Source organism: Artemia franciscana, chromosome 11, assembly GCF_032884065.1.
Source record: "Artemia franciscana chromosome 11, ASM3288406v1, whole genome shotgun sequence".
NCBI classification, from domain to species: Eukaryota; Metazoa; Arthropoda; class Branchiopoda; order Anostraca; family Artemiidae; genus Artemia; species Artemia franciscana.
In genome coordinates, this window is record NC_088873.1 from 27,490,580 (window position 1) to 27,562,668 (window position 72,089).

Here is a 72,089-nt window from a genome sequence, read left to right on the forward strand (position 1 = left end):
TCCGATCAAAATTTTGAGACAACTATTTTATTCATCTTAGTTTAAAAGCCTAATAACTATGCCTTTGGATACATGAACCCCCCCCCCTCCACAGGTACAGGGAAAGGTCTTTAAGTTAAAAGAATTACCTATTGTTTACGCATACTATTTGTTATTGGGAAATATGTATACATTTTCGGGTTGGATGGGGACGAATTTTCTGCTGGGAGTGTTTCAACAGGAAAACTTTTCCTTGGGAAGAGAAGTCTCCTTCCCTTCCCTTTCCGTCTCAATTCCTTTCTCTTTTCCGTCTCAATTTTACGTGCAGAGTTGTTAAGAATAATTGTCCGGGGTAAATTTTCACCGATTTGAATTGTCCAGAGAATATTTCCATAGGGAAGGGGATTTCCCCGTGGAGGTTGGACCAGATTTCCTGGCATTATAAAAAAAAAACCATCAGAAATGAAAAAAAAACAAAGAAGTTTTTTTACCTGAAAGCTAGAAGCAACATTAAAACTTAAAACGAATAGAAATTATAACATATATGAAGTGGATTAACCCCGCCTCCACACTCGCTCTTTACGCTAAAGTTGAAATTTTGTACCAGCTTTTTGATAACGACTTCTAAAAGGCAAGGTTCGTTTAATTAGAACAACAAGAAGCTTTACTAAAAGTAAAAGAAAACTTCAGCGTAAAGAGCGACGTGTGGAGGAGAGGGAAATACCCTTCATATACATAATAAATTCTGTTTGTTTTAAGTTTTAATGTTGCTTCTTAATTTCAGTTGAAAAAAAAACTTGTTTTTTTATTTAATTTATTTCAGGAAAGACCTTAAGACTTGTTTGTTTTCCATTGTTAGTTCCGTTCCAAAAGTAAAATTACAGATTTTGACTCAACTCAAAGCTAGATTTAAAGATCCCAAATTTGTATCTTTAAATTTCCTGCATGTACATATACCCAACAAGTTGGGACAGTCAATTCATTCATGCCTCTGGGTGATATCCCTTAGCTTATTTTCTAAGGCAGTATTTCCATACGAAATTTCAATTGGCGATGTTTTAGTTGCTCTTATCATAAGTTCTGGTTAAGGTCAACTCCAACAAGGGTCCTTTTGCGGTATAGACAGCGGCCTAGGTGCCCCCACATACCGCAGACTTATTTGGGCAATATTTGTATATGAAAAACAAGTGCTCTATCACCATATAGGCTGCAGCCTAGAAATGCCTACGAACAAGGGATCAACTCCAAAGCGCTTTTTGTGAAGGAAAACACTTTTCACATTCAGAGTGGGAGAAATGGAAGAAAGAATCACTTTTTCCCTCGGGGCAGTGTCTAGATACATTTTTTCATTTGAGATGCATAAAAACTCCCAGAGTGTGTTAGTTCAAATGCTCCTCAAAAATACCAGTATTCGGACCAGAACTGAGACGGTTAAACAAGTCCAAGGGTAATAGAATACATGAAACGGCCTGTTCCTTACCTCAGCATACCAAGACCCACATCATATAATACAGACAATTAACCATTAGAACTTAAAAGCAATGATTCATTGTATTAATGAGGTATGATTTCACATTTTCTGTGCACTAGACCAGCGTCTTATTTGAACGCACCAGGGCGACAAGTTTAAGGAACATGACCATATTTTCCATTGACAGATCGACCCCTGTGTATCACAATGCTAATAAAATAGATGCAGAATATTTTTTGCAGCTGCTTTTACAATAACTGTGTTGAATGATTTGAAATGAGTGAGTTGAATGAATTGCCGCTCAATGCAAAAGTTCTCGACAATTTTGAAGTTTTGAGCTCTAAAATAATTTATTAGATACGATTAAAAGAAAAAAAGGACAAAAAGACTATGAGAGTAAAAGGCCATGAAGCTGAGCGGGAGCAATAGGGTTGACCAGGGCTAATATCCTACCAATACATACTTCAAACCACAGGTTTGTTAAATTACAACTCTACTGATTTCAACGGATTTCCAACTCCGCTACCTTAAACTACCCGGAACAGATTTTAATTCCCAGGATCAACTTTAGCAACAAAACAAAACGGTTACTACCTTTTATGACGACTAGGTCTACCATAAAAAATCGCTAAGTTTACGTTTTTTTTTTATTATTAAACTTACCAATCAACAGACACAAAAACCGTTCTAATTTGCGATGGGTAAACAACAGCCTTGTCATCGATAATCTCTCGCATTAAAGAATCCTTCTCGAGTCGCGTTCTCCACGTTGCGTCGAAGACAACACTTACTTCATGCCCGCGACATTTGAAATGTTGATACACCACTTGAACACCCTTGCTGTCAAAGATGTCAAAGATGTTTCTACGCCACCTAGAAGACAAGTTTGTGGGTCTTAAATAAGAAAAGAAAAACTTTAAAAGAATACTCCTATTTTTTGGGCCAAAAAGTATTCATAATTGGATGCACTGTTTTTTTGGCAAAATTATATTTCAAAATTATTGTTTTAGCAATATGAGAGAAAAGAAGACGACAGTATAAAATGCAAAATTAAACATTCAACTGAAGTACTAACTTTTAAGATGTGTCGGTGATTTTCAGCAGGACGGACCTCTTTATTGACATTTCAAAGATAAATAAGTCCTATAGTTCACACTCTACAGGATTTCTGATTGACGTGGAGAAAAAGCTGTTTTGAACTAACCAATCCAACACCAGCAGATATATAAAACCACAGCGAAGATATAGTATACCGTCAAGCAATTTTGTTTTGAAGATGAGTCACAGCAGTATTAGGGCTATAGAGGAAAGTGACCAGAGCCGGAAATATTGGATTGAGTATTGATTGGCAGAGGTTCGATTGAATTTTAATGGAAATATTTGTATTGGCACACAGGTACCTTTCAAAGCAAAGATAGGAGATTTCAATACTGTATATATGTAAACAATGCATGAGGCGTATTAGCTGATAAAAAGATTAGCCAAGAGATCAGCCACTTGGCAAGATGCGCTTGCGAAACACACAATTAATTCTTACAAAAAAGTCAAATTTTAATTTGATAATTTACAATGTTTTTGTATCACAATCAGAGTGTTTGAAATACTGACTTTTCAGACCGTTTGTGAATGTTTTCATCGACACACACTAAAAACTTGAAATTGTTGAAAAGTTTGTATGGATGTGCGATCTGGCCTATCCCATGAGTAGGCCAGAATGACGCTACTCAACGACGCAAGTTTTATGTCTATGTTGATATAAAGTTAGCCCTGTGTTGGTACAGTGGATTTATGCTTTGCTTGGCAATAGAATACCTGGGATTCGATTCCAGCTGCCGCAAGGCTGGTCAACAGGCTAGCTCTCTGTCCCTGTAAAAAATACCTAGCAACAACTGAAATGAAGATTCGACACCCTACGTGCCATCAATGGATCTGAAAGATATTTATCCCTATCCTATCATAAGAAGATGTAAAACGAATAGCAACACAACAAAGCTTAAAACAGGATTAATATCTGGCCTATCTTTTCAGGAGTGAAAAATTTAAACCCACATTCCCAAGCATATATAAAGAGCAGACAAATTGAGCAGTAGGGTACTTAAAATACCCCCCCCCCCTTTAATGAATCAAAAGGAACGTGAACTCATGAGTCCAAGATATATGTAGCTTTTGAAGACAAAAACAAAATCAGCAGATTTTAATTTTTATGAAATGGGTGAGGGGGTCACTACTGTAACGTCCACTATTTACTAACACTCTCTACCTCTACCCATGTTACTGGATCATAATATTTAATTCTGGCAGCATAAACTTCATTTATTTTTTTTTTTCATCATTTTGTAACTTTCCTGCATAGTCGTTGTGGAAATTGCTGAAAATAGTTGAAAGCTAAATATTTTCACAATGAAAGCCAAACATTTAGTTGAGCAAAATATAGCTGGATGTCAGCTACAAAAGGCGCTTAAAGCGATCTGTTAGCAATATCTTTTACTAAATCTGTAGGAAGAATCACTTGGCACAATTTGTAAACTGATATAAGAAAAGACTGAATAAATTTCTTACCTGATTAAAAATAACGGTAAGATTGGCCATATATTTAGTTAGAGTAATGTGACATTTTAATGAATTAAAAAGTTTAAAGGTGGCCATATTCGTATTTCCTAGTGAAAATGCAGCAAAGAAAACGAAACAATTAAGGTTTATCATTCCTCTTTCGATTTGCCTTGTAAAATTTCTGGAAGCTTGTATTTCTTTGTACTATAGAGATACCATTCGATAGCGAAGACTGTGTTCTTGAATATGTCATCTGATTTTCTTTTTTTTCATCATTTTTTATAACTATGCAAAAACGCTGTAAGTGCTTTGAAAAAGTAGGGTCTCTTTGAAAATCTTGCATTTCTTTATCTTCGATCAAAATAAAAAAAAAAATATATACACCGTTGCATTCAGTCCTTTCTGATCTATGTACTTACGAGGTCAAAATTACAATATTGCTTAAATTTGTCTTTAAAAAAGCAGTTTCAAATTCTAAAAAAAACAGAAAGACAAGAATATTCAAATTATCTCAGAGAGGTGCTGAATTCCTGTCAGAAATAATTCTGACAGGTGCTGAATTCCGGTTTATCGTCAGGAGATTCAATGCAGTGGGTGATTTTGGGAAGAGAACAAATACGACTGGGTGTACGCAGAATAGCTTTTGTGTTTCTTTTCCGGCCGTGTCCACTATTGTTAAGAGCTTTTAAAACATAATGGGAACAAGAAAGCAGCAGCACTGAATAAAAGCAGAAAGCTGGGACAGTTCCGAAGGTAAGTTGATTTCCTTCTATATTTTTTTACAGTTATGAACGTAGTAATCGTATTATTTAGTCTATCAAACAGTTCGTGGTAACGAACTGTAGTAAGGAGCGACCCGGCTCAATAGTAACCAAAACTCTAAAAAATTGAACTTTGATATCAATAGCTACATCAAAAGAATCGCATTTTAATGCTGATTTTAAATATATAAGTTTCATCAAGTTTAGTCTTACCCATCAAAAGTTACGAGCCTGAGAAAATTTGCCTTATTTAGGAAAATAGGGGGAAACACCCCTAAAAGTGGTAGGATCTTAACGAAAATGACACCATGAGATTCAGCGTATCAGAGAACCGTACTGTAGAAGTTTCAAGCTCCTACCTACAAAAATGTGGAATTCTGTATTTTTTGCCAGAAGACAAATCACGGGTGCGTGTTTATTTGTTTGTTTGTTTTTTTTTTTTTTTTTTTTTTTTTTTTTTTTTTTTTTTTTTTTTTTTTTTTTTTTTTTTTTTCCAGGGGTCATCGTATCGACCAAGTGGTCCTAGAATGTCGCAAGAGGGCTCATTCTAACGGAAATGAAAAGTTCTAGTGCCCTTTTTAAGTGACCAAAAAAATTGGAGGGCATCTAGGCCCCCTCCCACGCTCATTTTTTTCCCAAAGTCAACGAATCAAAATTTTGAGATAGCCATTTTGTTCAGCATAGTCGAAAACCATAATAACTATGTCTTTGGGGATGACTTACTCCCCCACAGTCCCTGGGGGAGGGGCTGCAAGTTACAAACTTTGACCAGTGTTTACATATAGTAATGGTTATTGGGAAGTGTACAGACGTTTTCAGGGGGATTTTATTTTGTTTGGGGGTGGGGCTGGGGGGGGGGGCTATGTTGGAGGATCTTTCCTTGGAGGAATCTGTCATGGGGGAAGAAAAATTTAATGACAAGGGCGCAGGATTCTCTAGCATTACTATAAGAAAACAATGAAAAATAAACATGAAAACGTTTTTTCAAATGAAAGGAAGAAGTAGCATTGGAACTTAAAACGAACAGAGATTATTACGCTTATGAGGGGTTCTAAAAATACTTTAGCATAAAGAGCGAGGTATTTAGGAGGAGATAAATACCTTGCCCTTTATGCTAAAATTTTTTTAGTAATTTCAACTATTTATTCTACGGCCTTTCTGATTCAGGGGTCATTCTTAAAGAATTGGGACAAAACTTAAGATTTAGTGTAAAGAGCGAGGTATTAACGAGGGTACAAACCCCCTCGTATACATAATAAAAATATAAGGTTATGAAAGTTTGTTACGTAAGTTAATTCTTAAGTTACGTATATTTTTTACTAATAAAAACGTTCATTAAAAATTAAAAGTTCTAGTTGCCTTTTTAAGTAACCGAAAAATTGGAGGGCAACTAGGCCTCCTTCTCCACCCCTTATTTCTCAAAATCGTCTGATCAAAACTAAGAGAAAGCCATTTAGCCAAAAAAAGAATTAATATACAAATTTCATTTTAATACTTTATGTGCGGAGAGCCAAAACCAAACATGCATTAATTCAAAAACGTTCAGAAATTAAATAAAAAAAAAATAATTTTTTTAGCTGAAAGTAAGGAGCGACACTAAAACTTAAAACGAACAGAAATTACTCCGTATATGAAATGAGTTGTCCCCTCCACAATCCCTCGCTCTTTACGCTAAAGTTTGACTCTTTGCCACAATTCTACTTTTTAAAACAATTAAAAGCTTTAGCGTAAAGAGCGAGGGATTGTGGAGGGGACAACTCATTTCATATACGGAGTAATTTCTGTTCGTTTTAAGTTTTAATGTCGCTCCTTACTTTCAGCTAAAAAAATTAGTTTTTTTTTATTTAATCTTGTTGAAGGTCAATCCAATTAGGAATTAAATAAAAAGGGGAATCCCCACTGAAAGTATTTTTACTGAAAGGGAAGGACATAAAACGATAAAAATAATTCCTTGCTGTTCATGCTAATGATTTTTAGTTAAAAAAAGCGTCTTGTTAGTATAAACATCCCCTATGTTTTAGGATACGTTTTCAAGAATTGGGACAAAAATTTAAACTGCTTGAGGAGCAAGCCTAATATAAGGATTACATTAAGGACTAATTTTTGTTCATCTTAAATTTTAATATTGCTCAATATTTCAGTTTAAAAAACTAATTTAAAACAAGAGCTAAGAGCTCATATGGCACTTGTGACGAGGCAAGAAGAGCTAATAGCCAAGAGCTCATATGCTATGAGCTCTAAAAAAAATTCTAAGAATCAATAGATTGATTTAAAAGGAAAATCAGAGGCTTAATGCCGATCAGGATTTAAAATAAGAGCTCTGAGTCACGGTATCCTTCTAAATATCAAAATTCATTAAGATCCGATCACCCACTTGTAAAATACCTCATTTTTTTCTAATTTTTCCTCTCCCTTTAGCCCCCCAGATGGTCGAATCTGGGAAAAAGACTATCAAGTCAATTTGTGCAGCTCCCTGACACGCCTACCTATTTTCATCGTCCTAGCACGTCCAGAAGCACCAAACTCGCCAGTTCCAACAAACTCGAGTTCCATGCAAAATCTGTTTGCTACAATTGTTATGCATATTGTATTCTTATCATGCTTCCTTCTCAAACATGTTTCCTTCTTAACTCGTAAGTTAAAAATACCTCATTTTTCTAATCTTTCAGAATCAACCCTCGCCCCCACTCCCCCAAAGAGAGCGGATCCGTCCCGGTTATGTCAATCACGTATCTAGGACTTGTACTTATTTTTCCTACAAAGTTTCATCCCGATCACTCCACTCTAAGCGTTTTCAAAATTTTAGGTCAATCCCTCAATTCCTCCCAATGTCACCGGATCCAGTCAAGATTAAAAATGAGAGCTCTGAGACACGATATACTTCCAAACTTCAAATTTCATTAAGATCCGATCACTCCTTCGTAAGTTAAATATACCTCATTTTTCTAATTTGTGCAGAATTAACCCTGCCCAACTCCCCCAAAGAGAACAGATCCGTTGCGTTTATATCAATCACGTATCTAGGACTTGTGCCTATTTTCCCAACAAGTTTCATCCCGATCCCTCCACTCTAAGCGTTTTCCAAGATTTTAACCCCCTCCCCTCAATTCCCCCCAATGTCACGAGATCCAGTCGGGATTTAAAATAAGAGCTCTGAGACACGATATCCTTCCAAATTTCATTGAGATCCGATCACTCCTTCGTAAGTTACAAATACCTCATTCTTTTTATATTTTCAAAATTAACCATAGCCCCCCCCCCCCCAACTCCCCAAAACAGAGAGGATCCATTCCAGTTATGTCAATTATGTATCTAGGACTTGTGCTTATTTTTCCCACCAAGTTTCATCCCGATCCCTCCACTCTAAGTGTTTTCCAAGTTTTAGGTTTCCCCCTCCCAACTCCCCACCCCCGTCACCAGATCCGGTCGGGATTTAAAATAACAGCTCTAAGACACGATATCCTTCTATACATCAAATTTCATTGAGATCCGATCACCCGTTCGTAAATTGAAAATACCTCATTTTTTCTAATTTTTAAGAATTACTCCCCCCCCCCCCAACTATCCCAAAGAGAGCTAATCAGTTCCTATTATGTCAAACATATATCTGGGACTTGCGCTTATTTTCCCCATCAAGTTTCATCCCGATCCCTCCACTCCAAGTGTTTTCCAAGATTTTAGGTTTCCCCCTCCAACTCCCCCCAATGTCATTAGATCCGGTAGGGGTTTAAAATAAGAGTCCTGAGACACAATATCATTCCAAACCTCAAATTTCATTAAGATCCAATCACCCGCTCATAAGTTAAAAATACTTCATTTTTTCTATTATGTCCGAATTAACCGGCCCCCCACTCCCCCCCAGATTGTCAAATAGGGAAAACGACTATTTCTAATTTAATCTGGTCCGGTCGCTGATACGCTTGCCAAATTTCATCGTCCTAGCTTACCTGGAAGTGCCTAAAGTAGCAAAACCAGAACTTTAGGTTTCCCCCCTCCAACTCCCCCAATGTAATCAGATCTGGTCGGGATTTAAAATAAGAGCTCTGAGACACAATATCATTCCAAAAATCAAATTTCATTAAGATCCAATTACCCGCTCATAAGTTAAAAATACTTCATTTTTTCTATTTTTTGCAAATTAAACGGCCCCCCACTCCCTCCCCAGATGGTCAAATCGGGAAAACGACTATTTCTAATTTAATCTGGTCCGGTCCCTGATACGCTTGCCAAATTTCATCGTCCTAGCTTACCTGGAAGTGCCTAAAGTAGCAAAACCAGAACTTTAGGTTTCCCCCCTCCAACTCCCCCAATGTAATCAGATCTGGTCGGGATTTAAAATAAGAGCTCCGAGACACAATATCATTCCAAAAATCAAATTTGATTAAGATCCAATTACCCGCTCATAAGTTAAAAATACTTCATTTTTTCTATTTTTTGCGAATTAACCGGCCCCCCACTCCCTCCCCAGATGGTCAAATCGGGAAAACGACTATTTCTAATTTAATCTGGCCCGGTCCCTGATACGCTTGCCAAATTTCATCGTCCTAGCTTACCTGGAAGCGCCTAAAGTAGCAAAACCGGGACCGACAGACAGATAGACCGACAGAATTGGCGATTGCTATATGTCACTTGGTTAGTACCAAGTGCCATAACAAATTAATTTCTTGTCATTTTTCCAAATAATGTTAGGATATGTGCAACCTCTTTTTGGAAACCTCTCTCTAAGAGGGGAGGGGTTTCCTTTGAGCCCCCCTCCCTATTAAAACCCCTATTAAAGTAAATTCCAAATAAATTTTCCCCTGAAAACTTCCTGCGTACAATCACACCTGGTATATTATCTGTAACATAACTTTCATATGAGAAAATTCGTTTGCAAATCATGCCAGAAATTCTGCTCCGTGGAGGATTATATGTATTCGATTTAAGATTTCACTAAGACGGCAGGGGATGGGTACAAGCCCCATAAGCCGACTTATTTGAGTCTCTTAGTTGGACAGTTAGATACTAAATTAGCAACAATACCAAATTATAATAACTTTTTTTTGTACATTCGGACATTTTGCACAAGATAATCTTTTTATGTCAGGGACTTGGTTCCAAATTAAGGTACCATACAATAAGGATACTTCTTCAACAGTTAGAAAAGTCGTACATAGAACGATGTTATTCACCCGAAAGCATTTTCTGATATACTTACTCTATTGGTCATGTGCGTGATCAGTTCGAAAAACTTCTGAGCGTACCAATGACAGGCCTACTAAATTATTTTTGAAATCAATTTAGATCAATTTGATAGTTCTTTCAGGCAATTTTTATTTTGTTTTACAGATATGCTAAAAGGGAAAATATTCCCAAACCTGACATTTCAGTAGAGGGAGGACTATATGGATATCTTGGAAAACGCTTAGAGTGGAGAAATCGGGATGAAATTTGGTGGGAAGAATAAGAACAAGTCATATATACGTGATTGAAATAACCAACCGGACCCACTCTCTTTGGAGGAGCTGGGGGGATTTCGGTGCTCTGGTGAGTTCGTTGCTTCTGAACATGCTAGGACGATGAAAATTGGTAGCCGTGTCAGAGACCTGCACAAATTGACTTGACAGCAGTCTTTACCTCGATTCAACCATCTGTAGGGGGGCTGGAGGGATGGAAAATCGTGAAAATTGAGGTATCTTGATCTTACGAATGGGTTATCGGATCTTAATGAAATTTGATATATAGAAAGATCTTATGTCATTTTCAATTCAAATCGGATCCAAGGACATAGGGGGGTGGAGGGGAGAAACGTGAATCTTGGAAACCAGAAATCTTGGGAAACGCTTAGAGTGAGAGATCGGGATGAAACTTGATGGAAAGAATAAGCACAAGTTTTAGATACGTGATTGACATACGTAGACCAGATCCACTCTCTTTGGAGGAGTTGGGGGAATTTCCAGTCCATTGGCGAGTTTGGCGCTTCTGGACGTGCTAGGACGATGAAAATTGGTAGGCGTGTCAGGGACCAGCATAAATTGACTTGATAACAGTCGTTTTCCCCGATTCGATCATTTGGGGGGCTGAAGGGAGAGGAAAAATTAGAAAAAATGAGTTGCTTTTAACATAAGAATGGTTGATCGGATCTTAAAGAATTTTGATGTTCAGAAGAATATCGGGTCTCAGACCTCTTATTTTAAATCCCGACCGACATTAAGCCTCTAACCAATTTATACCGCTTTTTTTTCCTTTCTTCACCAATTTTCTTTCCTTTTAAACCAATCTGTTGATTCTTAGAATCTCACTGGAGCTCATGCCATGTGAGCTCTTGGCTCTTCTGATCTGGACACAAGTACGATATGAGCTCTTAGCTCTTGTTAGTTGTAAATTTATTTATTGCATGGAGATTCAGTTAAATGAGCTTGACTTTAATGAGGTTGAGTTAAAGGGGGGTTGAGACCATTTGGAATGAACTGAATGAAGATTCAGTTGATTGGGGCTGAGTTTAGGGGGGTGAATTTAAAAAAAGTTGAGGTAAAAGAGTTGAGTTTAACGAGGGTTGAATAGCACGCTCTTCCAAAAAAAAAATACACAAGGTGGAGTTTTGTCTCCTTAGGAGGCTCGTATTTCAGAGGAAGTGGGGCCGATCTCATCAAGGAAAAGCATTTGGATTAGAAAAGGCAGTTATATTTTCATATTTGAAGGTGGAAGACATCAGCACCCCATCTGACATCAATTGTTATTTTCGTCAAACAATTGTGTTACAATAGTCAACCTAAAATAGGTTACCAAGATTCACTTAACTTAATTCAATAGGCTTATATTGCAGTTGTCTTATTTATTTAAAACACTATCTATACTCCTTTATGAGTCGGGTGGTCTATCTTTCAAGTTATTATGTGGATTTTTCGAAGTCTATTATTATTATGCTGTATCTATAAACAATCACAATATCGAGAGAAACCAAAATTATTTAAAAGTACAATTTTTCGCAAGAGACAAAGAAAAAAAGGTCCAAGTAAAAAAACTTACCGAGTACTACTTATAGGATATGCCGTAAGATACTAAGACTCTCATTTCCTTGATAATAAAACTGGAATAAGAAAATGTCATTGTAGCTCTCATAACAGGATGAGCTTAGTAATTTTGGAGAAAAAAAATATAACATCGATGTCACCATAATACAAATAAATCCCCTACGAATAACCCAGTGAAAGATAAAAATGGGATATTGTTAGCATATTCTTTGAATTGCATGCTTGGACCTTTTGCAGTAAAAAATGGCCATGTGCCCCAAAAAGTGGTATTAAATGTCAGTTTTTTTTATAATAATAAAAATTTACATTGAAAAATGAGGTTAAAAGTTCACGTTGACCACCTCATGTAGATGTGTTACCGTTAAACATATTTGACTGTAAAAACTGTCTTATTTTATCTTCTTTTTCACCAACACGATACATAAAGTAAATACAGTGGAGTAAGAATAAGTATAAAAAAAAACACAAAGAGAAAAACAATTACATTCACGAAGTCAACGAAAAAAACGGATAAGACGGTGGTGAGGGGACAAGCGCGCAGAAGCTGTACTGGAGAGTTTTCTGTGAAGAATCTCCAACTTTAAAGTTGTATCAGGAACTGAAAATTTTCTAACAAGAGTCCGGTTTTTTGTCCAAGCTGGAAGATACAGAAGGAATTTGCAAAATTTGAAATAATTATCCGATTTCTTTTTAAATTACCATTATTAAGAACTGGGAAGAGACCTGGAGCATAAAGGACAGAATGATCACAAAAAGTAGAATTGAGTTTGGCCAGCGCACGTCTATTATACTTCCCTTTGTTTGCAGTAATTTTTGCATAACCAATCTGAATCTTTTTGCTTATATCACAAACGGTACGCTGACGTAAGCTCGAAGGATTGTTAGTAATAGAGATACCAAGCCAACGAATACAATCAACAAGAGGGATAGTGAAGTTATTACAGTGAAGGGGAGTTGCAGTAGTACAGTTATAGCGAAGAAACTCACATTTATCTATATTAAGTGAAAGGCTAATATCAGAGATAGTATCAGAAACTATAGAGACCATTTGGGAAAGACCCTTTTTGGGACGGCTAATCAGAAGCAAGTCGTCAGCATACGCAAGATAAGAAATATCCGCAAGACCAGAAGGTATGTACCTGAACTCTTAGCCAGCACACTAGAAATACAAATCATAAAAAGCGCAGGGGACAGAACACCACCCTGCCTAACGCCTCTTCGTATTCTTATCATAGTGTCTGGTACAGATCTTAATTGAAAAAAAGAATTTGAATACCAGAACCTAAGAAGCATTATAACAGGGAGATTGACCCCAGGATTATGCAAGGAAAAAATGAGCTGACTATACACCACACTATCAAACGCTTTCGAAAGATCCAAAACACAAATATAAAGACCATTTCCCTTGGAAGAATTATCAGCCAATAGAGAAGACAGAATCTTATGCGCATGCTGACAACCCACCCCACTCCGAAAACCAAATTGGTTCTCATCCTCAATAATATTTTTAGTCAAAAATAGTAGAAGGATATACTAAAAAACCTTACTAATATTACAAGATACAGTAATAGGTCGATAGCAAGAAAAATCAATCGATGACTTTCCCCTTTTTAAAATTGACGAAACAGTGCGACACAGAAAACTCCCAGGTACGTATGAAGTACATAGACACATTTGAAAAAGAAGCTGAAAGTGAGATATAAGGGGGGTGCATTCAATCGGCATATGCATCTTAGAAATGCCATCCTTATCTATTGAATCAGATTTTAAACTTTTCACAGGATCAATTACGGAAGAAAAAGATATGGGCACTATATGGCGTTGCGAAAGCGTTGTACTAAAGAGGGGGGAAAGAAGGCGAGTATATACAGAATGCACTGAATAGCTAATCGCTGAAAAAATCGAAAAATAATTTTTATACCAAGCTGAAGGTGGAAGGCAATTATTTGTGATAATTTCATCATTTAACTTGTCAGAATTGATCACTTTTCGCCAGTCCTCGCTACTCAAAGAGAAGTCCATACCGTGGTAACGTGCCAACCTCAGATAACGTTTATATCTGGTTTCAGTTTTACGTTTGAGATCAGCGACACACCCAGAACTTGGCCGACCACAAAAGTCATTGCGCTTCTTTTTAATTAAATACATTATTCCTTAAGAGTTTGTCAGAACGGGAAGCCAGATAACCCTGATTTTTAATCATTGTTATAATTACCTGCTGTTTTCATTTGAGATTTTGAGCTACGCACGCCAAGCTTGATGCTTCGAAGCTAGTTTCTCTAGCTTGTAGAAAGTTTAGTACTAGTAAAAAAAAGGCGCAAAGTTTTGAAGTAAAGTATATTTTTCAACCAATCTCTTTGTTTCACTATAATAAAGGTAATAGTTAATCAAGTATTTAACCGAAAAAAAAAGACTTATATCAATATTTTATGTTCAAACAGTGCGTAGTCTGGTGTAATTTCCAGGACTTTTTAATGTGGAGGCTGGCTCTGAGAACGATCAAGTTTCTAATGCCAAACTAATTCCTTTTTTGTTTGCTTGACTATGCAAGCAGGATTAAGATGTATTTTCTCAAGGTTTTATTTTTAATAAAGTTAGATTATAGAGACTTTTGAGATTCCCATTTTTGAATTTGAAAAGAACAAGATTTTAGAACTGAAGCTTTGATTTGAAGGCTATAGAGCTTTTAGTCTATTCTAATTCGCTTCGAAGGGTACATTTCCGAGAAATTGAATTAATTGACCAAATGGGAGATAGAATGATGGTTTAATTTCAATAAGCGGCTATGGGACAACCTTGGAGACTTTTTAGTCTTGCAAATATAATACCTTCATTGACTAATAAGAAAACTTTTCTCCTCGATTGAAGGGGCTTCAGTGGCCAAGACTGAGAAAAGAGATGTCAATAAAACTTAACTTTGAGACCGAAGCCCAAGTGTATTTTTTTCTTCCTTCCTTTGTCCTCAGATATTCTAAAACCAAGTAATTGCCAATCTAATAAATAAATATGTTTTAAGGATAACATTTTAAGCACTGTGAGATTTTACTGTCGCGCCTATTAATTTAAGAATTGTCCCCTTCCTCCCGGGAAATTTAGGAAATTTTTCTCCTTAGAAAAAAATTAATAGCGGCAATTACTGATCCCAGTGCCATTAGAATTTTTAAATCTTGGGATGATAATATTCCGCCCAAAGAAATTGAATAGAGTTATGTGATAAACAAAAATCAACTCAGAAATAAACAAGCCAGATCAGGATTCTTTCATGAGCAATTTCAACCGTCAAAAACAAATGACATAGCAAATGTAGTAACAGGTTTATAAGAACTTTTTTGTTGGAAACACTTAAATCATTGCTAGACACGAAATGAGGATTCTGCATTGCTGGCAAGACAAGACAATGTCTTCATTACTTTTTGTCAGCAACATGTTCTTAAATGCGTACAAAAGCAGTCATTTTAAGAGTTGTTTAAAAGACCTTTAATCGTCTTGTAAATTCCCTATTTATGAGATGGATGCACTTGCACCATACCTACGGGTAAAACTAAACTCGGTGCTTCGGTATCCAGGTCGGGCCTCTATGGACGTAAAGTCAAAGACATATCTTACTCAATTTTTGGCCCAAGAAATATTATGCCCTCTAAAATCGAGTATTTTGAATGCTTATTTCAGTGTTAAGAAAAACCAATAGTGAAGATGAAAATGTTGCGTTGGGTAACGAAAAGATTGATGAGATGGACAGCTACACTTACCTTGGTAGCTTTATTTATAAGGACGGTGGAAGCAGTAAATATGTTAAAGGTAGAATAGCCAGAGGTAACAAAAAGATTGATCAAATGGACAGCTTCACTTACGCTGGTAGTGTTATTAGTAAGGACGATGGCAGCAATGAAGATGTTAAAAGTAGAATAGCCAAGGGTAACAAAAACATTTATCTGGTGGACAGCTTCACTTACGTTGGTGGTGTTATTAGTATGAACTGTAGGAGCAGTGAAGATGTTAAAAGTAGAATATCCAAGGCTCAGAGTTTTTTTTTACACAGTTGAACAAAATTTGGAAGAATAGGGAGACAAGTCTGCAAACCAAAATTAGAATATCGGAAGCTACAGTGATGACAGTGGTCAAATATGGCTCTGAAACATGAGCGCTCCGAAAAGCGAATGGAGATTTGCTAGATGTTTCCCAAGGAAATTGCCTATGGACTGTTCTTGGTACCCGGCTGACAGAACTTATTTTAAACAATAGGCTGTACAAAAAAATACTGTTCTATCCGACTTTCTAGGGCTATACTGAGAGAAAGGTTGAGATGGTTTGGCACGTTCTGCGGATGAAGGATGACAGATAGCCGAAGATTGCCATTTTTGCATACCGCTGAAAACCAAACAGAAAGCAGGTCGTCCAGTATTGGGGTGAGAGGATGTCACAAAGGAATATTTAAGAGGAATAGGAACTTCCTGGGAGGGTTTAAAGAGGGAGGCTTTAAATAGGTTGCGATGGAGAAGGAGCATGCGCAGCTGTGTTGGCCTCAGGCGGCTCTGTGCTGCGGTGAGATGTTAGTAGTAATAGTAATAATAAATTAATGTAGATATCATGGTAGTCCATGAGATCGATGCTGATGTGATCATTACTTGCAAAACTGTTTTGATAGGAAAACATAGTCAATAATGCATACAGAGGGAAACAGGAAATAAATATTCGTTAATGTACTACCTCTACCTTACCCCTGCACCCTAAGAGTAAAAACCTTCTAACGTAAAAAAACTGAAGTAAAACTTCTAAGAAAAAACCTAAAAATCATAACAATAACCTTTAATGTCTTCTAAAAAGTATCCCTGATTTCTCGACAGAGGAAAATTTCCCAGAACTCAATAACTAACACATATACTTAGTGAATAATCAGATAATAGCCTACTGTGTTCCTTCAAATAATACTGTGTGTCCTAGGCAATGTTTATTAATGTAAACCGTGGTGTTTATTAACTTCAACGTCATCGATGCATATAGTCACATCTGATAATTCTATTATTGAACTTATTAAACTATCTAATCATTTTACATCTCCTATTTTTCTCTGTATTTTGATACGTGTTTCTATCAATTCACATCCATTCTCATTTTCTTTAATATTACTTTTGTAACAGTTTTGTATACGACTTAAAAGTTTTCGAATACAGTCACTACAATCATTATTATTGATATTATTGTTATTATTCTTTTGGTTATTACCTTTACTGTTGTTATTAGAATTATTATCATTATTGTTATTGGTCTCATTAAAATTAACTAATTCCGAGTCATCGATGTATATACTCAAGACTGATAATTTAATTTTTCAACTGATAAATTACCTAATTATGTTACACGCCCTAATTTTCTCTATAGTTTAATACGCATTTCTTATCAATTCATTTCCATTCTCATTTTCTTTAATGTTAGTATTGTGTTGTAACACTTTTGTTTACGACTTAGCTTTCGAATACAGTCACTACAATTATTATTATTGGTATTATTGTTATTATTATTATTGTTATTACCATTATTATTGTTATTAGTATTATTACCATTATTGTTATTGGTCTCATGAAAATTAACCAATTAGATGTCTATTCAGTTTTAGGTACAGAGTTTTGCAGTGGCTATGTTGAAACGTTTGGAAAATGGAACACAGGCTTCTACTGTCCACAAGTTGATGTTGCTGAAGCATCCTACTGTTGCGGTACCCAAACTTTCAAGTACTGCTGCAGTGGTAAAGAGCTTGGCTTAGAGAGGAAAACCGATGAAGCAGATGAGCAAATGCAAGTACTCAGCACTTTATATGCTAGTGAAAATTTCTGAAGTATTTGTCGGATTTAAAAGAAAGACTATGGAAGTGCGTGAAAAATTAATTACAAATACGAGAAGATCTAGGACAATGATTACAGGGAATCATTTCACAGCCAAATTTCAAGTGTAACCGATCAAGTCTCAGAGCTTAATCTCACTATAAGCAAAAAAATAAATTTAAAATGGATATATATAAAACAAATGACATAGAAACAAATTACGAGTTAATTTTTAATTTGAAACTAATAGAATTCAATTGTATAATGTTTGCAATTAAGTTTAATGTAATTCTCTTAGAAATCAAAGCTATTCCTGACTATTTACCCATTAGTTTCTTTATACTTATTTCTTTTCCAACCTTTCTAATTAGCTATAATATTATACCTTCTGGATTTCACATCTATAGTGCAAATAACTCTTTTGATTTTAATTTTCTTTTAATTGCGGTTGCTGAAATATTTGCTTATATTATCCTTTTATTTTCCTTTTCCTTATGGTAATAAAGGTGACTGGCCATAGACGCCGTTTTTATAAACAGTTTATTTTTTGTTTTGTTTATTTTGTTGGAAACATTGAAGTTTTTAGTGTTTTTTTTTTTTTGCACAATTCATAGTCAATTTGGTCTTAGATCTTTTATACTAATTAAGCAGAGCCTGCCAGTACACCACTCTAAGGTAAGAAACACAAATGTCTCCTTTGTCCCCAGTCGTACTGTAAGTCCATAAAATCTACCTAAATTGGAATAATTGGCAAATTGGATGTGTTTTTTTCCAGTAATTCGTATTAGAAAAGAAACTTATTCCGACTTGAAAAATAATCCTTAAATTAAGAATTAATAATAAGGAGAGCAGATAAAACAAATTTTGAAACCGGCAGTATCATTTTCCTGAAATTATTATTTAAAAGCGCGAGAAATTAGACAAAAGAAGATCATGTTTAATTAATATTTTTCTGAAACATATTCAGTTTATTTGCAAAAATGAAATAATAAAAATGGTGTGTTTTTAGTCATATAATAATCAGCAAAATAACATAGGCCAAAACATAGATTTGAAACACAATTTTTCATAATGCAATTTTTGTTCTATTTATGCTCCTTATTTTAGAAAGAAAAACTCCCTTTTTTGGAATTAATACCCTCTGATTTGGTTTTCGTGTTCAGCTATCAGATTATATCACATTGAAAATTTATATTTTAACATCGGAGCCACCATATTTTTACACCCATTGATAAGAAAACGGAAGTTTCTGAATTGTATGTGTTCTTTCTTGATTTAATGTCTCACTCCCGCTATAATAGTGGATAATTGAATACAGAAAAAATGGTCAGGAAAGCATGTACCAGCTCTGATCCTGCAAAACTTTTTCTGCTAATCATCTGTAATTATATCCTTTATCAGATTCAGCATAAACGTAGGTGACCGAATTTTTTAGCATTTCATCTTCCCAATTTCCAAAAATCTACCTATATTCTTTACTCCTACTAGTCTGTTGTGAAGGTTACTCTTGAAAGTTGAGCATTGCCCAACTCACCAAACTCACCCAAGGTATGTATTATTGGCGTTGCAATTCCGGTGAATTATGTTTTAATCAACAAGTTTGACAATGGGTTGGTCCGTGCGTAGTGGTTAGAGATCATTATAAAAAAGAATAGTCAATGGATGGATATACATCAGTCATTCCATTGCAACTGAATCCTCGTGTAACTGAACCCCAAGCAACTAAATCCCAATCAACTGAACCTCTGTAACTAAACCTCGTGCATCTGACCCCACCCCATGCATCTAAATTTTCTTGTAACTGAACCCCATGCATTTAAAACCTCTTGCAATTGAACTGTTGCAACTGAACTCTCTTGCAACTGAACCCTCGTGCAACTGAACCCCTGTGTAACTGAACCGACGGGCAAATAAACCCCCAAGCAAATAAACCCTCGTGTAAATGAAGCCTCGTGAAACTAGCCCCGTGCAACTTAACCCCATTCATCTAAACCATTGTGTAACTGAACCATCGTAAAACAGAACGCAATTTAACTGAACCCCCGTGCAACTACACCCTCACTCAACTGTACCCATTTAATTAGACCCACGTGGAGCTCAACCCACGAGCAATTCATCCCCAACCTCGTATAAATGAACTCCCCGTTTAACTAGGCCTCCGTGCAACTCAGCTCATGTGCAGCTCAACCCCATTTAACAAACAAATTTAGCTTTAACGGTTTGTGACATCTGATTTTCGTTTGTGTGTGTGTGTGTGTTACAACGAAAGAAAGCCTTTTTTTGATGAATAATCTTGACTAGCATTTATTTCATGAATTTAAAAACAAACAATTACTAACTTGTGTTTTATTCCACGATATTGCCTCATATTTGTAGAATACTGAAAAACTAGTGCTTCATTAATAACATTAAGTATAACTAAAAACAGGACGTTGCCCGCTGGAGAAAGAAAGTCTTTAAGTATTCTGCGCAAAATAAAAGATTAATTCATAGTCTTTCACCAACTATAATATTTATAGCCTCTAACACATTATTTAGATTCTCTAGAAGACTCAAGCTAGGACATTCTTCAAATAAAGAACATTTTTCTTGAGAATTCACTAAATATAAAGAAATGTCATGAATACCTTGTTTTGGCTGGTTTTGTAGATAGACGTTGCATAAACTGCGAAGCAATGATATTTGTAGTGTTGAGATAAAAATAAATAGCCTCTATCATTAAGGAATTAGCCTTGAATTTGAATAATTTTTTTTCCCTCGGTAGCGTAGTTATCTCTAAACTTTTTTTCCTTCTTGCAAAGGTGACAAGGAAAGGGAGTATTCAAAAGGGGGACTCTATTTACTAGTTTTAAGGTTTTTGATCATGGAGATTTTAGTGGTTGACCTTTTGTGATTTCAAGCCTTTACACTCAAGAAATGACACTAAAATCGCCTTTTGGTGTCATAAGACATTTTATGATAGTGTTGTCATGGGATATTATAAAAAGCGTGTAAATGAGGAAGTTAGCTCTTAAATGACCATAAACAGCTGTTTACTATTTTTAGTGCCCTATTAGTACTGAATAAATAAAATTGAAAAAGAGAAACATATCAGTGTTTCCAGCTCAAAATTCCCATAAAGTTTCTTCCGCAATAAACTTTTACTGTTAAGATGAATTTTAGTGCTTGAAGTAGTACCAGTAGCAGTAGTAGTAAATGCAGCAGTAGCAGTAATATTAATAGTTACTTGCACATATTTCCTTTTGCTAAATTGATCATCCCCTTTAAGTATTTTCTGAAACTTCCAACTTAATACCCAAATTCATTCTTGAGATACCCTCTTTTGTCAGTGGGCATGGACGTAGTGTATTTTCATTTAGTTAAAATTTCAGCTCAAGGATGTAAATATAGTTGTGTGTTCTTCTAGTAGTAGTGGTAAGAGCAGTAGTGGTGGTAGTTGTAGTAGTAGAAGTAGTAGCATGCAAATATTGCCTTTTTGGTCAATCGATAATGTCTCTTATCATTTCCTTGCTCTTAATACTCTTAACCTTACAATTAGCTCTTATAGAAGTAGTAGTTAAAGTAGTACCAGTAGCAGCAGTAGTAAATGCAGCAGTGGCAGTGGTATTAACATTAATAGTAGCGTGCATATATTTACTTTTGCTAAATTGATCATCCCCTTTATTTTCTGAAACTTCCAACTTAATACCCAAATTCATTCTTGAGATACGCTCTTCTGTCAGTGGAAATGGACATAATGTATTTTCAATTAGTTAAAATTTCCCCTCAATGATGCAAATGTAGTTTTGTGTTGTGCTAGTAGTAGTGGTAACAGCAATAGTGCTGGTAGTTGTAGTAGTAGAAGTAGTAGCATGCAAATATTGCCTTTTTGGTCAACTGATAATGTCTCTTATAATTCCCTGAGAGTTCCAAATTAATAGACTCAGTCATTTCTGAGTTATACCCTTTTGATAGCCACTATACACATAGCGTGTTTTGATTCAGTTCAATACTTCCTTTAATATTCTCTGAAAGGCTAACCTGAATACCCTTTGTTTTTTGAAAAGTAAACATCAAACATCCATACTTTTCTCAATAACATATATTAGATGTAAACTATGAACGACTTGCCTAACTTACAGCCCTTGTTCTGAGGGCTCTGAATGGATTTTCATCCCTAAAGGCACAATTAATGGACTTTTCAAGAATGCCGAAGAACATAGATGTCTCAAAATTTTGTTTGGATGTTTGTTTTGTAAATGATGGGTGTGGGTGTGGTGAGGCCTGGCTGCCCTCATATCACTTTTGACCTCTTAAAAAGGGTTTATAGCTTCCAATTTCCGATCGAATGAGCCCCATTTTAAGTTTATATGAACGACCATTCCATAAAACCTTATATGCCTCAAGGATATAACTTACAACCCTTGTCCCAGGGTTCTGGCGGGTTGTGTCAACCCTGAAGGCATTGTAATATGTCCTTTAAGCAAATTTCATAAAATTACTTTATCACAATTTCAATCAGGTGCGTTTGGGTAAGCGAGGGGCGTTGGGGGGAGATTGGCTCCCCTCCATTACTTTTGACTCTTGGAATGGAATTAGAACTTTCAATTTCAAGTTAAATGAGCCTCCTCTAAAGTTGATACGGCCAGCTGTTTCATAAAAAACCTTATTTACCCCAAGGTATTACTTATAAACCTTGCCTCCAGATGTTGAGGGGTTGTTTCAAACCCCAAGGCGTTGTCGTACGATCTTTAGACAATTTTGAACAAAATAACTATCTCAAAACTTTTATTGGATGCATTTGTGTAAAAAGGACTTGGAGGGGGTCTAGTTGCCCTTTGATTACCTTCGACTATTAAAAAGGCCACTAGAGCTTCTAACTTCCAGTCCACAAAGCTCCTTTTGAACTTTATATGACCACCCCTTCCATAAAAACCTCATGTGTTAACAATGGGCAACTATTATAACTTACAGCCCTTGCCCTGAGAGCTGTAGGGGTTTATTACCCTCAAAAATATAAATAGTAGATCTTCTGACTAGGCTGCACAAAATTACTATCTCAAAATTTTGAATTGATGTGTCTGGGGAAATAATGGACGTGGGGGGAGGGTCTGGTTGCCCATCAATCGTATTTGACTTTCAAAAGGGTACTAGAAGTTCTGATTTTCAATCCTCTCAGTCCCTTCTAAAGTTTATACGACCACCCTTCCATAAAAACCTTTTATGTTAATAATTTATAAATGCCCATACATAACTATATGCTTCATATAGAATGCACTTCAAATAAAATGCCCAATATATAACTTATAACCCTTTCCCTAAGGGCTCTGGGGGTTTCACGTCCTCAAGATTAAACTACGCTAAATAAAATAGCTATCTCAAAGTTTTGATTTGATGTGTCTGGGGAAATGATGAACGTGGGGGGCTGGTTCTCCTCAGGTCGCATTTGACTATTAAAAATGGCAATAGAACTTCAATTTCCAATCGAGTGAGCCCCTAATGAAGTTTCCACAAGAACTTATTCTATACTAAGTGCCCTGGTCTGAAAAATCACACATTGTGCTCAAATCTCTCTTTACTTTGGCACCGCTGCTGATATGCTGTCTATCATGTGTTAATTAAAAACCCTTATTATGATGATTAAAAACAAATAACAGGGTTTGCAATGACATTAAACATGTCTAAAGACAGAAAAAACATTCTCCTTTTGCAATAACTGCTAAAAATATTGATGCCAACCGCCAATAAACATTTTGCGATGCCAATAAATATTGTGGGACATCATAAATGAAGTGTAAAATACAATGAAATAGAATCTTATACTGAAGAGCTTCTAGCAGTTAATATCATTATGTTACTTGTATTATATTCCCCCTGCCTAATATTCTTCCTTTAATTAGAACCTTGGAATTTCCATAATTTGGGGATTTTGGAATCAAATTATGATTCAGCTTTCAAAGAAAGTTTAGCGTTTTCTGTTATTTCCATTCTGGTAGGGCTAGGGTCTCTATTTGAAGACATCTATAGAAAAAGAGTAAAACCCGACTATAGCTGAGTTTTCGTCTATTTTTCACATTTTGCATCTTTGTAACAGAAGTAGTGATAGTAGTAATAGTAGCAGCAGTAACAACAAGAGGAGAAATAATCTTCCTATAAAAACTGATAGTTCATCTTTTGTTTTAAGCTCCATGAAAAACCGTTGGCGCAAAATATTTGATACACAAGGAACATGTACAGAGCCCGATCTAAATGACAATACTTCTGTGATTAGCTTAATAAAGATTTTTCACGCTTCCAAATTGGGCTAAAAGAGTACAAAATTTACAAAATAAGCTTTTTTTTTCAAGGAGGCACACTCGTGCCTCTTTAAAGAGGCGAACCCCGACTAGGTTAAGCGATCTTCGGTTCCAGTGGTTGCAGAGGGATGGGGAGGGATGCATTTCGTAGCCCGAGCTCCAACTAAGAAACCTGCCAAATTTCATCCCCCTCCAACTTTTCCTTCATGGGAAAAATCTGGCCAAAAGTTTCGACCCCCAGCCCCCCTTTTACGTTGTCCGACGGGGCTGAAATTCACAAGTTAAGGTCCCCTAGGGCCCAGGAGCTTATCCGCGAAATTTCAGCTCGATCCGATAACTCCTTCCCGGTTTTCCAGAAACCACGCATAGCCACTGAATGTTCATGTTTTCCTTTTGTTTTTTTTTTCTGCCACGCCTACAGGTCACAGCCGACGTTGGATCTGGGTGTACGAAGACTCATTCGACGTGGAATTCTCCGAGTAATTTTCCTGGAAAGTTTCGTTGGAAAATCTTAACCCCCCGATTTTCTAGCTTAGAAAAACCTATTTCCCCATAAGAGCCCATGTTAATTTTTGAAATTCTTAAAAGTTATTTAAAAGTTATATTTATACACATGCAGGTATTTCGACTTCAAACATGCCCGGTTAGCTCAGTCGGTAGAGCGTGGGACTTTTGATCCTAAGGTCAAGGGTTCAAGTCCCTTATCGGGCGGTTTCTTCACTAAATATGAAAAAACTTCGTTTTCTTAAAGAGTTAAAGAGGCTGCGTCCCAAAGTCGAACCTTAAAACGTACAGGAATCAGGAGAGGCAGCTGGGGGGCTGCTGCCCCCCAAACCCCCCGCTTTTAAAGACTCTTTTGTACAGGTTTTTTGTTGTGGTGGGCTACCGCCCCCCTAACCCCCCGCTCTTGGCTTCGGAAAGGCCCTCTTTTAATTAACAAAAAATTGAAATGAATGAATAATGGAATAACTTCGAAAAATGTTAAACACAAGAGGACAGGAGAACCATTGCGCCGAAACTAGTAATTAGTAACAATGAAGTTGACCACTCCATTTACATTTTAACATAACTATTGAAACTGTTTCCCAGACACAGATCACACAAGCTAGGAGCTGGGGGTGGGGGTAGGGTAGCAAACAAAAACTGGTTTTGTATTCTTTGTTAATTAAAAGAGGGCCTTTCCAAAGCCAAGAGCGGGGGGTTAGGGGGGTGGCAGCCCCCCACAACAAAAAACCTGTACAAAAGAGTCTTTAAAAGTGGAGGGTTTGGGGGGCGGCAGCCCCCCAACTGCCTCTCCTAATTCCTGTACGTTTTAAGGTTCGACTTTGGGACGCAGCCTCTTTAACTCTTTAAGAAAACTAAGTTTTTTTCATATTATTATTCATCAGTATCCATCATAACAATTCTAATGCAAACTTTAACCTTATCCTGAATAAATAGTATGTGTTTCTATGCTATTCGAATATCTAGAAGAAGAGTATGGATAACTTCTAAGAGTTAAAACTGGTACTATTGTTTAAGACAAAAGTACTATCTGGTAAGTAAAAGCACCATCATCTGGTATTTGGTATTTCTTAGAAGCTTTTTTATTTAATAATACAGAAAAATTATTTTTAATCGGTGTAATTAACAAAATTATAGTAGCAATAAGCAGCTAATTTTAGTCTCTGTAAAAAAAAAAGAAATTACGAAGTCGGAAAAAATTACGAAAGACACCAAACCTTACATGGCTGTCAGTAATTTTGTTTCCACACCTATGCCAATTCCCAGTCTTTATTTAGTAATTAACTTTAATTAGTTAATTAGTTTAATTAGTTAATTAGTTTATTAGTTACCAGTACTCTTTATCTCCAGATCCACGAACCAAAATTCCCCTGAAAAATTTAAAGCGAAACCATTTGAAACAGTCTTGTTTCAAAGTGAAGCCTTACATGGCTGTCAGTCATTTTTTTTCCACACCTATGCCAATTCCCAGTCTTTATTAAGCAATTACCTTTAATTAGTTAATTAGTTTAATTAGTTTATTAGTTACCAGTATGCTTAAATTCCAGATCCACGAACCAAAATTCCCCTGAAAAATTTCAAGCGAAACCATTTGAAACAGTCTGTACACTATTAAAAATATTATAGGTCCGTGTCCGTCACACATCACTTCAGGCTATCGACCATGTCTCTGCAGATCTGCTGTATGCCATATCAGGTGAAGGCTCCGTCTTAGAAATAGATTCTGGAAAAGTGAGTAGTTTTGGAACCGAATTTTATCGCAAGAAAAATTTGAAAATAGTTATTATTTAATTATATAATTATTATTTTCCATGCTTTCTAAAATAAAGATAAATAAAATTGAAAATATTTGTAATGTAGATCGCTTTCAGTAAAGCGCCAACGTTGGCCTTATTTGGCCTTAGACTTGTGCAGTTAGGGAAGGGGGATGTACTCTGTAAAAAAAAAGTTGTTTAAGATTCACAAAAATTATTTTTAATATTTATGTAATGTTTATATATTTTTAATGTAATTATTTGTATGTAATGAGGTTTCAAGCTCCTATCTTAAAAAAATTAAATTGTTTATTTTTGCCATAAGAAAAATGATGGTTGTTTGTTTATTTTTTGGTTATTTTTTTGTCATATTTTAGCCGAAGACAAATATTTGTATGTAATATAATATTAACCCCCATTTTAAACTTACTAAAATATCCGATGTGTCAAAGACTAGGCATTTTAAGATCGCAACTTTGTTTTAAATATCTTAACAACCCCTTTTCCATCATCATTTGAAAGTATTCACTTTAAATCATGGTTCGCATAATTATGAAACGCAAAATTCATCTGACATTGTCCACGAGACACCGTCAATAAAAAGAGTTTCTTTTTTTATTAGATTTTTTGCACCAGCTATTTGGAATCTAATCCCCTTGGAAATCAGGAACTCAAAGAATCTTATTACCTTCAAGCGAGCAGGCAAGGGTCATTATAGAAATACTGTTTAGATTTGAATATCGTGCGGTCCTCCTCTTTTTGGTCTTTTTCTTTTCATTTCTTTTCTTTATTTTTCTTTTCTTTCTCTTTGTCCCCTTTTTTTCTTTTTTGATAAATCCAGTCGATTCGTTGTTTCCTTTTACTGATCGTTTAATTGTTCTTTAGTTAAGTTTCTGCCCGAGCCAAGCACTTTTTGTGCTTTCCTGGCAGATTATCTGCAGTAGTTTTATGTTTTTGGTTTAAATATATATGATTCATTTGAACTGATATCAACAACAAAATTGGAATTTCAACACCTGAAAATCGGCAAATTGAATATTAAAGACCTTATTGGGATTTCCTGGTCATTATTGAATTTGCAATTTGTTGAGAGACCAAAATTTTGGATTCCCATACCCAAACTTTATTTTCAATTTGTTGACAAAACATAATGTTGGATTTTAAGATCCTTATTGGATTTGTATCTTGTTTGCTGAATTTCCCGTTCTTTTATTGGATTTTCATCACTAGCGTAGTTCATTTTCCTAGGTTTACAGTCTAATATCTAGTTCACATGGTTCGGTTCTCCTTTCTTCTTTCTGAAGCATCAATAAATACCAAAACAACTCGTTTGTTTTACAAGAGTAGAAAATTGTTTAAAAAGAACAGAATAAACATTACAAATAATTTAATTATAATAAAAAATGTCTCCCAGATGATATGACACCTATTAACAGCTGTACTTTTTCATGGTGGAAATCAGTAGTTCAATTGCGTAGTAGCAGGCCGACGGAAGAAAGTTAAGTAAACAATACCTTCCGATCAGGAACACAGTTACACACGAACCTAAAATGAAGATGAAATCTAATTGAATTTACAATTTGTTGACCAAACAACAATGTTGGATTTGGAGATTCTTATTGGATTTCCGTCTTCTTTGCTCGATTTCCCGTTCTTTTATTGAATTTGCATCACTAGCGTTGTTCAATTTCCTAGGTCTACAGCAGTGGTTCTCAACCTTTTTTTAACCCATGTACCCCTTTTCCCTTCTTTTTATCTTGGTAGACCCCTTCATAGCTATTGGACATAAGAACAATTTCTATTATCAAACAGTTCGTGGTAACGAACTGTAGTAAGGAGTGACCCGGCTCAATAGTAACCAAAACTCTAAAATATGGAATTTTGATACCAATAGCTACATCAAAAGAATCGCATTTTAATACTGGTTTTAAATATATAGGTTTCATCAAGTTTAGTCTTACCCATCAAAAGTTACGAGCCTGAGAACATTTGCGTTATTTTAGAAAATAGAAGGAAACGCCCCCTAAAAGTCATAGAATCTTAACGAAAATCATACCATCAGATTCAGCGTATCAGATAACCCAACTGTAGAAGTTTCGAGCTCCTATCTACAAAAATGTGGAATTTGGCATTTTTTGCCAGAAGGCAGATCACGGATGCGTGTTTATTTGTTTGTTTTTTTATTTTCGCAGTGGTGATCGTATCGACCCAGTTGTCCTAGAATGTTGCAAGAGGGCTCATTCTAACGGAAATGAAAAGTTCTAGTGCCCTTTTTAAGTGACAAAAAAAATTGGAGGGCACCTAGGCCCCCCTCCCACGCTAATTATTTTCCTAAAGTCAACGGATCAAAATTCTGAGATAGCCATTTTATTCAACGTAGTCGAAAAACCTTATAACTATGTCTTTGGGGACGAGTTACTCCCCCACAGTCCCCGTGGGAGGGGCAGCAAGTTACGAACTTTGACCTGTGCTTACATATAGTAATGGTTATTGGGAAGTATACAGGCGTTTTCAGGAGGAATTTTTTGGTTTGGGGGAGGGGTTGAGAAGAGGGGGATATGCTGGGGGAGCTTTCCTTCGAGGATTTGTAATGGGAGAGGAAAATTTCCATGAAGGGAGAGCAGGATTTACTAGCATTTTAAAAAAAAAACAATTAAAAAATAAAAGTGAAAAAGCTTTTTCAGCTGGAAGTAAGGAACAGCAATAAAACTTGAAACAAACAAAAATTATTACCCATATGAGGGACTCACCTCCTTCTAATACCTCGCTCTTTACGCTAAAGTATTTTCAGTAATTTCAACTACTTATTCTACGGCTTTTGTGATTCAGGGGGTCATTCTTAATGAATTGGAATAAAATTTAAGCTTTAGTGTAAAGAGCGAGATACTGACGATGGGGCGAATCCCCTAATATACGTAATAAAAACATGAGAATACAAAAGTTCTTTACGTAAGCTAATTCATAAGTTACGTAAGTCTTTTACCAATAAAAAGATTCGTAAAAAATTAAAAGTTCTAGTTGCCTTTTTAATTAACCAAAAAATCGGGGGGCAACTAGGCTTCGTCCCCTGCTCTTTTTTCTCAAAATCATTCGATCAAAATATGAAAAAGCCATTGAGCCAAAAAAAAAAATGCAAATTTCGTTTTCATTATTCCTCTGCGGAGAGCCAAAATCAAAACATGCATTGATTCAAAAACGTTCAGAAATTAAATAAAAAAAAACAAGTTTTTTTTAACTGAAAGTAAGGAGCGACATTAAAATTTAAAACGCACAGAAATTACTTTGTATATGAAAGAGGCTGCTTCCTCATCAACACCCCGCTCTTTACGCTAAAGTTTTTTACTGTTTTAAAAAGAAGAATTGAGAGAAAGAGTCAAACTTTAGCGTAAAGAGCGGGGCGTTGATGAGGAAGCAGCCTCTTTCATATACGAAGTAATTTCTGTGTGTTTTAAGTTTTAATGTCGCTCCTTACTTTCAGTTAAAAAAATTTGTTTTTTTTATTTAATTCACTAATAAAATCTTAAGGTTTTAATTATCCAAGAAATAGTATACGATTAAGCTTTATTTTTAAATGAAAACTAATTTAATACAAATAAAATATTCTACTATAATAATAATAATTATTATTATTATTGATATTATTATTATTATTATTACTATTATTGTGACAATAACTACAATATTACAATGTTTCTTCCATGGGCAAGCAACACAAGCTCACGGAGAGTAGAGCTCTTAAGGCAGTTTAATTCACTCCAACATTATGTAAACTGGTTAAAAAAGGAGTTAAAATTAAGTTTGTGATTAAAAAAAAGGAAAAGGCGTGTATATTCAATGAGATCCCTGTGGTTGATTCTTCTTGGCGAGTTTACTTATATTTGGTTCTATTGATGTTAATGATAGTCGAAGATCACCCCTTTTCATAATGTCAAGTCTATTGCGATCTTTTGATAACATTTAAGAAAGACGACTAAATCCCGCATCAACAAGATAAGATAGAGGAAAAGCAATAACAGAGTTTATGCCAGAGCAAAGGGTACTTTGTATTAACATCATTGTTTTCCATATATTGCACTTGGCGATCTTTGAATTTTGCATGCATTATTTCATCACTTTGTATTTCGTTGAGGGGCTATTGTATAGATATGTCTATTTCGGCAACATTAACTTCGAAAGGAATTGAAACCCAAATCGGTATATCCATCCCGAGTAGGTCGCCAACCCGAGTTTGCATATCTTCATGTATATTTTCCAAATATTCACCATATAATGCAATATCTTCATCTTGCAAATCACTGTTAATACAGGCCAAACAAGGAAACTGTTCAAATGCACGACGCCTGATATTATTCTTATACAGCTGTAGTTTCCTTAGAAAAGCAGCAATAGCACTTTTACTAGATATCAGGTCAGAGTTGTTTTCTTGGAGCTGTTTATTAAGTGAATAAATTTTTCAAATATATCTGATAAGATAAACACATCACATTTATTTGGAGGCAGTTTTGCTCCAAGTTGTGTGTCAGCAAAAAAGGAAACAATAAAATCCCAAAGTGCAATGAAACGCTTAAGACAATTCCCCTTTGATAGCCATCTCACCTCTGTATGTAATTAAATAAAAAAAAGTTTTTTTAACTGAGAGTAAGGAGTGACATTAAAACTTAAAACACACAGAAATTACTTCGTATATGAAAGGGGCTGCTTCCTCATCAACGCCCCGCTCTTTACTCTAAAGTTTGACTCTTTCTCTCAACTCTTCTTTTTAAAAGAGTAAAAAACTTTAGCGTAAAGAGCGGGGAGTTGATGAGGAAGAGGCCCCTTTCATATACGAAATAATTTCTGTTCGTTTTAAGTTTTAATGTCGCTCCTTACTTTCAGTTAAAAAAAACTTGTTTTTTTTTATTTAATTTCTGAAAGCTTTTGAATCAATGTATATTTTGATTTTGGCTCTCCGCAGAGGAAAAATTAAAACAAAATTTGCATTTTTTTTTTGCTAAATGGTTTTCTCGTAATTTTGATCAAATGATTTTGAGAAAAAAAGAACGGGGGAGGAAGCCTAGTTGCCCTCCGATTTTTGGCTAATTAAAAAGGTAACAAAAACTTTTACATTTTTTACGAATCTTTTAATTAGTAAAAGATATTCGTAATTTATAAATTAGCTTACGTAAAGAACTTTTGTGTTCTAATATTTTCATTACATATATGAGGGGGTTCGCCCCCTCGTCAGTACCTCACTCTTAGCACTAAAGCTTAAACTTTGTCCCAATTCATTAAGAATGACCCCTGAATCACAAAAGCCGTAGAATAAATAGTTGAAATTACCAAAAATACTTTAGCATAAAGGGCGAGGTATTAGAAGGAGGTGAGCCCCTCATATGGGTGATAATTTCTGTTCGTTTTAAGTTTTAATGCTACTCCTTACTTCCAGCTGAAAAAAAATTTCATATTTATTTTCCCATTGTTTTTTTTAAATAATGCTAGTAAATCCTGTGCTTCCTTCATGGAAATTTTCTTCCCGCATAACAAATTCCTCGATGGAAAGTTACCCCAGCATATCCCCTCTTCTCAACCCCTCCCCCCAACCAAAATATCCTCCTGAAAACGCCTGTACACTTTCCAATACCTATTACTGTATGTAAGCCCTGGTCAAAGCTTGTAATTTGTAGCCCCTCCCACGGGGACTGTGGGGGAGTAAGTCGTCCCCAAAGACATATTTACAAGGTTTTTCGACTACGATGAATAAAATGGCTATCTCAGAATTTTGATCTGTTGACTTTGGGAAAATAATCAGCGTGGGAGGGGGCCTAGGTGCTCTCCAATTTTTTGGTCACTTAAAAAGAGCACTAGGACTTTTCATTTCCGTTAGAACAAGCCCTCTCGTAAGATTCTAGGACAACTGGGTCGATACGATTACCCCGGGGGAAAAAGCAAACAAACAAATACACACGCATCCGTGATTTGTCACATTTTTGTAGATAGGAGCTTGAAACTTCTACAGTAGGGTTCTCTGATGCGCTAAATCTGATGGTGTGATTTTCATGAAGATTCTATGACTTTTAGGGGGTGTTTTGCCCTATTTTCTAAAATAACGCACATTTTCTCAGACTCATAACTTTTGATGGGTAGAACTAAACTTGATGAAACTTATATATTTAAAATCAGCATTAAAATTCGATTCTTTTGATGTAGCTATTGGTATTAAAATTCTATTTTTTAGAGTTTTGGTGACTATTGAGCCGGGTCGCTCCTTACTACAGTTCGTTACCACGAACTGTTTGATACAAGCCCCCCAAACTTTTCTAAATTTTGCTTACAGAATTCACGAAAAGGGTGGTCTCGGAGAGAATCTGATTTAATATGGTTAACTACTTTTATTACAACAGTAAGGGCATCATGCAGACTTGCACTCATTTTCTTTGCAACTAAGTGTTGACGGTGTATCACGCAGTGAACACAATATAAAGTGAACAGTACATTACAGTAGAAATTAAATTTAAAAAAATAAAGAGTGTTCTGAGTTGGTTTTCTTCATGGACCCCCAAAATATCATTGTGGACCCTCAATTTGTTGTGTTTTGCCTGTGGACCCTCGGAAATGTTACATGGACCCCTAAGGGTGCATGTGGACCCCGGTTGAGAACAACTGGTCTACAGTGTAATATCTATTTTTCATGATTCAGTTTCCCTTTCTTCTTTCTGTAGCATCAATAAATACCAAAAAACTCATTTGTTTTACAAGAATAGAAAATTACAACAAACAATTTTTCACAGATAATATGACACTTCTTAATGGCTGTACTTTTTCATGGTGGAAATCAGTAGTTCAACGGCGTAGTAGCAGGCCAACAGAAGAAACTTGAGTAAGAAACATCTTCCGACCAGGAAAACAGCGACACATGGCCCTGAAATGAAGATGAAATCAAATCAAGGCACAAAAAAAGAAAGACTTCCCCCTTTTTTTCTACGTTCAGAGCTGAACGGTTGCAACAGTAATACCACGGATCATGACATTTCTGAATACCTTTGACTTACTCAACGGGTCTGATTAAAACCAAGATTTGAGTCAAAATCAGAGCGAACTGGAAATCACAACGCACAAGAATGAATGAATGAATGAACTTTATTACCGGTAAAAGTATAAAAAACACAGGGTATGGATTATTACAAATAAACAAAAACAAAAACGATAAACAACAATGAAAAAATTCAAACGGACAAAAGACAACATGGACTAATTAACCAGTATCAATATGGAAAAAGGCTGCAGAGGGTCATAAACGTGAATAAAGTTGATAGTCTTTTTAAATAAATCATCACTGGAAGACCGAATCCAAGAAGGCACGTCAATTAAACCAAATCGAGCAATTACTTTTTTGTTGCGGTGCCATCTAGGAAGCCGGAGGATGAATTTGCAATGTCTGAAATAAGCTGTACGTAGAGTATGTCGATCTTTCTTACGACATTAAATAAAAAAAAAAACTAATTTTTTTAGAAGAAAGTAAGGAGCGACATTAAAACTTAAAACAAACAGAAATTATTCCGTATATGAAATGGGTTGTCCCCTCCGCAATCCCTCGCTCTTTACGCTAAAGCTTTTAATTGTTTTAAAAAGTAGAATTGTGGTAAAGAGTCAAACTGAAATTTGTATATTAATTCTTTTTTTGGCTAAATGGCTTTCTCTTAGTTTTGATCAGACGATTTAAAGAAATAAGGGGTGGAGAAGGAGGCCTAGTTGCCCTCCAATTTTTCGGTTACTTAAAAAGGCAACTATAACTTTTAATTTTTAACGAACGTTTTTATTAGTAAAAATATACGTAACTTAAGAATTAACTTACGTAACAGACTTTCATAATCTTATATTTTTATTATGTATACGAGGGGGTTTGTACCCTCGTTAATACCTCGCTCTTTACACTAAATCGTAAATTTTGTCCCAGTTCTTTAAGAATTACCCTTGAATCAGAAAGGCCGTAGAATAAATAGATGAAATTACTAAAAATACTTTAGCATAAAGAGCGAGGTATTTATCTCCTCCTAAATACCTCGCTCTTTATGCTAAAGTATTTTTAGAATCCCTCATATGCGTAATAATCTCTGTTCGTTTTAATTTTAAATGCTACTTCTTCCTTTCATTTGAAAAAACGTTTTCATGTTTATTTTTCATTGTTTTCTTATAGTAATGCTAGAAAGTCCTGCGCCCTTTCCATTGAATTTTTCTTCCCCCATGAAAGATTCCTCCAAGGAAAGATCCTACAAAATAGCCCCCTCCCCTTAGCCCCACCCCCAAACAAAATAAAATCCCCCTGAAAACGTCTGTACACTTCCCAATAACCATTACTATATGTAAACACTGGTTAAAGTTTGTAACTTGCAGCCCCTCCCCCAGGGATTGTGGGGGAGTACGTCATCCCCAAATACATAGTTATTATGGTTTTCGACTATGCTGAACAAAATGGCTATCTCAAAATTTTGATCCATTGACTTTGGGGAAAAAATGAGCGTGGGAGGGGGTCTAGATGCCCTCCAATTTTTTTGGTCCCTTAAAAAGGGCACTAGAACTTTTCATTTACGTTAGAATGAGCCCTCTTGTGACATTATAGGACCACTTGATCGATACGATGACCCCTGGGAAAAAGAAAAAAGAAAAAAAAAACAAACAAACAAATAAACACGCACCCGTGATTTGTCTTCTGGCAAAAAATACAAAATTCCACATTTTTCTAGATAGGAGCTTCAAACTTCTACAGTTGGGTTCTCTGATGCGCTGAATCTGATGGTATCATTTTCGTTAAGATTCTACAACTTTTAGGGGGTGTTTCCCCCTACTTTCCTAAATAAGGCAAATTTTCTCAGGCTCGTAACTTTTGATAGGTAAGACTAAACTTGATGAAATTTATATATTTAAAATCAACATTAAAATGCGATTCTTTTGATGTAGCTATTGATATCAAAATTCAATTTTTTAGAGTTTTTATTACTATTGAGCTGGGTCGCTCCTTACTACAGTTCGTTACCACGAACCGTTTGACAGATAATCCATGCTTGATAAAAACAAAAGCACAGGGACACAACAAGCGTTATAAATCATGCACAAACTGTGGCGGCTGTAACGGCTTTTGTTTGGGGATATTTTTTCGTAAGCGACGCCTAAGTTTTTCACGGCTTAATTCCTTAGGGATGAACAGGTAGTGGAAAGTTTTGGGCCAAAACACAGACCAAGCCAACTAACTAAAGAAGAACATGGTAGAACTGCAGTCCCAGCAACAAATGGAGTGACCGCATAAGGGCTATTAAAACAAATAAACTCGCATTTACACGCATTAACTGACAGTCCAATCTTATTTTTAACTTTGAAATCAATTAGCATCTTTAAAAGTTTCAAGAAAATGTTTAACTATTTTAGTGCAGTCTTTCCTATAATATCGCTTATATGCCCTTTCGAAAACCTGCGTGCAAATAATATTTTTGCTAAATTAAAACATCCTTTAAAAGTTCATTAAAATTTTCAGTTTAATACCCTTAGCATCCTTAGTTACACTAATCGTAGTAGCAGTAATAGTAGCATAAACATGGTGCCCTCTGTCTAGTTCGAAGTCCCCCATAACTTATCCTTACTCATTTACTGATTAAATCTTACTCATTGATGGAAGACGTTCTTGAGATATTGCTGTGTAACCCTTTTGAGATTAAACATTATTATAATGAAAAAAGAAATCAGTCACCAATGCAACAGCACAAACACGGAAATAAACATACACCATAAAAAAACACATAAACAAAAAAGAAAGACTGAAGGAGAAAGGAATACTGTTTTCCTACTTTATTAATTAATATAGATAAGTGCTTGAAAGAGATCTTAACCTTAGTCATCCATCCAATTACATAAGCCAAACAGCATAGCCATGCACAATCAACCCCATAGAATAATCCAAGGATCAATATTCGCCGAGATATCCCTCGGCAGCTCCACATTAATACCCTTAGCTTGCGTAGTAGCAGTAGTGGAATTAGCAATAGTTATTTTCTTCAAGCATTCTCTTCAACACACTAAACGGTCCCTATAATATTCCTGATGCTCTCTTTATAAAGATGGCGTGGTGTGATTCAGTTCACCATCCACCCTCAATATTCCCTGAAAGTTCCACCTTCATATCGCTAGGTACAGCTGTAGTGGTAGTCCCTGGAATAGTATCAGAAGTAGTGTTAATAGTAATAGCACTAGTAGTAGCAGTGGTATTAACAGATTGCCTTTTGGTCAGGTGAAGATTCCTTTCATCAAGTTCGGGAAGTTCCAACTTAATACAATTAGATGTTGCTATCCCATTGCTGATATATCCTTTTGATAGCCTATATATTCACGTGGCTCCTTAATTTTCATCTTAATGCTTTTAGCTTACAATTGGTTGGAATAGAAGTAGTTGTCAAACTAATAGTAGTAGTAGTAGATGCAGCATTAGTAGTAGTAAATGTAATTAAAAAGTTATATTATTTGCAGTAGGGTGTACAAAACCAGATTTAAAGCTTTGACGCTTTTATAGCCAAGTGTTTTTGCCGCTCCGTTTTTGCACAATTTTCGGGGTTATTCTAAAAGATTAGGGGATAATGGAAACAATTAACAGAACACAACTGATGTGTGAAAAGTGATGAAAGAGTTGGGTAATACGCAACTCTCAGCTACCATTCTTGGGAGACGTCTGACAGTTTATAAGTGACCATGGAATTCCTGTGTTGTTTTAAATTCACTTTTCTGTGATTAGGCAACATAGCACCAAAGAGCACCTGGCGACGATAAATCCAGTTTTTGTCAGGAAACAAATCACTCAGTGATAATTTATTATGTACCCTGGTATTATGCGCCTGACATTATCTCCGGGCTTAGGGACCTAGTGGTAAATCCAGGCCTGAGTCTTCAAATATTTCTTTTGGTGAGTTGACTTTCCCTTTAAGCACTCTCTGAAAGTTCCAACTTAATACAGAAATTATTTTTTGAGATTTGACAATATGAAAATCCGCATGCACATAGTGTCTTTTGATTTAGTTCAAATTCCCCCTCAAATTCCCCATTATGTCACATTTTCAACTTGATGCGCATAATAATACTAGTTTAATAGTAGTAGAGGCTGTAGTAGGAGCAGTAGGAGTAATAAAACTGTTTAATTAGTAGTAGTAGTAACAGTAGTAGCACAGTATTAACAGTAGTAACAGGTACATGCCTCAGAAGTTTCATCCTGATACACTAAGCCGTTCAAAAAAATTGCTGATACACCTGTAACAGCAATCTGTGTGTTATTACAAGTCACCCATTGTTAAAATCTAGGTTTTTATTGATGGGATGGTTGTAAAAACTTTGAAGGAGGTTCATTCGATTGGAGATTGAAAGTTAAATTTCAATTTTGAAGAGGAAAATCAGTCTCTCCCTCTTAACTGACATTTCCCCCCAAATACATCCAATCAAAATGAAAAAAAATCAAAATAGCCTAAGGGTCCCATGCCTCTGGCGTTAACAGCCCCATCAGCAGCTCTTAAGGCATTTTTTTCATTCGGTCGTATTTCGATGCATATTTTCTTATTCAAATTTCATCACTAAAAAAAGTTCAAATTTGTTACAGGTATCAGAGCCTTTTACTTTACCTGAAGCATCAATTGATTCAGCCGTTGGAATTTCAAAATGTCAGAAACTGATAATTGAAAGCTCAACAGGCTCAATAAAATTTGTACAACTCCATTGGGGCCTGAAAACCAAATAGGGGCTGTAGTTGATATGAGAGTGCATCTTCACGCTGTTATTACTGTAAGTATTTTTAAAATGTCTTTCACTCTTGCCCCCCTTTTGTGTCCCCCCCCCAAAAAAAAAATTGCCCCAAGCAAAAGTCGTGAATACCGTCATGGGGGCTATATATCAATTTCTACACCCCATCCTCGCCTTGTATCTTTCTTAGAACTAGTTCTGTGTTTATCTTAAGGCTCAGTGAGATCTAGGATGTTTAGGCATTCAAACTACCCTTTGTGGCATCTCTCTCCCTCCCTAACTAGCCAAATTGTTTTTAAAGTCTGAAAAATTCACTGTCTTAGTTAAATTCTCTTTTGTTTTACAATTCCAAACATGTGCACATAAAGGTTTTAAACATCTACAATGGGGTTTAACGATTTTTTTGTAGCTCAGAAAAGAACGAGATGCCTCACAGGGAGCATTTTAATACCAAAACATCCCAACTCCCATTGAATCTTCAAATAAATACTGAATTAGTAGACAAGGGGATGACGAGGGTAACTGGAAACTTTCAATTTCCAGTCAAATGATTGAAAATTGAAAGTTCCAGTTACCTTTTTAAGAGTCATCAAAAGAAATTCACGGGGTTATACCAAACGGGGTTAAACTTCAGAGGGGTTCATTTGATTGGAAATTGAAAATTCGATTTTACTTTTAAGAGTCAATAGACACCAGAGGTGAACTAGCCCCGGCCCCACACCCTTTTTTCCCAACCCCATGGGATAAAAGTTTTTAAATAGCCCTTTATTGAAAACTGTTTGGATATCAGATAAATAAAGCTCTGGAGCCAACACAACCCCCTAGAGGCCAGTGGCAAGTGTTCTAAATTATGCCCTGGGGACATATGAGGTTTTCATGCAAGGGAAGGTGGTCGTATAGACTTCGGAGGTAGCTCATTAGATTGGAAATTAAAAGTTCTAGTTAACTTTTTAGGAGTCAAAAGTGACCGGAGGGCATCTCCCCCTTCAAAAATTGTGCTCCTTCAATACAACCGATCATATGGAGATAGCCATTTTCTTTGAAACAGTCCAACGATCAGATAAAAAAGATTCGGGGTCAACATGCCCCTCGCTGGCAACTAGCCCCTTTCCACCAGCCCTATTTTTCCCCAATTGCATCTGATTGAATTTTTATGTAGCCATTTGGTTCAAAGTAGACCAAAAATAATATAGCAAAACTCCAGTAATAACACAACCACCCTGAACCAGGGGCAAGTGTTATAAATTTTGCTACAGGAGTATATTAGGTTCTAATGGAAGGGATCATAGTGTAAACTTTTCAGGGGTCCTTTCAATTGTAATTCGAAATTTGTAGTCAAAAAGTGTCGGGGGGGGGGGGGGTAAATAGCCCATCACCACAAACCCCACCCCCAATGTCCCATTTTTCTCAAATGTTTCCAATCAAAATTTAAGATAGCCAGTTTGTTTAAAATAGTTTAAAGTTTAAAGAACAAAATTCAAGGGTTGACACAACTCCCCCAGAATCTGGGGCAAGGATTGTTGTAATTTATGCACCGGGGGTATATGAGGTTTTTATGTAAGGGGTGGTCGTACAAACTTCAGTGATGGCTCATTTGATTGGAAATTGAAAATTCTACTTACATTTTTAAGAGTCAAAAGTGAAAGAAGGGCATCTACCCCCTCCCCCCGCCCCCCACCCCCTTTCGTCAAACACACTTTTCCTTAAAAGCAATCAATCAAAATTTTGAGATAGGCATTTTTGCCTATCTTTGGAATAGTTCCAATACGGTAATGGGAACCTCAGGGTCACCATAGCCCCCCCCCCCACCAGATCCCGGGGGACAAGTTGTTCCTGGGGGTATATAGGGTTGGTATGGAAGAGGTAAAATTCAGTGGGGACTATATAAATAGAAATTTCTAGTTCCCTTTTTGAGAATCAAAAGTAATCTGATGGGAACTAGCTCCCTTTCCCCCCCCCCCACCAAAGGTCTTTTCTGCAAATATCCACGGTCTAATTTTTGAGATTTTCATTTTTCCAGAATAGACCAAAGATCATATTACAAAAAATTCGGGGTTTACACAACCCCAAGAACCCAGGGGAAAGTGTTTTAAACTACGCTCCGGGAGTATATAAAGTTTGTTATAGAAGGAATGATCGTATAAACCATGGAGGGGGCTCATTCTACTTGAAATTGAAAGTTCTAGTTACATTTTGAAGAGTCAAAAGGGACCGGATGGCAATTAACCCCTCTGCCCTTTTTACCCCAATTCCATCCAATAGAATTTTTGATACACCCATTTTGTTAGAATCAGTCAAAGGATCAGATAACAAAAACTCTAGAATCAACACAACTCCCAGGAGCCTCGCGGCAAGTGTCTTATGTTATCCCCGCGGTTCTTATATGGTTCTTATGCTAGGGTATTTAAAATAGCTCAAAGATCAAATAAGCCAAACCCCCAACCCCACTCAAAAAACTTATGAACGATGTTTTTTCCAAAACTTAAGCGAGCTGGCAACTGGCCATCTCTGAATGGTCTGACCCCTTCACCCCAAAAATCAAAAAACATGTCAACAAATATTTATTTCAAAATCTGCGGATTCTCACCCCTGGCTCTCCATAGCCCCCCCCCCCCCCCGGCTAAAAAGACAACAATTAAATGACAATATTTTATTTTTAAAGCTTATGGGATCTGACCCCGGGTCCTCCATTACCCGATACCTCTCCCTCCTCCAAAAAAAAAATATCAGTGATAAATCAAGGGAGCTGATTCCAGGTCCTCCTTCCTTGGCCCAGGTTACTGTAAAATTAAGTTCTGAGCTTTCAGCAATTAATTTCATTATATATTAAATATTCAGTTTAATTTATTAGTTCTTTCTAAGACTGATAAAGACAAATATAGCTTCGACTTCCCTAAATATAAAGATCTAAAGCCAAATGCGTCATTCGTGCTTCACTGTAAACGGGTTATATTACAGATATTTTCTTTTCCAGTTTTTACAGCATTAAAAATGAAAACGAAATTACAGTAAAATAAAATCTTGAGGTGACGATCTTTAAACAACTAATGTCATTATATATCAAACATTCAGTTTTATTTTATTTGTACTTTCCAAGGCTGTTCAAGACATATATAGTTTTCAATAAAGCGTCAGTGACACAGTAGGTTTTAGACTTTTACAGCGAGAGAAGGAGGCAAAACCCAAACTCTTATTTCTAGTGATTTCTGTTCGTTTTAAGGTTGATTTGCATTTTCAATTCAAGTTTAACTTGTCTTAAGATTTATCTATTCATTTATATTAGTACCTACTGTATGTTGTTTGCTATGGTTGTTCATTAGTTTCTGTTCGTTTTGTGTTTCATTAATTCTTTAATAGTGATTTCTGGTCGTTTTGGATTTTAGCTATTGTAGATTTCTATTTCTTCTGATCCTAAGTTTTATATGGCCTACACTTTTCTTTAAAAAACTTTTTTTATGCATGTTCATATTTATTAATTTGAGACAAACCCCTTTGAAAACTGGGATGCACATAGTGTCTTTTGATTCAGTTCAGAAACCTCTCAAAATCTTCTGAAATTTTAACTTAATAGCCTTAACTATTCCTGAGAGACTGTAAACATAACATTTTGATAACTTGGTTGATGTCTTGAGATTGGACTTTAAAATCCCGATTGACGTTTTTTGTCAATTGACATTTGAAAATGACATTCTCAGCCGTTCCGGAGATGTTGCAGCTACGCCCTTCTGACTATCGGGAACTGCGTACTGTCCTTAAGTTCCACCGGGATACTTTACGAATAAAATTTATTTTAACACGATTTCTTTATATCAGTTTCATACACAGAAAATATTTTTACAAAGTGAAACGAAATCTCAAACAGAAATAATTTGCAATAATAGAAGGCAGCCCTTATGATCCTGTGTACAAATGCTATGTTTTTTTCTCTAAATTCTTGTACCAAATAAACATTTTAGCAATGGGACCGAAGGACCTTTGCTCATGCTAAGGATTCAGTATATTTTTTAATTTGAAAAAGCTGCCTGCTTAAACGGAGCTCTACACTTTAAAGCAGAAACATGTCTCAAAAACTGAAAACTTGGCTGAACAAATTCAGATTGTCTCTTAGACATAGACTCTAAAAATATACAATGCAACTGCAGAGACGGAGCACAAATTGACGGTAATAGATAAAAGCCTAAAATTTCAATTTGAAACAAGACATCTGGGAATGGACATAGCTACAAAATATTGAAACTGGACGGATACAGTGGGAAAAATTATTTCTGTGAATAAAAAAACTAATAAATAAATTATTTTATAAGGATTTTATGGGCACTCAAATTATATCGCATTACATTAGAATTTTAGCTTTCCAGCCGGGGTTGTAGTTTCTTTTGACATGTTGGCAATGATTAGAGGGTAAAATCGAAATGCATTAATTAACAGATAAATTGGCTTGTGGCATAAGAGATAAATGAAGTATCTTTTGATTTTTCGCACAAGAAGTGACTTTCTTATGCGATTTTTTCTTAATTTCTATCATAATTCCTCATTCAAACTAGAACCTAAAATTACTATCCAGTTACATTAGTTGCTGGCGAGAAATAGTTCTTGTTTTACAGATGTGTATTTCTGCCGATTCTAGTATGATTATAACTGGCTGTAAGGATGGTTCAATTGCTTTTTGGAAAATTCAACCTAAGTCCTCCCATGTTGCAGCAGATTCTGGCAAAGGTAAACACTGACAGGCGTCTAAAAATTTTATTTCTTAGTCAATTTTTAAGTTCAGTGTAGGATCAGAAGAAGCTAAGAAACTAGAGAATAATCTGATATAGTGATTTGACTATGGTCTTAAAAAACAAATAGAAGTGAAATAAGTATTGACCGTATTTTTTTCAAAACAGATATCTGTAAAAACGGGTTTGAGTTACATGCTTGATAACACTTTATTTGTCCCTCTTGTTTCTATTAATAGTGCTTTTAAAACCTTTGAGTATCTTCTTTCGGGTGTTCTTTATTTAAAATAGAACGGCAACAGTATTTAAATGTGTTAGGAAGTATTTTTTCTTGTTTTTAAATCATATTTATAGTTCATTTGTATAACCTCAGTCAATCAAATGGATTGATCCAATCTATCTCCGCTGTGTAATTTGGTTGAGAACTGAAACTTGGGGAACCAATATTTACTTTTATCACATTTTGAGGTCCGTTAGAGGTTTCTTAAAACAACTAGCCGCTAATAAACCTTAAAAGCCACATAGGTATTTCCCAGTTTTCACTTCTTTCTGTAAAATTTAAATCGTGTGTCAGAGTGTCTTTTCAGAGGCTTCAGCTAATAAAAGTGCGCTTAAATATTCATCTAGAATTCTGCCATTACCTTCAACTTGAAATTATAACTGTTCAAGTTCATTTCAAGTTCATTTATTTATTAATCACACATACATGTATATATATGACATAGGCCTATGGGGAGACAAGCTCGAAAAACTAGGCCTAGACAAAGATACAATAACAACATACACTACAATAAAAGATAAACATGACGGCAAAGATACAATAACACAACAATAATATGAAAGCAGCAGCTACCCCAGGATCTTTCAATACTATTGAAGAAATTGAAAATTTCAGTATTATTAAATATAAATTAATACCGGAAAATAAATGAGAGGCCCATTATCACCCGGAGCAACAAACCATACAAATAACTTTGCCTTACTAAAAAGATACTTAATTAAAAATAATCCTGAACTAAATGAAATTTCAGTTTCCTTTTTATTAAATGGATAGAGGAAAATTTATAAATAAGAGCCTTGTGAGCATCCCAGCACCGAGCTATTGACACAAACGGAACAAATTTAGATCTCTCAGTATTATACTTGTCAATGTAGATACTCTTTTTTTTGTCGAGAAAAGTATATAAGTCAATTTGATCAATTCTAATAAAAAACAAAAATGACAATAAAAAAAATTACAGGTTTGGCTTATTTCGGTTGTAACAAGCTAATCATCCTATGGAAAAACTGTCAAGAATTCTTAAAAAAAAGTATTACCTGGAAAAGTAACGGAAATATTTTTCAATGCAACTGATTATGGATCAGGTCAAAACGGTATCAAATCATAAACCCAGCGTATTGTGAAACCTGGGAGTAGTGAAGGCCTATTCTATTTTATGACCCATATAACCACTACTCTTTTCTTTAAAGTTAATCACAAAGAATTACAAAAGCAATTCCCTCAGGACCCTGCTATTATTGATCCTGTAAACCTGTTGGTTACGTAATAATTTGTTCATTTGATTGTTAGGTAATAGGGAATTTTTTTTTTCTTCGAGAGTTCTTTGATTGTTACGTAAATGTTTAAAAACCTAAGAGTGTATGACAAACCCTGGGGGCCCCACCAGTCAAGTGGGGATCCCCCCCTCTTCGTTGTAAAAATTGATCGTAGTCCAATGTACACTAATGTAGATGACATAATGTCGCGTGAATTATTTTGTTAGATTTTACGGTTCACTTACCTCAGTATTGAAAAGAGTTCAGTGTGTCAACATTGTGGATACGGTTTTTAGCATATTTTTTAGTAATAGATGCTTTAACTCGATTGGAAGTTGAAGGTGCTAGCAGCGATAAAATTAAACCGAGAGTACCTAATGTTGCAGTAGAAATTGCAAGGGGTTGTCCACTAACCTTTGACTGGGATTGAAATATTGTTACTACAACTAACAACTCGCCACAGCACCAAGCCGCGTGATGCCAACACAGCTACACACGCTCCTCTTCTATCCCAATATTTTCAAAGGCTCTCTTTTTACACCCTCCCAGGAAGTTCCCATTTCCTTTAAGTCTCTGTTTATGACATCCTCCCATCCCAAGCGAGGACGACCTGCTTCTCGTTTAGCCCAAAACGGATGGCCGAAAAGAACAATATTTGGCAATCTGTCATCCTTCATTCACAGAACGTGCCCTAGTCATCTCAACTTTTCTTTCATTATGGCCCCAAAAAGTGGGGTTGAATCCCTTTTTATTAAATCCTACTAGTTGAAATACAGTCAGTCAGTCGGGTACCCAAAACAATCTGGAGGCAATTTCTCTAAAAAAAATCTAGTAAATCTTCATCTGCTTTTTGGAACACTCATGCTTCAGAGCCATATTTTGCCACTATCATCATTGTACCATTCAATATTCTATTCTTGGTTTGCAGGTTGATCTTCCTATTCTTCCAGACATTTTTTTTAATCGAAAAAACCGCAATGAGCCTTGGCTACTCTACTTTTAACATTTTCACTGCTCCCGTCGTCTTTACTAATAATGCTACCAATATGACTGAACCTGCCCACTAGATCAACCTTTTCGTTACCAAACGTTACATTTTAATCTTCACTTATTCCTAGCCTTAGTGACTTAGTCTTCTTAACATTAATTTTCAAACCTATTTATTAACCCAAGAATGAAAATTTGGTCGACACATTTTCTACCTTTTCTAAAACCGCTCTGTTCTTCTCTTAAAACTTTGTCTGTGACATCTCCCAGTCTAAAAAGTATCATACCAGTAAGTAATTTGCTACCTACAGAAACTCAACTAATGCCTCGGTAATTGCGACACTTACTCTTATCACCTTACTTATACTCTGTTTTAGTCACGATTTTTCTAAATTTGTTCGATACTTCCCATTTTTTAAAAATCATAATCATAATCTTGAATAATTTATTCTAACCTCAAAGCCATCATAATGAAGAAACTCATTTAACACACTGCCAGCACCAGGAGCCTTATTATTCTTTAATCCTTTTAGTACTGTCACTAATTCTTCCTCACAAAAAAAATCTTCCTTCACATCCAAGCTATCACAAACTTTTTTCATTTTCCTCTATATCTTTTCCGGCAACTGTGTCTCGGTTTAGCACATTCTCGAAATGTTCCGCCCATGCCTCTTTAACTTTTTCCTTATCAATAATTGTGGCCCCGTTCCTATCTTTAACTGGGTCTAGATTGACTACTCCTTCTCAGTTTATTAGCACGCCAGTAAAATATTTTACTATTAAGCCATCTGTCTGCATCTTCCAGATCCTCGGCAATTCTACCCGTGGCCTCCACTTTATACCTCCTTAGTTCATATTTTAATCCTTTCTCTACTTTCTTTACATTCCTTTTGTATTCGTATAATCTATCACTCAGATTATTCTTGTACAAACCCCTTCTCCTCTCTAACAAGCTTAAAGCATTTCCAATAGTATTCCTAGCTGCAGTCTAAACTTTCTTCCCTAAGGCAGTATCAGCAACTTCACAGATTGTTTTTCCAAAATTATTCCATCTATCTTCCACTTTTTTCAAATTTTAAACTTTCAAGTTTAGCATTCAACTGTTCCTTGAAAGTTTATTTCAAATTCTCATCCTAGGGTCTACCAGCTATTGTGTTTTACAGTAAAGTGAATATAATGAATATACAAAATTTACAAAATGGATTAAATGCATTAGTGAGATATATTGAAGACAAAAGTTTGTTGCTATTCCATTTTTGAAGATATTTTTCTTGTTGAATATTTTAGAAGGTAGAAGGAATATTCATTCTTTAGCTGTGTTAGTCCATAATTGGCAGTGAGATTTTAAGGATTAGCAATGGTTGTATTTGAGAAACAAAGGGTGAAGCGGAATCTTGTGACTTTCAAAGAATCGTTAAAACTAAATGATGATTTTCAGGAGTTATCAATTCAAAGGAAAATAGCTTTTTCAGTATATCCTTGATTATATAATGAAAAATGATTCACCATCTTTTAACTATTGAATGAAACTTTTACGTCTTGGACCAGATACATTTACTCATTTTATTGACATACTAATCGAGTAGAAAAATACTGACCAAATACGTTTGGTGATTTTACTTGATTACTCCTCCTAGAAGTAAAAGGAACATCCATTTTCTTGATCACAAGTAGTTTCCTTTTGGAAGTAAGACAGTTAACAGTGAAAAATAATTGACACATGTCCACTATGTCTGTATACGTTGTGCAGCAGGTCATCCTGTGAGAATTGTACTATTGTTGATGACTATGACAAAAAGAACAGATTGTGAAATCTGTGTAAATTGCATAGATAGCGCAAATTAAAGACTATAATTTTTGTCTTGAAGATGCTTCTGACTCTCACGCTTGAGGTTCCCTATGATCCAATTGAAACTATGATATATTCTATCAATGGGAAAATACTTACCATGGTATAACTAGAAAAAGATCCCACGTGATTTCAGTTTATGCTTAAGATACTGGTATCGTTGTGATTTTAAATTGTTTTTGGAGGAATGAACCTGATCTACGCTACAATTGTTGAATAATAAGAGAATCTGGCTTATAAGACATCGCTTTAAAGGTGCTTGCTACTATGATTATAAGCCTACTGATAACTATTTGGCTTTTACAGAAGGTAATTCTTCATATGAGAATATCGTTTGTGACATTGCTTCAAATAATCAAACTGAAACACGTGAATTCTATAAAATAAATCAGAAAAGTAGTATTGACTTTACAAAGAGATATAATAAAAGTGAAGCTATATTGTGTTGTACAAAATATGACCATGGCTTTGCTTGGCAAAATGAGTACAAGCTGAATCCTGACTAGCTGCCGCCACCTATCGTTGTCGATGGTTACCTGTAATTGGAAGGAGAAATCTAAGGAATGAAAAATTTTATTGTACATACATGTTTTATTAATAAGCAAATTCACAAACATTTTAAAGCACTTTACTCTTAGGGCATTGAAATAAACATTTTACAGTTAGGAATGGGTTTGTTCTATTATAAAGTTGTTCAGTCGAGGATTGTCCACATAAATACAGAGAAATTCATTTTAAGTTTAGCCACGATATGGGAACACAAAATACAATAGTACAAGATAACGACACCTTTTGCTTGCTAAATCTTGTACTAGCGTCCGGTTTTGAAAAATAGGGTTCCCACTTTGGTTAATAAGGTTTTTAATATGGGACGTATAGAATGCATGTGGTAGGCCACGAAGATCGAAACTTTCTATATTCATCGCTTTTTGAAAGATGCATAGTCAATGACCCATATTTACAGTTGACTTACTGCAAAAGGTTTTTTACTTGGAAATTTATGGACATTTATGGACATTTTAGTTCATGGTTCCAAGTCTAATAAAACACTACCTTTGGGAGTAATGTCCCAAATTGACCTAGTGAGATTGATGCTCTACTGTCAGTCAATGGCCTGGCAAAGGTAAACTCTAAACATAAAGTATTCATTGGAGCAATACTCGTATCTTGAGTACTAGACAAATCCAATACAGTGATAAAATGAGTTTTTGTAAACATTGTGTTGGTTTTACCATTTTCATATAGTTGAGAATCTTGATCAAGGGATTACATCGTCAGCTCATAAAGGGTTTTGTAGGATTTGTCAAAGGATAAAATATAGCGCTGAATTCCGTTTACTTTACATACAAGAGACGAATGCCCAAATATTTCAAATTTGTCTGGGGAACTAGTCCATGATCTAATTGCACTAGCACTTTTTAGGAAAGTCAAAGCAAGTTTGAAAGGAAGTTTACTATTTGTTAAATGAAGAATCGGTGTAAGTACGCTTACCCAAAACAATATGTCGTTGATTTGTCATTGTATGCGGAACTAGTTGTTTTATATTATTTCCAAAACCTCTTAATTTTTCCTTTGTAAAAGCAGCAGAATTTATAGCCCGTTGTTTTCGTACATGAAGTGCTGCCCAAATGAGAGAGACTGTTGCATCAGGTGTAGTGGCAAGTACATTTCACAAAATAATATTGGGCAAGGTAAATTATAACTATATATTAATATAATATTGGACGGCATCCATTGATGTATATTAAATATATTATTATTTATTTTCCCAACCAAGTGTAGATCCCTAGTTTTCACCGCTGTAAATATGTTGGTAGGGTCTGTGTCCGTTTTATTTTCATGTCCAATGGCTAAACCCCTCAATTTTTAATAGGACTATGGAGCCATTAACATGAATTGTATGTCACTTGCATAGTTTGATAAATTGTTGCTCGAGCTCACCAACGTCCTATTTATATAGATACTTATTTGTTTAAATAAGTTTTGTAGTTCACAATTCCCTTAGGATAACCCCTTGGCAGTACTTGGTTTTTTATTGTTAGATTTAATGACAATGACATTCAAATCTATAAATTTGGAAGTCAAATCAGCGAAATAGTCTCTACTGGAATAAACTTGAAAATCTACGTTTTCAGAGAGTTGTTTTGTAGATGAAATTGTTCACAGTAAACTTCTTTTACATTCACATGAGTATTTTCTGTGTTGAAAAGATTCAGTGGTAAGGTAACTAAGGGTTGAGTCTCTTTGTGTGGTAATTATGGTATTTCCAGGAAATGAAATCTTTTTTTCGAACTAACAATTTTTACTCTTGTTTTTTTTTTTGTTATTTGTAACCTAGAAACGGTTGGCTATCATCCACCGCAAAAGAAAGTGGTGTACAACAATATTCTGTTGTGGATGAAGGTCGGAAATAAGCTTTTGTTTTGATGGTGTCCAATGCTTACCCACATCCTCTACCAAAGAAATATTATGTAGACTCAAGAAGTCCATAGATACTGGCCTGTTTATGCATGGGTAAAACAAAATCCTTTACCAAATCTTGGATTTCCATTGGTATTTCACAACCAATTCAAGAAACCATCCTTGTGGTTCATTCTTGTCAACAGTGGTAATGTCGAGGAAACTTTGAACACAAGGAATGTCCAACTATTTGTAATTTCTACACGGCAAAGTGAGGTGAAACATTGCCGACGGATAAAGGGAGTTCCTATCAAGAAAAACTGCATCTGACTTTTCACCGTTGTGTTGTCCAGTTGGATCAGTTTTAGGATATGATCTCTGTACTTAAATATACCCACAGTTTATTGAGCTCGCTACAAATAATTGCTGGTTCACTTCGGTGATCATCCCTATTTTCTCTTTACTGATTTTAAGAATTAAATCCATCCCCAAATGAGGAATTGAAAATAATAGCCCAGCCTGAATTTCTCATAGATTTTATCCGTGTTTTTACAGACAGTATAGAACAACGTCAATACATCAATTACCTGGTAAATTTTACAATTCTATGGGGAAAAGTAATAATATCTCAATTGTTACACCCACACTTGGCCCAAACTTTCCTAGCAAATTCATAGTCAGAAGTGGTGCATTGACGGTCGTAAAGTGAATCATAAAACGCTTCAATAGGTGACAGTTATTCTTACGCAGCCTCAATATGGAGCTGTAGTACTCATTAAGGTATATGCCTGTTGCACGTTAAAAAATCATACATTTCATCATCTAGAAAGCGCTGTTTCATGAACTATTAAAACCATCATTTTTCTTCCATTGAATTAATTTTCTTAGGGATTTTGGAAAAAACTATCAGAGGCTAAAAAACGGATCTTATTCAATTAAGTGTTACCATTTTCAATTGTTATCCATTTGAATTCTAAGAACAGCAACTTCTCAGGTGATTTGGGTGTGAAGCTGTAAGAACAAGAATCATCTACACATATGCCATATACAACTTCACCTTCTGAAATTGTGCCACAGCTGGTATTATGAAATTCAAATCGTAGTTGGAATTGTGCAAGCAAACAGGTAGAAAATATTGTTGCTTAATATTTAAATTACAAGATTTCGTTATTATTGCCCACCTAATTAAAAATACTGCCCACCCAGTCTGAAAGCACACCCTCAAAATTATGAAAGTTCAGAATAAGTGTCTGCTTTTCCGTTTGTATGTAATGTGAGTATACGTTACCTGATTTTTTATTTAAATAAGCAAATTGTGCCATGGATGTTTTAATACTGTACCTACCTTCCCCTGTCAGAATCTGTTTTTCAAGAAAGGTTCTAGTTTTGCCTATATAGAAGTTTGCAATGTCAATTGGAACTTATTGAATACTTTCATCTGTAAGAGTGTTTTAAAAGGATCTCCAAACTCAGCTCTAAAAACATAAATATAGCGCAAGGCGGAGTCAGCCATTTAAAATTTAGGCAATACAGGAGTGAAGTGCTTCCACCTTGTCTTTCTCCCACTCCTCATGGTCACTGTGGGAAGTGGGTACTTTCAGTTCTTCTAATATTCTCTCGACCCTGCTTTTGGCACCTGATGTAGCGAAAGGTCCAAAAATTCCATGTGAGGGCCAAGATCAGCTATGAAAGGATCTGAAGCAAAGCTGTGGGTGCTACATTAAGAGAGATCACCCCCACGTAAAAGTCCTCTTCCCGTTCCCTCTCCTCTGGGACCGTATTCACAGAAAGACTGTTACAAATTCCGAAGGTGCTACAAAATAGGAGTCTCCGTGCCATTAATGTAGGCCCCTTGAATTGATGGTAGTGTTATTACGTGAACTTAAGAAATAAATACAACTTATTTCCGCTTTGAAGAACTCTTGATTTCGTTCCAAAAAAGCATATATAATAGGTTGAAACAGAATATGTTATTAGTCTGTAAATCTTTCGAGGGCTGCTTGCTTATACTTAAGATTACTTGCTTGGGCCTAAAGATCTCATGCTACTACCTAAAAGTTCAGCAATCAGAAATTATTCCGTAATTGAGGGTAGAGTGGCCTTTTGGAATTAGAGAAACCCTGCTACTACCTAAAAGCTCAAAGAGCGAAAATTATTTGTAAAAGAGTGGTAGTAGACCCCTTCTTCCAGCCCTGACCCTTACGCTTCAGTTTTCTATAAGAAGTTCTTTTAGTCGTTATAAATTCTGTTATTAAGCTGAAAGCAAGACCTACCACTCTGTTATGAAGCCTTGAAACAGGGTTCTCTACCACTTGAAATTTCGTTATGAGTCTTAAATAATTACTTACTAGGGAGTGTTGGTAGCTTCCTCGCCAAAAAATATCAAGTAATTGGTCAATCCAGCTTGAATCATCAATGGGGTCCTGGTATAAGAATAAAAACTTATTTTCTATCGAAAAAAATATGATAATAACCTGTGAAAAAAAACATTATTATCAAACTGTAAAATGAATAATAATCTGAGGACCAGAGCCCTCAATCTCCCACCCTCAGAACTATCGAAAAAGGCCCTCAACAGTCTCACCCATTTTTGATTGACCTGAACAAGAGTACTTTATCTTAGCTATATTTGAGGACCAACAACAGTGGCATCATTTTACTAGGGCTCTCTCAATGTCCTATTAGGCTGACAAATTTATATCAGTCTTTTCTCACGTAAAAGTTAAAATTTATCGCTAAAACATGCAATAAGCATTAAGTCTTTTGAAAAATGTATATGATTTGTCAAATAATTTACATTTGCGAAAGGGCTGGTATTATCGATGTCGTCTTGTGCAGGTGGGAGTAGATTATCTTCATTCTAACAATGTAGGGATAGAAGGCCCCGTGTCCTTGTTTTGTGTGGCAGAGGTGACTGCATTCTTGCTTTGCTAGAGGGTCGCTAGTTTCAAAAGTTTCTGTTCTCACCTTGGCCTGGGGCCGCAGGTCCCAAAGGGGTGGTATTTTCGCTGCTTTACATGCTTGGACCGGCTCCTGCATTACACACATTCGCTTTCTTGGTGGGGAGGGGGGAGAACCCCTTGCTAGTGGGTTTCCTGAAATAGAAATTTAATTTAATTTTTTCAACATTACTTGAGCCTTAAAATCTTGGTTTCCAGTTAAATTTAAATCGAATAACGGTTTTAGCTTTTCAAATAATTACTCTTAAAAATCTTAGATTTCAACATGCAATGTGTTTCCACAAAAATTTAACTCGAATAACTACCCCTAAATAGCTCACCCCCTTCTACATCAATGGTAAGCTTAGAAGCATTCATTGTCTGAAGGACTGTTTGTGTGGTCCGCAAAGTTAAACAAGAAAATTGTAGAAAAATAGTTTTTCTTGAAATAAGTTTTCTGAAGAAAAGTAAAGAACTCCATTAAACCAAAATGAGTAAAATTAGAATCAAATGATGTACCTAAGTAAAGGATGACTTGTGTTAAAAGTAACTGAAAGCGCACAAAATGGAATATTTGACGGAAAACTTAAAATTAATGATTATCGCAGACTGTAACTATTTTCATTCCCTGATAAAAATTTTGCCTTTATGTGTGTTTTTATTTTTTCTATAATATGTTATAGTAAAGGAAAATATTCTGGCGGTAATTGCTTTATTATTCATACTTACTTTTTTTTAAGATAAATCTTTACACGTGAGCTAAAAAGTTTTATACAATGCCGTTTAAATGAAATAAAAGATAATTCTGAAGTAAAGAATAAATTTTTAGTTTGTTCGTCTAATGGTTTCATGATATCCCCTCGTTAAATTCGAGTTTAATAAGGCATGGTAGCCGAAAAATATTGCACTCTTATGACTTCAAAAATGACTGCATTCCCCCTCTTGCTTACATTATGTAACGAAGGGGTGCTTTCACATAATATTTCATTATCATGCTCAGAATAACCTTGTTTACCTGTTTCCATTTACTGTAAAAAAAAATTGTCCACCTTTTATGTAACGTTATAACAATAATAATTATAAAAAGTTTTAATAACAAATAAGTTACATTTTTATGAGTATTTCACCTAAAGATTTCACTTCCTAAAAGTGTCTAATTTAATGGATAAGAGCATATGTTAAAAAGCAAACCTTCTGCCCAATTATCGAATGCTATACCAGATTATATCTGTTCATAAAAATTTTTACCCAAAATAGCTTGACAGATGGTGACTAAGGCTTATCGCTGATAGTCGACGGATGATAAATCTTGTTTACCCATATAAGCTTTAATTTAAGTATAATATCATCCTGTGTTTGTGTGGGGATGGGGACCATCCCTTAGTGTGCTCAGAATCTTACCTTAAATATGCTCTCATAATATCCTTTTAAAAAAATCGTGGTTCACGATACATCTCCAAAGTTAAACTGATGGTTCTCCACATTTGTTTCCAGGTTTTATAGTCCCATGGAGACAAAGAAAATTACCGGATCCATTACCTGCTATGGGAGCAACAATCTCTTGCAAGGTGCAGTTGAAAGTCAATAGGTGTCTTGACCATATAGCGGGAATCTTTTGTTCTTGTTGGAAATCAATACATAACATGACCACTTTGTCTGTTACCAGCAATAAGAATAAGAGGTCTTGTATGCCACCGAAAAAACCTATTTCATCACTTAAACAATGGACCAAGATCAATTTTTATAACCGAGGGTTCCCCACTTGTCTTGGGGCCCCAGGAGTGCTTTTTACATTCTTAAGTTTCTCAAACAATTACTTAAAAACCAATAAAATCTCGAAGAAAACTTTTGAATAGGTGAACAATTACGCAACAAACATCTACATTTTGTAGAAACTTTGCAATATATTCGCTATCTTAAAAAAGTGCCGGCAGTGGTATTTGAGGGGGGGTACTGTGTCACAGAATCTAAAAACCCTACACTACTACTGAGATGAAAATGAATCGTTTCCACCTGAACGGTATTTTTGCCTATGTTGGAATGAAAGAAAAATTTGTTGTTATCGAGAGTTAGAGTCACTTGATAATGTTTTTATTCTTTTGCTGCATTCTCAGTCTTTATTTTGTTTTTGTATGGTCTTCGTTTCAAGAAAAGTCAGTGAATCCTCCTCGCTAAAGGGTCAAAACCTCGTTTTTTCTTTATATCCATATACATTAGAAATACTGGCACGGTTTTGTTTCAAACCAGGTTTGTTATGCCTATATTCAAGCTGAAAACCAGAGAAGGAGAGAACATGACACCATGGGTGTATAAGACACCAGGAGCCTACTTTTGGGTCTTTATTTAGTGACTAACCTGTTCAGATCCAAAATATCATGAGAGTTCTAACCTAAAACTAGCTACCTCTCCTGGGAAGGAAATACATGCTGGATTCCTCGGGTATGTATTTCAGAAGAAAATATAACAAAAGATTAAAATTTAGATTTTAAGATGGGTAATTGAGAAACTGCCAAATCTGTATGTGTCACTCAAACCTAAGTACTAATTTCACTCCAGCCACAAAAAAAGTAAGTAAGATGGCACTTGACCCTTAGGTCCACACCGGCGGTGCTGATCTCTGTTTCATGGTCCTTCAGCTAGAAAGTGCAATGGGGGGACTGGGGCCAACCATCCTGTGCTTTCACACACCCTTCCTGCTTACCTTCCCCAGATTTCTCCAGGCACCCATTTAGAGGTGGGTCGACTCTGGCTGAGCTTATAGAGTCATGCCACTGACCCCCGTCCCAAACTAAATAACTGGTCACAACTGGGATTGAACCCGTGCCCCTTGGACACAGAATTCCCATGCCAGCGTGCCGACCACTCGGCCAGGATGGCTCCAGCCACATAATCTTTGCTTCAAGGCAAAGCGTACTTAAAAAGTTCTTTTGTTGTTTGACCAACAGTGAAGTCATCAGTTTATGACAAAGGCACATTATTTATTGAATTCTTCTCTTAATTTTTTGTTCAGGACATAGTTTTAAACCCATTTTCACAGGATCAAGTCAAGTCAGGTTTATAACGATAGCTCAATTAATTTTTAACAATCATTACTGTTTATGCCTGTTAATTACAAACAAAACTTTCGAGTGACAAAATAAGATTTCCTAACAAGTTAGCTTAACAGCTAATCGTTAAAGAAGATAAGTAACTTGCCAATCAAGAACCAAAAGAGCCGGCTTACATACTTTTACAGAGGAATTAACTTTATCCGACATGATTTGTCAGCAATAGCCTCGTGTGTAATTTTCAGCCAGTCTTTATCTCATCAACGTCTGCGGTAGTGGAAGTCATTCCGAGGATCCTGGAGAATTTACCACAGATTCTTTTTCTCACAGCCGATTTTCTGCTTCTTAGTCATAAGGGGGTCACAGGTGAAGAAATTCTGAGATATAATGCAGGTTGTTCATTGGAGGGTGAATTCAAGGAATTCTGTCGAAGTTTTTTATGATTTTCCAATGGAAGATGTTTTTGGCACATCACAAAATTTAGTATTTTACATGCAAGACCATCAACTGATACGTAGATTATGCCTCATGCAGTGATGGTAAAATACTTCTAGGAGAAGTTTCTCCAGTCATACGAGGTCATGATTGACACAAATACAGCAGGGTAGATGAGAAGGTTGTCTTTTACATTTCATCTTAGTTAACAGCAAGACAATGCTAAGGGTCTATTTGCTGCGTTTTCGCTGAAAGTTTTGACATCTGATACTGTTGATGAATACAATATTATGTTTTGGAATATAGTCTTAGAGTCTAAATTAGAAAGGACTGTCTCAAGTCGTTCTATCTTCGAGCCAGGTTTCACATTTTAAGACGAAATGTATGTTATCGCTTTCAAGCCCAAAATCCGATTAAGTCCGACATTGCTAAAGATGTATATCGATTCCTTAGTTCCATCGTCAAATCATTTTTAAACGATAAAACAGAGAAAGTATTGATTGGAAGAACGACAATTTGCCCACGGGTCCAAAAATACTGCCATCTATCATTTGCATTTAAAATCTATATTAGATTTCTGGCTATGATTGGAGTTGAGCTTTCTGTTTATTTAAATTGAATAAATATTTTTCTTCTGGGACATTCGTCAACTTCCTGGCTGAAGGACCATGAAATGGAGATCAGCACCGCCGGTTTGGACCTTAAGGGTCAATTGCCATCTTACTTACTTACTTACTTTTTTATGTGGCTGGAGAGAAATTAGTACTTAGGTTTATTATTTGCATTCGATTTTCTTGATGTTGTGAGACTCTTTTTTGTTTTTTTAATAAAAGGTAGTAAAACTTGCCAATTCATGCCAATGGCTAACCAATTTTCCTCCAGTATAGAATATAAAATATTTACCATATCCAATCTTCGTTGACCCAGATCCGTTATAATTTAAGTATGATTTTAGTAAATTCATATCTCTTTAGGATTATCTGAGCATCTTGTTCGGAAATCTGATTGGGATGAAAAAGAAGAATCCTTAGAAAGAGCCCTGAGGAAAGTAGCTGAAATCCGACTAGAAGGCGAATTCGAAGTAAAGAAAAGGAAACAAGAGATAGAAAAAGAAATATTAGTGCTCAAAGCTAACTATGAAGAAAAACTGTCGGAAAAAGAACACATATCTAAGGTATATGTTTAATAAACATTTTTCTGGTAATTCTGGAATTACAAAATCTCCACATTTTTCAAAGAGAAGTATTTCATTTTCCGAGAGTGTAGACTGGAAATAAATATATGAAGAGCTGATCTTTTTTTCACTGCATCTCTATAATACCTCTCAATCAATCATAACACCAAGAAAATCAATCCAGAAAAGTATTTTTTCTTTTTCAAACTTCATCACACAGGATATTTTTTTTCCAAACAATGGTTATTTCTTTTATATTTGGTTTCCTTTATCTTCATGTTTTCCCGTCGTACTGGACTGTAAAAGGAAAAAAGAATTATCTTTAGCATGGGAATATAACTTTTTGTCATCTTAATACTATTTGACTTTTAAGCCTTCATGGCTGTTTCGAAATCTTTTTACGCCAGACCAAATTTTAAAATAAATTTCATGTTTAAAAATATCCTTGTACAGTGTAGTACTTACAGTGTAGAACTTACATGGTTGTAGGTCATATTGCATTTACAGGTACTTAATAATGAGCTAGAAGACCTGAAAAAAGAATCAAAATCAAAATTAGAAAAGATGACCATGATTTTTTAAAAGGAGTTGGCTAAGACGGTAGAATTGTATGAAACTCGCCTAGTTGTTGGATATGAGCGTGAAAAGGAAGCAAAAGACAATGTAGAAGCACTCACTAACACACTTGAAAAGTGAGTGGTTTTTTTTCTCCACTATTCTTTCCCTCTACAATGACAGGTTTCAAAATCATATTTTGGCAAATCATAGAATTAATAGTTTTGAAACGACGACCAAAAATCCCTGAGGCACTTCTAGACTCTGTAAAGGTTTTTTCACCGAAACCAGAGATCTTTCTAAATGTGTTCGAAACAAATACTTTTTTGAAAAGGAATTGGAATTTTGCTTTTCGCATTTTATAAAGTCCTGCTAAAATCCGGTCTAATCTTCTCATGACACTAACATAATCATAAGAGGGCAAATTCTTGCTATGTTTCATTATTATTTGATTCCAGAGAACCTTTTGTAGCTTAATATTGAACTGAAACTTATAAAACAAATTTTTGGATATTTGTAATATCCAAACTGTATTTCTAGTGCCAACACTGTATTAGTTTTGCACTCATCTGTATTTGTGCCGCAGGTTTACTACATTTATAACTGGCTGGTTACGAAAAGTGTTTTATCTGAGGAAGTAAATGCCACAATATTTTGCCCACAGTGCAGAAAGCCTGTAATCCTCCTTCCTAAAATCTTGCCTTCTCGATGTAACGATATTTCAAAATTTATAGCTTTCCTATACCACAAAATCTCTTTAATCTCTCTCTCCTTCTAGAGAATTTTTTACATAGTCGAATAAATGGCAAAAGAAAGACCCGCACAGAAATGTTAAAAATCTAACTATTTTCTGATCTACTCACACAAATGTACTCTTAAAAAGTGAGCTTGTCTTTCGATCTGTCGTCACGCACTTCTTTGGCAAGAAGTGCTTGGCACAAATCTAAAGAGTTTCAGCCTATCACAATCTTCAAGGGGTGAGTCCCCGTACCCATGTTAATCCAAATCATTGGTTTGTTAAGGTCAAGTTGAGGTAATTAGTGGGACTACCCTAATTTAAAAGGTAAAGGCCAAAGAAAGATTACATGGTATGTAAAAGTTAGCCGAGGAAGGGTGAAACAGGGAGTCTATAAAGTGAGAATTAATTTAAATTACGAGAAGGGACATTTATCTCATAATTAGGGCCAGAGGCCCGAACCTTGGGAATACCGGGGCTATTTATAAGAGAAATCACAACCCTCTAAAATTTAAATATAAGCAATTCATTTAAATAAACAGATGCTCAAGTTTAATTGAAATTGTGACTTATATAGCTTTCTTCATCTTTATGTACGTTATTAACAGACACAACAACTTTATCTCGTGGAATGGACTTGTTCCTTAGTGATCTTGAATTTCTTCCATCTTTTGCAGGTTAGAATTTGCTTTTACTTTTGTTAGCTTAATATACTATACTGAAGATACTTCAAATATTTTTGCCTACAAATTTGAATGATTAGTCAAAATACCTTCTGAAATGCCTTCATAACCATATTGATAAAATTTTATCACAAACCATTTTCCTCCCAAATTTTTCATAATTGTCATTTTTGGTAGTTTTTATTTAAAAAAGAAATCCTTAAATGGATATCCTAGAGTAAGACTGTTCACCACGACAGATATTTGCTTAAAGGAGCAAAAGTCTTAAGTAGTTTTAATGCTATTTTACAATACTGATTTTATTTTAATTTTTTAAGAGAAAGAAAGGCTTTTAAAACTACATTGGAGTCAATTAAGCAAATGCATCTTGTTGAGTCAAAAGCACTACAGTCAGAACATGAAGCCAAATTGAAACAGGTAATTCATAAGCTTTAGTTCTTTATCCACTTTGTGACAACTGTTTTGCACAAGTGTTAACAATTATCCATTATTAGCATTGATTTGTTTGTGTATGTGTGTTTAAAAAGAGTGTATCACATTTCTAAGGGGTTTGAAACATGTTTTTTTAAGGGATCACCTTTGTTGGAATACTTTTCCATGTACAGACTGCTGTTTGTTTTATTAAAACTACCTATATAAACGAACAATAAGTGCATATTCATGTATATATTTTTTTCTTGGAACTGGCTCAATATTTTTTCGAGAAAATCTTTATCCTGGGCCTAAAAAACGATCTAGATAGGTCAAAAGCATGAGGAGTCTTGTTAAAAGCCTTAGTTTTGGAAAAAATATTTTCATGAGTGACGTCATTTTTATATACATACTAGATGTTGGGGTGGCGCTTCGTGCCACACCAACACCTAGTTGGTAGGGGTGCTTCGCACTCTCCCAAGCCCCCCCGCGCGCGTAAGTCGTTACGCGCCATTGTAGTTGTGTCCCTGTGTCCCACCTGTGAATATAGAAAGATATATATATATATATATATATATATATATATATATATATATATATATATATATATATATATATATATATATATATATATATATATATATATATATATATATATATATATATATATATATATATATATATATATATATATATATATATATATATATATATATATATATATATATAATATATATATATATATATATATATATATATGTCCCAGTGTCAAAATCTGTAATTTCTCTTTGAGTGTCCCGGTCGTCATTTATATCTCCCGGTCGTTATTTGTGTCCCAGTGTCCCAGTCTGTAATTTCTCTTTGAGTGTCCCGATCGTCATTTATATTCCCTGTGTCCCGGTTTTTAGTTTTCCTTTTCTCCTTTATTTTTCAGTTTTTTTCTTTTTCAGTTTTTTTCTTTTTCAGTTTTTGTTTTTTTTTGTTTTTTTTTATGTTTTAGTTTTTTTTTTCTTTTTAGTTTTTTTCTGTAGTTTTTACCCTTTTCTTCGTTTTTTTTTAGTTTTTTTCTTTTTTAGTTTTAAGTTTTTTACCTTTTTTTATTTTTTTATTTTTTTAGCTTTTTTAGTTTTTTTAGTATTTTCTTTTTAGTTTTTTTGTAGTTTTTATCTTTTTTAGTTTTTTTCTTCTTTTGTATTAATACTAAAGCCAAGGTTGGAACCTCGAACCTCTCGGACCTGGGACCTGGAACATAACGCTCTACCAACTCAGCTACTTCGGCTTTAATACATTCGTTTTTGAATTGGTATATGATGAAATAATTCAGACGTCATATAATGACGTCACTCGACAGACAGACAGACAGCTTATTTATATATATATAGACTAGCTGTTGGGGTGGCACTTCGCGCCATCCCAACACCTAGTTGGTGGGGGCGCTTCACGCCCCTCCAAGCCCCCCCGCGCGCATAAGTCGTTACGCGCCTTATTAGTTACACGCCATTGTAGTTGTGTCCCTCTGTCCCACTTGTGAATATATATATATATATATATATATATATATATATATATATATATATATATATATATATATATATATATACATACATATATATATATATATATATATATATATATATATATATATATATATATATATATATATATATATATATATATATATATATATATATATATATATATTGCGAATATACAACATTCTTCGCTGTCCCATTGTCTGTGCATATAAATAGATTGTCAGGTTTACCGACTCTTGAACATAAAACATATAATGGTCCATGGGAAAACAATCAGTATTCAGATCTATACCACATGATTCTAATGATTGCCCTTAAGCTTTGTTGATGGTGATTGCTAATCGACCATTCCCTGTGTCGCCGTCGTCATTTGTATCCCGGTTATCCGTTCTGTATATGCATTCGTTTTTGAAATGGTATATGATGAAATAAATTTTTGTATTTTTCCCCTTTTATTCTGTTTAGTTTATTTTTTTGGTTTTACTTTTTTTAGTTTTTTTAGCTTTTTTTCTTTTTTTTCTTTTTTTTTATTTTAATTTTTTTAGTTTTGTTTTTCTCCTTTATTTTTCATTTTTTCCTTTTTTCTTTTTTTTTCTTTTTTAGTTTTTTTAGTTTTATAGCTTTTTTAGTTTTTTTTTTATTAGTTTTTAGTTTGTTTTTTTTTAGTTTTTTTGTACTTTTTAGCTTTTTTTTTAGTTTTTTTAGTTTTTTTTTACTTATGTCCTGGTCGTCATTAGAATTTTTATCCGGTGACTTTGGGGAAAACTGAGCGTGGGAAGGGGCCTAAGTGCCCTCCAATTTTTCGGTCCCTTAAAAAACACATTAGAACTTTTAATTTCCGTTATAATGACCCCTCTTGTGATATTCTAGGACCACTGAGTTGTTATGATCACCCCTGGGGGAAAAACAACAACAAAACAAATAAACACGGATCCGTGATCTGTCTTCTGGCAGAAAATGTGAAATTCCACATTTTTATAGATAGGAGCTTGAAACTTCTATATTCGGATTCTCTGATAAGCTGAATCTGATGGCGTGATTTTCGTTAAGACTGTATGACTTTTAGGTGGTGTTTCCCCCTATTTTCTGAAATAAGGCAAATTTTCTCAGGCTTGTAACTTTTGATGAGTAAAACTAAACTTGATATTTTTAAACTTCTATATTTAAAATCAGCATTAAATTAAAATTCTTTTGGTGTAAATATTGGTACCAAAACTCCATTTTTTAGAATTTCGGTTACTATTGAGCCAGGTCACTCCTTACTACAATTCGTTACTACGAACTGTTTGATAAATGTTCTTTCTTTTTCTCTTTTTTTTTGGCTCTGCTAATCCAGAATTATCCGAAAATTCATAAAACCAGTGTGGAAAAGGCCTTTTACTAGGGTTCCGAAGGACAGTATGTTGGTTGTTGGAACCTTTGGTCCTTGTTTTATTAAAATAAATGTTCTTTCTTTTTCTCTTTCTTTGGCTCTGTTAGTTATCCCCTTTCCTTTTATTGTTAATCCTTAGTTTTCTCTTAATATTAACGGAATTTTTCCTTGATTGTGTAGACAGTTAAACGCACTGATTATAATTGTGCACTTAAAAGGGTGACACACTCTGGTTAAAAATGTATTTTTGAAAAGTAATTCTGGTCAAAATTAACGAGGAAGAAAAGGGGAAATATGTTAATGCATTTGAGCTTGACGTTGCACCCAGTGAGGGTTTGGATTGGCTCGAATTGACATTCTGCACTTAGGCAACTTTGCTGGCCCAGGGGCAAGGAGATTTTGTTTTTTAGTTCTTATATTGAGTTTGAAGTGAATATATTATAGTTTCTTTATTTTATACCCTTGACTTTTTCATTAGCCTAGATAGGGTCTGAAGCCTAGAGAAGGGCTGAGATTAGATTGGCTTGGTATAGGAAGCTATTCTATACTAGCTAGAGATATTAATGGTAATCCAGGTTATGGCACTCTTGGCCTAGAGGTTGGCTCCTTTGACCGTCTGATCACGTTACCATACCCTGGGACAGGGTATACCGTACTAGGGTATTACTATAACCTATATCTACATGACGGTAGTGGTAGCCGCAAGGCTCTCCACGCCAATATAGGTAATACTCTAGCTGGTAGAGAAGTATTTTCACTATAAGCAAAGCAAACTTAAAAAAAATATATATTCTAGACAAGATCTCTAAGCAAGGTATAAATATCGATTCATATAACTTTGATCCTTAAGATTGTTCCTGTGAAAATATTCTTTATATAAGGGTTTATTTTTCTGTAGTTGATTATGTCACCAATTATAATCTATATTCCTTTTTCTAGGAATTGCAACTAACTATAAATGCTATGGTTAACCATAGTGTGACCGAACGTACTGATGAGATTAAAGAAAACGAAGATAACAGAAGCAGAAGTAAAAGAACAGACTACAATTGCTTGGCAAAAAGAGATGAAGATTCACACATGACATTAAGGCTTCGTGCTGAAGCTGGATATCTGAAGAAAAAACTTGAAAGGTAAATGAGCTTTTCGGTAGCCAATCTAACTAAAATATCCCATTTCCAAACCAGTAGTTATTTCTTTCACTTTGATATGATTCCTAGATTCCTGCCTATTAAATAAGTTGGTGAAGCCGAAACTGCTGCTTTATGTGATGAATAAAAAACAAGTTTTTTAACTGAAAGTAAGGAGCGACATTAAAACTTAAAACGAACAGAAATTACTCCGTATATGAAAGAGGCTTTTCAGTAGCCAATCTAACTAAAATATCCCATTTCCAAACCAGTAGTTATTTCTTTCACTTTGATATGATTCCTAGATTCCTGCCTATTAAATAAGTTGGTGAAGCCGAAACTGCTGCTTTATGTGATGAATAAAAAACAAGTTTTTTAACTGAAAGTAAGGAGCGACATTAAAACTTAAAACGAACAGAAATTACTCCGTATATGAAAGGGGCTTTTCCTCCTCAACGCCCCGCTCTTTACGCTAAAGTTTGACTCTTTCTCTTAACTCTACTTTTTAAAACAGTAAAAAAATTTAGAGTAAAGAGCGGGGCGTTAAGGAGGAAAAGCCCCTTTCATATAGGGAGTAGTTCCTGTTCGTTTTAAGTTTTAATGTCGCTCCTTACTTTCAGTTAAAAAACTTGCTTTTTTAATTTAATTCCTGAACGTTTTTGAATTAATGCATGTTTTGATTTTGGCTCTCCGGACATAAATAATTAAAACAAAATTTGCATATTAGTTGTTTTTGGCTAAATGGCTTTCTCATAGTTTTAATCGGAAGATTTTGAGAAAAAAGGAGCAGGGAGGAGGCCTAGTTGCCCTCCAATTTTTTGTTATTTAAAAATGCGTTTAATTTTTTACGAAAGCTTTTATTAGTGAAAAATATAAGTAACTTACGTAACAAGCTTCTATATTCGTATGTTTTTATTACGTATATGAAGGGGCTTACACCCTGGTGAATACCTGGCTCTTTACACTAAAACTTCAATTTTGTCCCAATTCCTTAAGAATGACCCCTGAATCACAAAGGCCGTAGAATAAATAGTTGAAATTACTAAAAATACTTTAGCGTAAAGAGCGAGGTATTACGAGCAGGTGAACCCCTCATGTGTTTAATAATTAATGAATGTCTTAAGTTTTAATGCTTGTTCTTACTTCCAATTGAAAAACTTTTCATATTTATTTTTTTATTGTCTTTTTTTTAAATAATGCTAGAAAATCCTGCGCCCCCTTCATTGAAATTCTCTTCCCCCATGACAATTTACTCCATGGAAAAATCCTCCCACGTAACCCCCCTCAACTTCTCCCCCCCCCCCCCTAAACCAAAAAATCCCCCCTGAAACCGTCTGTACACCTACCAATGCCCATTAGTATATGTAAACAAGAGTTAAAGTTTGTAAGTTGCAGCCCCTCCTACGGACTCTCTGGGGAAGTAAGTCGTCCCGAAAGACACAGTGTTTTCCGACTATGGTGAATAAAATGACTATCTCAGAATTTTGATTCGGTGATTTTGGGGGAAAAAAGAGCGTAAGAGGGGCCTAGGTGCCCTCCAATTTTTTTGGCCACTTAAAAGAGCACTAGAACTTTTAATTTCCGTTAAAATGAGCCCTCACACGACATTCTAGGACCACTGAGTCGATACGATCACCCCTGGGAAAAAAACAACAAATAAAAACAAATAAACACGCATCCATGGTTTGTCTTCTGGCAAAAAATGCGAAGTTCCACATTTTTATAGATAGGAGCTTGGAACTTCTACATTCGGATTCTCTGATACGCTGAATCTGATGGTGTGATTTTCGTTAAGATTGCATTACTTTCAGGGGTGTTTCCTCCTATTTTTAAAAATAAGGCAAATTTTCTCAGGCTCGTAACTTTTGATGGGTAAGACTAAACTTGATAAAACTTATATATTTAGAATCGACATTAAAATGCAATTTTTTTATGTAACTATTGGTATCAAAATTCCGTATTTTAGAGTTTCAGTTACTATTGAGCCGGGTTGCTCCTTACTACAGTTCGTTACCACGAACGAACTGTTGGAAAACGCTTAGAGGGGAGAGATCAGGATGAAACTTGGTGGGAGAAATTGGTAGGCGAGCCAGAGACCTGCAGAGATTTAATTGATAACATTCGTTTCCCCGATTCGACCTTCTGGGGGGCTGGAGGGAGAGGAAAAATTGACAAAATTAAGATAATTATAACTTACGAATGGGGGGATCGGATCTTAATGAAATTTGATATTAAGAAGAACCTCGTGTCAGAGAGCTCTTATTTTAAATACCGAACATATGATACTGATACTGGGGGGAGTTGGAGGGGAAATGGAAAATCTTGGAAACCGCTTATAATGGAGAGATCGGGATAAAGCTTGGTAGGAAGAATAAGCATAAGTTCTAGATACGTGATTGATATAACTGGACTGAAACCGTTCTTTTTGGGGGAGTAGGGGGGAGTTAATTCGGAAAAATTGAAAAAGTTAAGGTATTTTTAACTTACGAACGGGTGACCGGATCTTAAGGAAATTTAATATTAAGAAGAACTCATGTCTCGGAGCTCTTATGTTAAATCCCGACCAGATCTGATGATGTTGGGGGTAGCTGAAGCGGGAAACCAGAAATCTTGGAAAACACTTAGAGCGGAGGGTTCGGGATGAAACTTGGTGGATAGAATAAGCAGATGTCGTAAATAAGTGATTGACGTAACCGGACTGGATCAGTTCTCTATGAGGGAGTTAGGGGGAGGTTCAGTGCTTTGGTGACTTCGGTGTTCTGGATGTGCTAGGACGATAAAAATTGGCAGGCATGCCAGGAACCTGCACAAATTGACTTGATAACCGTTGTTTTCCCCGATTCGACCATCTGGGGGCTGAAGGAAGAGAAAAATTAGAAAAAAACGAAGCATTTTTAACCTAAGAGTGGGTGATTGGTTCTCAATGAATTTAGATATTTAGAAGGACCTCGTATATCAGAGCTCTTATTTTAAATCCCGACGGGCATTGAATCTCTGCTTTTCCTTTTAAATCAATCTTTGATTCTTAGTATTTTGCTAGAGCTCATGCCATATGAGATCTTGGCTCTTGGCTCTTTCGACCTCGTCACAAGTGCCATATGAGCTCTTAGCTCTTGTTTTTGTTGATCTGAAAACTGGAAAGGTAAATGAGTTTTTAGAATCCTGTCTGACCAAGACATTTCCCTCGAAGCGGTAGTTATTTCTTATACTTAAATGTTTTGCATAGATTCATACTTATTAAGTAAATTTGTGGCGCCAAAACTGCTGCTTTATGTGACTGGTGAAATATCTTCAGGGTTTTTCGTTGATTTGAAAACCTGAAAAATAAATGAGTTTTCAGTGGCCAACCTGGCCGAGATATTCCCCCCAGAGCTGTAGTTATTTCATCCACTTTAATATTATTCATATATTCATGCTTATTAGGTAAATTGGTGTCGCCAAAACTTTTGCTTTATGATGCTGATAAAATACCATCAAGTTTTTTTTGTTGATTTGAAAACCGGAAAAATAAATGAATTTCAGTAGCCAACCTGACCAAGATACTCCCTCCAAAGCAGTAGTTATATCTCTCACTTTAATAAAATTCATAGATTCATGCTTATTAAGTAAATTGTTGAAGCCGAAACTGCTGCTTTATGTTACTGGTAAAATACCGTCAGGTTTTTGTGGCACTTGGTATCTACCAAGTGACATATAGCGATCGCAAATTCTATTGGTCTGTCGGTCTGTCCCGGTTTTGCTACTTTAGACACTTCCAGGTAAGCTAGGACGATGAAATTCGGCAGGCGTATCAGGAACAAGACACAATTAAATTAGGAATTTTCTTTTCCCCGATTCTACCATCTGGGCGGGGGGGGGGGGGGGGGTATCGGGGACAGTTAAATCGGAAAAATTAGAAAAAATGAGGTATTCTTAACTTACGAACGGTTGATCAGATCTTAATGAAATTTGATGTTTGGAAGCATATCGTGTCTCAGAGCTCTTATCTAAGATCCTGAGGGGATCCGGTGACATTGTGGGGTGTTGGGGGGGGACTTACAATCTTGGAAAACGCTTAGAGTGGAGGGATCGGGATGAAACTTGATGGGAAAAATAATCACAAGTTCTAAATACAAGATTGGCATAACCGGAACGGATTCGCTTTCTCTTTTGGGGAGCTGGAGGAGGGGATTAATTCTGAAAAATTAGAAGAAAAAAATGAGGTATTTTTAATTTGCAAAGGAGTGATCGGATCTTAATGAAATTTGATATTTGGAAGGATATTGTGTCTCAAAGCTCCTATTTCAAATCCCTAGTGGATCTGGTGACATTGCGGGGAGTTGGAGGGGACCTACAATCTTGGAAAACGCTTAGAGTGGAGGGATCGGGATGAAACTTGGTGGGGAAAATAATCACAATTCCTAGATACAAGATTGACATAACCGGAATGGATCCGCTCTCTCTGGGGGAGGGGGGATTCTGAAAAATAAGAAAAAATGAGGTATTTTCAACTTAAGAAGGAGAGATTGGATCTTAATGAAATTTGATGTTTGGAAGTAAATCATGTCTTAGAGCTCTTACTGTAAATCTCGAGCAGATCCGTTCTTATTGGGTGGAGTTGGGGGGGGAGCCTAAAATCTTGGAAAACGTTTAGAGTGGAGGGATCGGGATAAAACTTAGTGAGAAAAAAAGCACAAGTCCTAGATATGTGATTGACATATCTGGAACGGATCCACTCTCTTTGGGGGAGTTGGGGTTCAGGGTTAATTCTATAAAATTGGAAAAAATGAGGTATTTTTAACTTAAGAAGGAGCGATCACATCTTAATGAAATTTCATATTTAGAAGGACCTCGTAACTCAGATCTCTTGTTTTAAATCCCAACCGGATCCAGTGTCATTGGGAGGGATCTTTGAAAATTCTTAAGGTGGAGAGATCAGCATGAAACTTAGTGGGAAGAATATGCACAAGTCCAAGACATGTGACGGAAATAACCGAACAAGATTCACTCTCTTTGTCAGAGCTGGGCGGGAGTAATTCGGAAAAACTAGAAAAAATGAGGTATTTGTAACTTACGAACGGGTCATCAGATCTTAATGAACTTTGATCTTTAGAAGGATCTTGTGCTTTAGAACTCTCATTTCAAATCCAGACCATATCCAGTGACATTGGGGGGGGGGGGCTGTCGGGGGAAACCTGAAACCTTGGAAACCGGAAATCTTGGAAAACGCTTACAGTGGAGAGATCAGGATAAAACTTGATGGGAAGAATAATCACAAGTTATAGATACCTGATTGACATAATGGAAACCGATCTGTTCTCTTTAGGGGAGCTGGGGGTTGTTTATTTAGAAAAATTAAAAAATTGAGGTATTTTTAACTTAGGATTGGGCGATCGGACCTTAAAGAATTTCGATATTGAGAAATATTTCGTGACTCAGAGCTCTTATTTGAAACCCCGATCGGCATTAAGCCTATGATTTTCCTTTTAAAGCAATCTATTGATTCTTAGAATTTTGCCAGAGCTCTTACCATATCAGCTCTTAGCTCTTGTTTTTCGTTGATTTGAAAACTTGAAAGGTAAATGAACTTTTCAGTAGTCAGTCTGACCAAGATATCAAAGTCCTTGGGGTCAGTCTGACCCCAAAGCAGTAGTTATCCTCTCACTTGAATATAATTCATAGATTCATGTTTATTAAATAAATTAATGATGTCAAAACTGCTGCTCTATGTGACTGGTAAAAAACTGTTAGGTTCTTTTGGTTGATTTGAAAACTTGGAAGGCAAATGAGTTTCTCTGTAGCTAATATGACAAGATATTCCCCTCAAAGCAGTAGTTATTTCTTTCACTTCAAAATAATCATAGATTAATGATTATTAAGCATTAATGATTATTGGTGAAACAGAAATTGCTGCTTTACGTAACTTCTAAAATATCGATAGGTATTTTTTTCGTTGATTTAAAAACTTGAAAGGTAAATGAACTTTCAGTGGCCAATATGATCAAGAGATTCCCCTTAAAGCAGTAGTTATTTCTTATACTTTAATATACTTCATAGATTCATGCTTATAATGCAAATTGGTGAGGACGAAATTGCTGCTTTATCTTACCGGTATAATACCGTTACGATTTTTTCACTGATTGAGCAGCACAGCACCTACTATCTAATAATAATAATTAAAAATAATCAACTTTTGCTCTTATTAGAGTGAATAACCATTACATTTCTTGTCTTTTCCTTGCTATTGCACTACCAGAGCGATAAAAGTTCTATTTTGGCTGGTTTAAGAAAAAAGAAATAAAATTAACCTAAACTGAAAGACTTTTTTTTCAAAACATGGTGTTTGTGCTATCATATCCCACACAGGAGAGTTTTGTTTTTAGCTCTTTCCATAAAAACTTGAATCTTGTCTATGTTATCATACTTTCTCTCACTTCTTTGTCCCTAAAAGGTATTTTTAGGCTTTGAAATATATTTATGTTGCTAGATACGAAAAGTTTATTTACGGCTGACAGTTCCAATCCGCTGAAGACCTGTAAAAACTACCACTAAAATGCAGTGATTTTGATAAAAGGGTGGTCATATGGATAGAACCTTCTATTCCAGTGTTGACCTTTGTATAATAGTTCTCATTACGTAGTAAGCTCTAAGAAAGAGAGGAAAAGGGCAAACAAAGAAAAAAAACAGCGAAATTGGGAAACCTAACCCCATCATCTTTCTGTTACAGGAAAGGTTCTACTAGTGTTACTTGGTGTGTTTTTCTCAAATCAACTATTTTTTTTATACACAATTAAATAGTAATGCCCAAGAACAGCAGCTTATAACTTAAGGAAGACTAAAATTGCTTTCTCTCAGAATAAGTCTAAGACTTAGAAAGACGAACTCCAGGAAAAACATGTTTCAGCTCTCTGAAACACGTTTTAGAGAAAGCAATACTTTTTTTGGATTATAATCATTATCTAGGTTTTGTTTTTCATGAGATGATCTTTTAAGAGTTTGCTCTCCGTCCCTAAGACCGTTATATGGAGAGTCAAATGCCCAAATACCTGAGAAAAAATCTTCTGTTTGTTGTGGTTTTCTTCTTTTTTTTCACATAAGATATTTTTCCGTATTTTTTTTTTTCAGTATGCAGCAACAACTCGATGATCGCAACAAACAAATATCTAGGAACAACGGTGAAATTTCTCGACTCGAGTACATCATAAATACTTGTGAAACAGAAATCTCCAGCTTAAAACAAGATATAAAAGAAAATGAAAAGAAAATCTGCGAAAAGGTAGGTAGGCCTGTATTCAATATCGGTATATAACACTCAGTGACAAAGTTTATGTAATTAGGCACAGTGAAAAACATCATATGCGGCACGCACGGCTGTTGTGGGAGTAGTGAGGGCTTTTTCGATATTACAACACCCATAGAGGGTTGTACCTGGAGTTGCTAACCCTCACTCTTTTTTTCTTTGAGACTTGCTTCTTTAAGGCCTAACGCAAATATTGTTGCTAAAAAATAGTTTAGGAGATGCAATTATTTACATATGCAAATTTAAACGCACGTGTTATTGTATTTTTAAGGATTTTTTCAAGATGTTTTCCCCTCAGGGTCTTCTCCAAGCCTCTGGTCAAGTGGGGAGCCCTCCCAATGAAGAAAACTGATCAAAGTATCCTCCTCCAGACGTTTTTTCTCTTCAAGACGCTTTCTTAAGTTTTTCTTCAAGACGGTCATCAAACTGTTTTTCAAAATATTTCAAGACGTATCTTAAGACATTTTTCTTCAAGACTTTTTTCAGGGTGTTTCAAGACGTTAATCTAATGTTTACATTTGGAAAACAAGCGACCATGTCGCAGAATTAACTTGGCACAAAACGGTGACGCATAACCTACACAAGTGTTATTGATTACATTTGGAAGATTAAACAACCTTGTCAACGAAGTCTGGTTTCCGTGGGGACTATATATTGAAAAGTGAACCGCATCACGCTAACCCCCAGATTGTTATCGCATAAACATATTCCTGCAGAAATATTAAGTGTGAGCATGCATCAGAACGACTCCAAGGTTTGGTTTTTCAAATGAATCTGTCGATCTAAATTCAGAAGCAAGCAAGCATGGAAATTCTTGAGAGGAGACTTTCCTGAGGTAATTAAAGGGAAAAGAATTTAGATTACATCGTTATTAATTGTCTGCACAATCTAGACAAGGACACGGGCTTTCCGTAAACGTACTAAGGGTATTCCTGAAACCTGTCAATGAGTTTTTTTAAAGTGAAAATTTATTTCTAAACTAAAAAAGGAAAAAAATAAAAAATTTAAAATCAAAAAACTAAAAAAAAAGGTAAAAAACTACAAGAAAACTGAAAAGAAAAAAGAAAAAAACTAAAAAAGCTAAAAAAAGGTAAAAACCAAAAAAAAATTAAAAGAAAAAAGGAAAAAACAAAAATTTATTTCATCATATGGACACTCAAAGAGAAATTACAGAATGGGACACCGGGACACAAATGACGACCAGGACAAAGGGACACAACTACAACGGGGACGCCGGGGGGCACAGGGGGATATATAAATGACGACGAGGACACAGAGAATGTTCGACGCCACCCCAACACCTAGTTGGTGGAGGTGATTCGCGCCCTCCCCCAAGCCCCCCCACGTGCACAAGTAGTTACGCCCCATATTAGTTACGCGCCATTGTAGTTGCGTCCCTGTGTCCCACCTGTGAATATAGATAGATTTATAT

The 72,089-nt window shown here is 35.5% G+C and overlaps 1 protein-coding gene and 1 long non-coding RNA gene across 2 annotated transcripts; both read left to right on the plus strand.

The window, feature by feature from the left end:
- The first annotated feature begins 26,011 nt into the window (after nucleotides 1–26,011).
- On the plus strand, nucleotides 26,012–42,583 carry LOC136033372 (uncharacterized). The gene is made up of 3 exons (XR_010618912.1): nucleotides 26,012–26,103; nucleotides 37,732–37,913; nucleotides 42,476–42,583. It is a non-coding gene; the product is annotated as an uncharacterized LOC136033372 (long non-coding RNA).
- A 16,666-nt stretch (nucleotides 42,584–59,249) lies between these two features.
- LOC136033373 (uncharacterized) lies at nucleotides 59,250–71,838 on the plus strand. Its single transcript, XM_065714160.1, has 3 exons — nucleotides 59,250–59,347; nucleotides 63,188–63,381; nucleotides 70,483–71,838. Exons 1-3 carry the CDS (start codon nucleotides 59,291–59,293, stop codon nucleotides 70,664–70,666), a joined length of 435 nt encoding a protein of 144 aa, XP_065570232.1. The 5' UTR covers nucleotides 59,250–59,290; the 3' UTR covers nucleotides 70,667–71,838.
- Nucleotides 71,839–72,089: the final 251 nt, after the last annotated feature.

Coding starts and splice junctions, on each gene's coding strand:
- LOC136033373 (XM_065714160.1), top strand. CDS start 59,291: ATGCATCTTGTTGAGTCAAAAGCACTACAGTCAGAACATGAAGCCAAA. Junction 59,348..63,187: donor ATGAAGCCAAATTGAAACAG/GTAATTCATAAG, acceptor TCCTTTTTCTAG/GAATTGCAACTAACTATAAA. Junction 63,382..70,482: donor CTGAAGAAAAAACTTGAAAG/GTAAATGAGCTT, acceptor TTTTTTTTTCAG/TATGCAGCAACAACTCGATG.